General features: G+C 49.8%; 4 protein-coding genes across 8 annotated transcripts; 1 reads left to right on the top strand and 3 right to left on the bottom strand.

Moving 5' to 3' along the window:
• The first annotated feature begins 12,911 nt into the window (after positions 1–12,911).
• Positions 12,912–16,361, top strand: KLHDC7B (kelch domain containing 7B). The gene has a single exon (XM_006066354.4). It carries the CDS (start codon positions 12,912–12,914, stop codon positions 16,359–16,361), a length of 3,450 nt encoding a protein of 1,149 aa, XP_006066416.4.
• Positions 16,362–17,365: 1,004 nt separating this feature from the next.
• SYCE3 (synaptonemal complex central element protein 3) lies at positions 17,366–47,413 on the bottom strand. Its single transcript, XM_006066355.4, has 3 exons — positions 47,127–47,413; positions 36,574–36,682; positions 17,366–17,603 (listed from the first exon to the last, which is right to left on the bottom strand). The coding sequence occupies exons 2-3, from the start codon at positions 36,680–36,682 to the stop codon at positions 17,446–17,448; spliced, it is 267 nt and encodes an 88-aa protein (XP_006066417.1). The 5' UTR covers positions 47,127–47,413; the 3' UTR covers positions 17,366–17,445.
• A 4,565-nt stretch (positions 47,414–51,978) lies between these two features.
• CPT1B (carnitine palmitoyltransferase 1B) lies at positions 51,979–60,418 on the bottom strand. 4 transcript variants are annotated; one of them, XM_025282574.3, is made up of 19 exons: positions 59,927–60,418; positions 59,307–59,466; positions 58,836–58,975; positions 58,355–58,529; positions 58,042–58,143; positions 57,716–57,853; positions 57,541–57,618; positions 56,558–56,665; positions 56,400–56,484; positions 55,598–55,793; positions 55,128–55,313; positions 54,944–55,049; positions 54,738–54,854; positions 54,161–54,325; positions 53,950–54,084; positions 53,707–53,859; positions 53,104–53,217; positions 52,495–52,587; positions 51,979–52,310 (listed from the first exon to the last, which is right to left on the bottom strand). In XM_025282574.3, the coding sequence occupies exons 2-19, from the start codon at positions 59,445–59,447 to the stop codon at positions 52,227–52,229; spliced, it is 2,316 nt and encodes a 771-aa protein (XP_025138359.1). In that variant the 5' UTR covers positions 59,448–59,466; positions 59,927–60,418; the 3' UTR covers positions 51,979–52,226. The 4 variants fall into 4 exon arrangements, with proteins under 4 accessions (XP_025138359.1, XP_044796619.1, XP_044796620.1 ...); XM_044940684.2 differs by having other exon boundaries at positions 60,092–60,418; XM_044940685.2 differs by lacking the exon at positions 53,104–53,217.
• A 139-nt stretch (positions 60,419–60,557) lies between these two features.
• Positions 60,558–64,128, bottom strand: CHKB (choline kinase beta). 2 transcript variants are annotated; one of them, XM_025282578.3, is made up of 11 exons: positions 63,656–64,128; positions 63,376–63,484; positions 62,970–63,083; positions 62,646–62,779; positions 62,282–62,377; positions 62,026–62,084; positions 61,854–61,935; positions 61,617–61,725; positions 61,369–61,472; positions 61,014–61,095; positions 60,558–60,854 (listed from the first exon to the last, which is right to left on the bottom strand). In XM_025282578.3, exons 1-11 carry the CDS (start codon positions 63,877–63,879, stop codon positions 60,780–60,782), a joined length of 1,188 nt encoding a protein of 395 aa, XP_025138363.1. In that variant the 5' UTR covers positions 63,880–64,128; the 3' UTR covers positions 60,558–60,779. The 2 variants fall into 2 exon arrangements, with proteins under 2 accessions (XP_025138363.1, XP_044796622.1); XM_044940687.1 differs by lacking the exons at positions 61,369–61,472; positions 61,617–61,725 and having other exon boundaries at positions 63,656–64,088.
• Positions 64,129–65,010: the final 882 nt, after the last annotated feature.

The following is a 65,010-nucleotide window of genomic DNA, read 5'->3' as shown; positions in this document are numbered from 1 at the left end:
CTGACGGTCACAGTGGGGAAGGGAGAGGGTGCGATGACTTGAGAGCAGTGTTGAAACATACGCTGCCATGTGTGAAACGGACAGCCAGTGGGAATCTGCAGTCTGACGCACGGAACCCGGCGCGCCTCGGGTGGACGGGCGAGAAGGTGGGTCAGCGCTTTAAGAGGGAGGACGTGTATGTAGCCCTATGGCTGATTCATGTTGATTTATGGCAGAAACCACGATATTGTAAAGTAATTTTCCTCCAATCAAAAGTAAACTGAATTTTTTTAAAAGTCGAAAAATAGTTTATACATGGAGGTTACGTTTGAGCACTATTTCTGAGGTCCCTCTGTAAACCTGTGGTTTTGGAGGATGCCATGCAAAACACCCACCTCCGGAGGGCGCTCTGGACCTGCTCTGCTCTCCCAACCCTGCCAACCACCATCGCTCAGTTTCTCTAATCATTCAGGATTTGTTTATCATGAGTGAAATCTTTTGTAATATTTGGCAAGGAGGAAATTTAGCTTCTCTTCAATTGTCTTTGTTCTTATTTGTCACAGATTTTAAAACAAATGCTTGTGATATGACTTCTAGAGGGGCTTCCCTGGCAGCTCAGATGGTTAAGACTGCCTGCAATGCGGGAGACCCAGGTTCCATCCCTGAAGCTCTGGTCACCTGATGCGAAGAGCTGACTCATTTGAAAAGACCCTGATGCTGGGAGAGACTGAAGTCTGGAGGAGAAGGGGATGACAGAGGATGAGATGGTTGGATAGCATCACCAACTCAATGGACAAGAGTTTGAGTAAACTCCGAGAGTTGGTGATGGACAGGGAGGCCTGACGTGCTGCTGTCCACGGGGTCACAAAGAGTCGGACACGACTGAGCGAGTGAACAACAACCATGAGTTCTGCCTTCAGCATTTTAATCAGTGTCATGGGAAGCACCCTCCTCTTCTCCCGCTTTGAACTCAGTGCTTCCAAATAAAAAAGAATTTTATTTTTTTCTCAAGTATTTCTTCTTAGTTACTTGTTTATTTATGAAACATTTGTTGTTGATGTTAACAGTTAGCCTATTGATTCTTAAAGGGAATCCTCAGTTGATCATGGATCCAGACGCATCTTTCCTCTTCAGGAGGCTTAGCAGAGGACAGACCTGCCTGGGCTGCGCCCTTCTGTCGGGGGACAGCAGGCCTTGGCTGATGCTGGTGTCCTGCTGCCAGGACCGGCGTGGGCAGCCTTGGCTCTCGGTAGGCACACTCTTGAGCGCTGTTCCTGGGCCTGGACAGTCTTTGGCTCATTTCTTGTTTCTTGGAGAAACTAGACGTGCCTAGTCCCTCTTGAGGAACCTAAAAATATATATATGATGAGTGGTCCCAGTCACCCTCACTGTGGGACCTTACACTGTCTTCAGAACATCGACAGCTGGCCTGTGCTACAGAATAATGCCAGTTTGGGGACGGTGTGTCAATATTTATCATTTTAACCATTTGTAAGAGGGGCAGCAGAAGATGAGATGGATGGCGTCACCGACTCAATGGACATGAGTTTGAGCAAACTGGGAGATAATGAAGGACAGGGAGGACTGCGTGCCGCAGTCCATGGGGTCGCCAACAGCCAGACACGACTGAGCAGCTGCACAACAACCACCTCAGGGGGATAGTTCAGTGGCGTTAAGTACATTCGTGGTGCTGTACACCCATCGCCACAGTCTGTGTACAGACTCATCATCGCCAAGATAAACTCCGTTCCCGTTGAACAACAACTCCCCTCCCCTCTCCTAGCCCTTAGTAACGCTAATCGCCTTTCTGTCTCTATGATTCTGCTACTCTGCGGACCTCATTTAAGTGAAATCACGCTATATTTGTCTTCTGTGTCTGGCTTATCTCACTGAGCACAGCGTTGGCAAGGTTTATTCATGCTGTAGCCTGCGTCAGGATTTCCTTCCTTTGGTGACTGAGCTAGTGTGTGTATAAGATCACAATATTTTTAATCCATCTATTGATGGACATGTGGCCTGTTGTTTCCTTTTGGCTGTTTTGAATAATGCTGCTGTGAAACTATATGTACATATTCTTGTCTAAGTACCTGTTTTTAATTCTTTTATGTATGTACCTAAAGTTGCTGGATCATATGGTAATTTCACATTTAGCTTTTTGAAGACCTGACAAATGGCTTCCACAGTGGTTGAACAGTATTACATCCCTGCCAGCAACATATGAGAATTCTAGTTTTTACACACCCTCACCAACTCAGGTGTTTTCTTTTCTTTTTTCATTAAAAGCACAATATATTTCAATAATGTGTACTGTGTTCCAGATAAATGACCACAGCTTACTTTCCAAAACCAATATATCATTTAACAGGGAGGAATCTAAATTTTAGCTTTGCATTAATATAGTATTTTGTAGTAAGAATTCACAAGCTTTTGAACTTTTGTTAGTTGTTTACTTGCTGCTTTTATAGTTCTCTGTTCGTTCTTTAATTTTTTACTTCTTTTACTTCTTTTTCACTTATTTCGTTGGTTGTGCTGGTCTCTGTGGCTGCGCCCAGGCTTCCTCTAGCTGCAGTGGCCGGCTTCTCACTCAGAGGCTTCTCTTTTGTGGAGCGCGGGCTCAGGCGCGGGCTCAGGCGCGGGCCCAGGCGCGGGCCCAGGCGCGGGCTCAGGCGCTGGGGTTCACCAGCCCTGGAGACTGCGGGCTGCAGCGGGGGTGCTGCGGGGGCTCGGTTGCCCCACGGATGTAGGATCTGCGAGGACCCAGGGTTGAGCCTGTGCTGCCTGCATTGGCGGGCAGATTCTTACCCACTGAACCACCGGGGAGGTCCCTTTCTCCTTCTCTTGTCCTGTTCTGTTACGGTCTGACAAGTTTCCTTAGTGTTATGTTTGGATTCCTTTTTCATTGCCTTTTGTACATCAGCTATAGGCTTTTGCCTTCTGGTTACCTTGAGGAAACAATCATTTTTTATTTGTTCATACCATGTGGCATTCGGGATCCCTGATTAGGGAGTAATCCCTGCAGTAAAACCGTGCTCCCTGCAGTGGAAGCCTGGAAGTCTTAATGTCTGGACCACCAGGGAAGGTCTTCTATCTTTTAAATTTATAGCTGTTCTAATACATGTGAAGGCTTCCCAGGTGCTGATAGTGGTAAAGAACCTGCCTGCCAATGCAGGAGATGTACAAGACTCAGATTCGATCCCTGGGTGGGGAAGATCCCCTGGAGGAGGGCATGGCAACCCACTCCAATAATCTTGCCTGGAGAATCCCATGGACAGGGGAGCCTGGTGGATTACAGTCCATAGTGTTGCAAAGACTTGGACAGGACTGAAGCAATTTAGCAGCAGTGGATGTGAAGTGACACTTCATTGTATGTGTGTGTGTGTGTTTTAATTGAAGTCAGTTAGTTCAGTTCAGTCGCTCAGTCATGTCTGACTCATTTTGACCCCATGGACCACAGCACATCAGGCCTCCCTGTCCATCACCGTCTCCCAGAGCCTGCTCAAACTCATGTTCTTCAAGTCAGTGATGCCATCCAAACACCTCATCCTCTATCGTCCCCTTCTCCTCCAGACTTCAGTCTTTCCCAGAATCAGGGTCGTTTCTAATGAGTCAGTCTTCACATTAGGTGGCCAAAGTATTGGAGCTTCAACATCAGCATCAGTCCTTCTAATGAATATTGAGGACTGATCTCCTTTAGGATGGACTGGTTGGATCTCCTTGCAGTCCAAGGGACTCCCAAGAGTCTTCTCCAACACCACAGTTCAAAAGCATCAATTCTTCGATGCTCAGCTTTCTTTATGGTCCAACTCTCACATCCATACATGACCACTGGAAAAACCATAGCCTTGACTAGATGGACCTTTTCAGCAAAGTAATGTGCTGTCTAGGTTTGTCATAGGTATTCTTCCAAGGAGCAAGTGTCTTTTAATTTCATGGCTGCAGTCACCATGTGCAGTGATTTTGGAGCTCAAGAAAATAAAGTGTGTCACTGTTTCCATTGTTTCCTCATCTATTTGCCATGAAGTGATGGGACTGAGTGGAATGATCTTCGTTTTTTGAATGTTGAATTTAAGCCAACTTTTTCACTCTCCTCTTTCACTTTCATCAAGAGGCTCTTCAGTTCCTCTTCACTTTCTGCCACAAGGGTGGTGTCATCTGCATATCTGAGGTTATTGATATTTCTCCTTGCAATCTTGATTTCAGCTTATGCTTCATTTAGCCCAGCATTTCACATGATGTACTCAGCATAGAAGTTAAATAAGCAGGGTGACAATATATAGCCTTGTTGTATTCCTTTCCCAATTTGGAACCAGCCCATTGTTCCATATCCAGGTCTAATTGTTGCTTCTTGAACTGCATACAGATTTCTCAGGAGGCAGGTGAGGGGGTCTGGCATTCTCATTTCTTGAAGAATATTCCACAGTTTGTTGTGATCCACACAGTCAAAGGCTTTGGTGTAGTCAAGACAGAAGAAGTAGATGTTTTTCTGGAACTCTCTTGCTTTTTCTATGATCCTATGGATGTTGGCAATTTGATCTCTGGTTCCTCTGTCTTTTCTAAATCCAGCTTGAATATCTGGAATTTCTCGGTTCACATACTGTTGAAGCCTAGCTTGGAGAATTTTGAGCATTACTTTGCTGGTATGTGAGATGAGTGCAATTGTGTGGTAGTTTGAACATTCTTTGGCATTGCCTTTTCCTTTGGGATTGGAATGACAACTGACGTTTTCCAGTCCTGTGGCCACTGCTGAGTTTTTTTTTCCCCACTGCCGAGTTTTCCAAATTTGCTGGCATATTGAGTGTAGCACTTTTACAGCATCATCTTTCAGGGTTTGAAATAGCTCAGTTGGAATCACCTCCACTAGCTTTGTTCGTAGTGATGCTTCCTAAGGCCCACTTGACTTCTCACTCAAGATGTCTAGGCTCTAGGTGAGTGATCACACCATCGTGATTATCTGGGTCATGAAGATCTTTTTTTGTACAGTTCTTCTGTGTATTTTTGCCACCTTTTCTTAATATCTTCTGCTCCTGTTTGGTCCATACCATTTCTGTCCTTTATTTTTGCCCATCTTTGCATGAAATGTTCCCTTGGTATCTCTAATTTTCTTGAAGAGATCTCTAGTCTTTCCCATTCTATTATTTTCCTCTATTTCTGTGCATTGATCTCTGAGGAAGGCTTTCTTATCTCTCCTTGCTATTCTTCGGAACTCTGCATTCAAATGGATATATCTTTCCTTTTCTCCTTTGCCTTTAGCTTCTCTTCTCTTCTCAGCTATTTGTAAGGCCTCCTCAGACAGCCATTTTGCCTTTTTGCATTTCTTATTCTTGGAGATGGTGTTGATGACTGGCTCCTGCACAATGTCACGAACCCCTGTCCATAGTTCTTCAGGTCCTCTGTCTACAAATTTAGTCCCTTGAACCTATTTGTCACTTCCACTGTATAATTGTAAGGGATTTGATTTAGCTCATACCTGAATGGTCTAGTGGTTTACCCTACTAGAATGGTTCTATCAAGACCCACAAGACCTAGAACTAACACCAAAAAATATGTCCTTTTCATCATAGGGGATTGGAATACAAAAGTAGGAAGTCAAGAGACATCCAGAGTAATAGGCAATTTTGGCTTTGGAGTACAAAATGAAGCAGGGCAAAGGCTAACAGAGTTTTGCCAAGAGAATGCACTGGTCATAGCAAACACCCTCTTCCAACAACACAAGAGAAGACTCTACACATGGACATCACCAGATGGTCAACACCAAAATCAAATTGATTATATTCTTTGCAGCCGAAGATGGACAGCTCTATACAGTCAGATCACAATAAACTGTGGAAAATTCTGAAAGAGATGGGAATACCAGACCACCTGATCTGTCTCTTGAGAAATTTGTATGCAGGTCAGGAAGCAACAGTTAGAACTGGACATGGAACACAGACTGGTTCCAAATAGGAAAAGGAGTACATCAAGGCTGTATATTGTCACCCTGCTTATTTAACTTATATGCAGAGTACATCATGAGAAACGCTGGGCTGGAAGAAGCACAAGCTGGAATCAAGATTGCCGGGAGAAATATCAATAACCTCAGATATGCAGATGACACCACCCTTATGGCAGAAAGTGAAGAGGAACTCAAAAGCCTCTTGATGAAAGTGAAAGTGGAGAGTGAAAAAGTTGGCTTAAAGCTCAACATTCAGAAAAGAAAGATCATGGCATCCAGTCCCATCACTTCATGGCAAATAGATGGGGAAACAGTGTCAGACTTTATTTTTCTGGGCTCCAAAATCACTGCAGATGGTGACTGCAGCCATGAAATTAAAAGACACTTACTCCTTGGAAGGAAAGTTATGACCAACCTAGATAGCATATGCAAAAGCAGAGACATTACTTTGCCAACAAAGGTCCGTCTAGTCAAGGCTATGGTTTTTCCAGTGGTCATGTATGGATGTGAGAGTTGGACTGTGAAGAAGGCTGAGCGCTGAAGAATTGATGCCTTTGAACTGTGGTGTTGGAGAAGACTCTTGAGAGTCCCTTGGACTGCAAGGAGATCCAACCAGTCCATTCTGAAGGAGATCAGCCCTGGGATTTCTTTGGAAGGAATGATGCTAAAGCTGAAACTCCAGTACTTTGGCCACCTCATGCAAAGAGGTGACTCATTGGAAAAGACTCTGATGCTGGGAGGGATTGGGGGCAGGAGGAGAGGGGGACGACAGAGGATGAGATGGCTGGATGGCATCACTGACTCAATGGACGTGAGTCTGGGTGAACTCCGGGAGTTGGTGATGGACAGGGAGGCCTGGCGTGCTGTGATTCATGGGGTCGCAAAGAGTTGGACACGACTGAGCGACTGAACTGAACTGAACTGAATACAGTCAGCAAAAACAAGACTGGGAGCTGACTGTGGCTCAAATCATGAGCTCCTTATTGGCAAATCCAGACTTAAGTTGAAGAAAGCAGGGAAAACCACTAGACCATTCAGGTATGACCTGGATCAAATCCCTTACAATTATACAGTGGAAGTTATAAGTGGATTCAAGGGACTAGATGTGATAGATAGAGTACCTGAAGAACGGTGGATGGAGGTTCTTGGCATTGTACAGGAGGTGTGTTCAAAACCATCCCGAAGAAAAAGAACTGAAGTGTCTTGATTTACAATGTTGTGTTAGTTTCAGGTGTGCAGCAGAGGTGTTTGGTTACACTGACGTACGTGTGAATGTTTTCCAGCTTCTTTTCCCTGACTGGCTATTACAGAATACTGAGTATAGCTTTGCATGCTCTACGGTGGTTCAGTCGCTCACTCGTGTCTGACTCTTTGCAGCCCTGTGGACCGCAGCACGCCAGGCTTCCCTGTCCATCACCAGCTCCTGGAGCCTGCTCAGACTCATGTCCATTGAGTTGGTGATGCCACCCAACCATCTTGTCCTCTGTCGTCCCCTTCTCCTGCCCTCAATCTTTCCTAACATTAGGGTCTTTTCCAGTGAGTCAGCTCTTCGCATCAGGTGGCCAAAGTATTGGAGCTTCAGCATCAGCCCTTCCAGTGAATAGTCAGGGTTGATTTCCTTTAGGATGGACTGGTTGGATCTCCTTGCAGTGCTGCACAGCAGGTCCTCCTTATCCAGTTAATTCTGAGTTGGAATACAATCGATTCACTGTGTTGTGCTGGTTTTTTGCTGTGTGACACTGTGAATCAGCCTATGTATACACACATCCCCTCCCTCTGAGCCTCCCTTCCATGCCATGGGCTAGCACACAGGCATAAAAAGGAATGCAAATGCAATAGAGTTAGTTGATATGTACAGCTGTTTATCTATTTTATGTATAGTGGTGTGTATATATTACCCCTAACTCCTAACCCCCCACCTTCCCCTTTGGTAACTGGAAGTTTCTCTATTGAAGAATCTGTTTCATATGTAAGTTCATTTGCATCATTTTAAAATAAAGATCCCATATATGAGCAATGTCATATGATATTTGTCGTTCTCTGTGTGGTTTACTTCACTTAGTATTACCATCTCTAGGTCCATCCTATTTTTTTGGCTACGTTGCACAGCTCTCGGGATTCCAGTTCCTTGACAAGGGCCACAGCATGAAAGCGCCCATTCCTAAGCGCTAGTCCACCAGGGAACGCCTTAGCTTCATCCATGCTTCTGAAAATCACATTATTTGATTCATTTCATGACTCAGTAGTGTTCCATTGTATATGTGCACCACGTCTTTTTCATCCATCCCTCTGTCATGGGCATTCAGGCTGCTTCCATGGCTTGGGGGTTGTAAACAGTGCTGCCATGAACATTGTTGCTGTTTAGTCACAAGTCATGTCCGACTCTTTTGTGACACCAAGAACTGTAGCCCGCCAGGCTGCTCTGTCCAAGGGGCTTCCCAGGCAAGAATACTGGGGTGGGTGCCACTGCCTTCTCCAGGACATCTTCCTGACATAGGGAAAGAATCTGCATCTCTTACATCGGCAGGTGGATTCTTTATCACTGAGCCACCTGGGAAGCCTGCCATGAACATCAGAAGTGGAGTGAAGTGAAGTGATAGTTGCTTAGTCACGTCTGACTCTTTGCGACCCCATGGACCGTAGCCCACCAGGCTCCTCTTTCTATGGGATTCTCCAGGCAAGAATACTGGAGTGGGTAGCCATTCCTTTCTCCAGGGGATCTTCCTGACCCAGAGATCAAACCCAGGCCTCCCGTATTGCAGGCAGATTCTTTACCATCTGAGCCACCAGGGAAGCCCTATGAACATCAGGGTGCATGTATATTTTTGATTTAGAGTTTTCTTCAGATATATGCCCGGGGGTGGGATTGCAGGATCATATGGTAGCTCTATTTTTAGTTTGTTAAGGCACCTCCATACTTTTCTCCATAGTGGCTGCATGAATTTACATTCCCATCAACAGTGTAGGAGGGTTCTCTCTTCTCACCCTCTCCAGCATTTATCGCTTGTGGACTTTTTTTTTTTTTTTAAAGATTTGTTTATATCTGGCTGCTCTGGGTCTGCGAGGGCTTTCTCTAGTGTGAGGCTGCTCTTTGACATGGAGCTCAGGCTTCTCTTGCTGCGGAGCATGGCTCAGTAGTTATGGTGCACAGGCTTACTTGCTCTGTGTCATGTGGGATCTTCCTGGACCAGGGATTGAACCCATGTACCTTGCATTGGCAGGCAGACTCTTAACCACTGGACTCTCAGGGAAGCCTTACTTTTTGATGGTGGCCATTCTGACCAGAGTTTGTTGCACTTCTATACACTGACAACAAACTCTAAGAAAGAGAAATTAGGGAAACAATCCCATTTACCACTGCATCAAAGAGAATAAAATGCCTGAGAGTAGCCCCGTGGTGGCTCAGACAGTAGAGCATCTGCCTGCGATGCAGGAGACCCGAGTTCGATCCCTGGGTTGGGAAGATCCCCTGGAGAAGGAAATGGCAACCCACTCCAGTAATCTTGCCTGGAGAATCCCACAGATGGAGGAGCCTGGCAGGTACAGTCCATGGGGTCGCAAAGAGTCGGACACAACTGAGCGACTTCACTTTCATCTTCAAGGAGACAAAAGACCTGTACCGTGAAAACTAGATGTTGATGAAGGAAATTAAAGTTGACAGAAACAGATGGAAAGATATGTGTTCTTGATTAGAAGAATTAATATTGGTAAAATGACCGCAGTGCCCGAGGCAGTCTACAGATCCAGTGCAATCCCTATCAAATCCTAAGGGCATTTTTTTTTCCCCCCAGACCTGGAAAAAAAAAGTTGTGTGGAAACACATGTGCTCTTCATCATTCTCATATTGTTGAATGCTTATGTGTTTAAGTTTTTCCATTACAAGTAACATTGTGTTATCTTTTATTTTATTTTTGCATAAACATTTCCCCCACTCAGATAGATTCCTTAAGAGGTATACCCTGTTTGGTATGACTGTTAAATCTTAGATTTATATTTTCTAAGCCTTAAATGTTATTCTAGATTTATTTATATGTATATACTCTTAACATAAACATATAGGATATTATGGGCTTCCCAGGTGGTACTGGTGTTAAAGAACCTGCCTGCCAATTAGGGGACATAAGAGACACAGGTTCTATCCCTGGGTCGGGAAGATCCCCTGGAGAAGGGAGTGGCAGCTCAGTTCAGTGTTCTTGCCTAGAGAATCCCATGGACAGAGGAGCCTGGCAGGCAACAGTCTATCAGGTCACAAAGCGTCAGAAACGACTTCGCACGCATGCATGCATATAATATTCTTTGGTTTATATCATCTCTGATTAAATGATCTTTCTTGACTTTAAAAAAGTCCAATAATAGAAAAACCCTGCATTTAGTGGAGCTTGCTGCTCTCTACTGCCTTCTTTCTGTCAGCTGCCCATCTGCAGTTGGCTCTGCCGTGGAGTTATGCCCCCATCTCACCAGGCTTTCCTCCAGCACACGTTTCAGAAAGGCGTCATGTGCTTCTGTGCCGGGTGCCATCCAGCGTGCTCTGGGCTCCGTGACCCAGCAGTGGGGGGTCTTCCTGGGCGCTGCCACGGATCAGCTCCCATGGGGATGGACGTCCCCACTTCTCAGGCCCTCAGTGTCCATTGGCAGGCAGATGACTGCCTCCATCCCTGTTTTGTGTCATTTCTGAGGAAATAGGCTCTCTGGGTCCATAGGCCCAAGTCCCTCTATTCCTTGGAGGGACTAGGTCAGGGGTCCTGCCGCAGAGGCGATGAGGAACAGAGCTCTAAGGAGGCCACTGCAGGCCAGACTTGCCTGGGGCCCATTTCCTTGATCTTTATTTTTGCCTCGATGGGAATCTGTGCTAGTTAAGCCGTGATGGCACAACCAGAACAGTTGCGCATCGCCACAGTTTCTGTGGTGACCCCGCATGCTTCTGAAGCTCTGTCACCTTGCCAGCTGTGCTGCATCTCTACTGTCTCTGGAAAGATAAGAGGGCAATACTTCCACTGTGTGGAAGGTGACATGTCTCCAGGCACTTTCCCACAGGGAGTTTCTCCTTGCAGGGCCGGGCTTGCCTCCATCTGGGTTTTCAAAAGTCAGGTGTTTCCTTTCCTCAGGGGAGGGGCCTGGACCCTTCCTCGGCCAGCTGTGCCTCTGGGACCCGTCCCAGGCCTCAGCATCTCGTGAAGCTGGTGTCCTAAGGCACCCCTGGTGGACACGTCTGCTCTCTGACCGCAGCCTGGTGCTCAGACGATGGCACGGTCTTCCGGTGCTGGGTGGAGAGGTCTGGTGGGTACTGCATGGCCTGTACTGAGGTGCAGACACGGGCATCATCTCCATCTTTGCAAGGTCATTGGACCCCAAACTTAACCCAGACACAGAGCCTGGGGCCAGGACAGAGAATGAGGGTGGCACCCAGAAGACCGTCCCCCCGCCTGAGGTCCACCTTAAGGCAGGGCCCCTTGCTCCCTCTGACTGTCACTTAATACGCCTGGGGTGGGGGGGGGTGGGAGAGCACGGGTGGGTGAGACACCTGAGGCTCAGCAGGGCCCGGGCGGGGTGCCAGGGACAGGCCTTGGCCCTCTCGCCACCTGAGTTAGGGAGAGTCCTCTGCTCCCAGCAACGAACAAGCACTTGTCACGAGGTGTCTCCCTTTGTCCCAGGAGCTCCAGGCTCTTTCCATGTCTGGCCCCAGCTGGCACCTGTCCTGAGATTTACTCCTTGGCTGAAGAGAGGAACAGATGGAGGAGACAAGCCTTGTGCCCTGAGCAGCCACGTGCTGCAGGGGGCCTGAGTCCTGGAGAGGAGGGAGGGGCGCGGTGAGAGGACGCTGGAGAGACCAGGCTGATGGGGCGCTGGGGCCGGAGTGGGGTCCTGGAGGCTCCAGGGCTGGCCAGAGGGACCTCTGGCAGTCGAGATGGCCCAGAGAGCCCAGGAGGCTCTGGAAGGTTGCGATGAACCAGGCCAATAAAGAGGAAAACACAACTTTTGGATCTTCCTTACTTTGTCCACTCATTACTCTTGATGGCTTGCTGCTGCTGCTGCTGCTAAGTCGCTTCAGTCATGTCCGACTCTGTGCGATCCCATAGACGGCAGCCCACCAGGCTCCCCCATCCCTGGGATTCTCCAGGCAAGAACACTGGACTGGGTTGCCATTTCCTTCTCCAATGCATGAAAGTGAAAAGTGAAAGTGAATTTGCTCAGTCCTGTCCAGCTCTTAATGACCCCATGGACTGCAGCCTACCAGGCTCCTCCGTCCATGGGATTTTCCAGGCAAGAGTACTGGAGTGGGGTGCCATTGCCTTCTCCGATGCCTTTTGACAACGGTCCCATCTCTGAACTCAGGGTCGAGAGGGTCCAGAGGCAGCTGGATGGAGGGGACCGAGAGCCACTCTCCTGAGTACCCTGTCCCCAGGAGTGGGGCCATGGCTTCACGCCTGCGTCCCTCCCCGCTGCCCATCTGCGTGTGAACCGAGCTCGGGGGTCAGGACCCCCACCCCATCCCTCTCCTCAGGGAGACGCCCCCACTCCTGCAGAGTGGAACGGTCTTCTCGGGTTCCTGGTAACTTCATCAGGGCCTCATCGTGTTGCTGCAGCTACAGATAACATCTCCCTGTGGGTAACTCTTCCCTGGCAGAGCCCCCGAGACTGGCCCGAGCTCAGCGGAGGGACCCGGGGTGAGGGTCTGTTGGGCAGAACGCGTGGCTGGGCTGCCGGGGCACTGCCATCCGCCCCTGGACCTGCAGAAAGAGGGAGGGGCAGGGGCGGGGCGGGGGTGGGGAGGCCCAAGCTCCTGGAGCTGCAGGGGGGTGTGTTGACCCCCGCTCGACGAAGGCCCACCCTCCCGGGTCCGCGGCACAGCCTCCTTAGCCAGGCAGCCCTCTGGGCGGGGCACGTCGCGGGCCCATCTGTGCGGCACCGGGGCGGCATCCGGCCTGAAGCCCGAGTGTTGCGTAGCACGTAGCTCCCAGCCTGCTGCCCGGCGCCTCTCCCCGGGTCGGCGGCCCAGACCATGGCCCAGAGCGCCTCAGAGGCTGGCGGCCTCGCCTGGGGTTGGGACGGGGACATGGACGAAGACTGGGAGGGCGCCGCGCTGACCCTGCTGGCCCTGGCCGTGGTGGCCGCCACGGCGCTGGCTCTGCACTGGTTTGGCTCCGCGCAGGACCAGGAGGCTGCGGCACCGGCATCCACAGCCCTCCGCCCTTCGCAGGTGGAAGCAGCTGGGCCAGCCCTACCCGCGGAGCACAAGGTCAGTGGCGCTGTTGAGGGTCACAGGTCGGTGCCCGGAAAGCCAGGCCCTCCAGGACGTGGCCAGGGGAGTCCAGCTGCAGCGGGCGCCCAGGATCAGGAGCCCCTGGGCGGCGGGAGTCTGGCTGCCGCAGCCTCCTCTCCCCTTAAGACGCCAGCGGGGGAGGGGGCCAGTGGAGGGGCCTTGGGACCCCCTGAAACCCTCCGACGTAAAGGGAAGGAGGCTCACAGGTCAGGCTCTGCTCTCCCGTGTGGGAGCAAAGGTGAAGGGTCATCTGCACCCCTCCTGATACACTTCACCCCCCGGGATCCTGGCAGAGAAGTGGAGGTGTGGGGGGAGGCAGGGGGTGTCCGAGGCAAGGCCCCCGCCCACAGGGTAGGTCGGGACAGTCGCCCCTGGCAACAAGGGCGGGGGTCACCTGCCTCGAGGGGGCAGAGCCCCGGCAGCCGGTGGGGGCAGGTGGACTCAGGACGGAGCGGCTGTCGCCGGCGAAAGCTGGACGCCCTGTCTCTGGGCTCTGTGGTGAGCGTGTGGGATGCTGTGGGTGCAGCCAGCAGCCTGCCCGCAGGCTCCCAGGGGCTCCTGTTCCCCCAGGAGCCGCCCCCATTGTGCAGCCTGCAGACTAGGCCCTTGATGGGTGTCTCAGAGAGGGGGCTTGGGGAGAGCGGCCCCCAAGCCGCCGGAGGCCTAGCTCTGGACTCGGGAGCCACAGCTGGTAAGAACAAGGAGGCTGAGACTCTGGCCCCCAGGGAGTCCCAGGAGCCCCCAGCTGCCATGGAGGGCTGGCCCTGGGTGAGGAGGGAGGTCCTGGTCACCGGGAGCTTCAGCCAGGCCCTGGGCCCTGTGAGCCTATCACCAGAGGGGCCGCAGGGGGGACACCCCTCCTTGTCTCTCGTGCAGAGGCCCGCGGAGGCCTGCACTGTGGGATGGGCTCGGGCCAGTGGTTCTGGAGATCACATTTTCTTCAGTTCAGAAGACAAAGGAGGGACAAAAGAGCAAGGGGGCCACGGCATTAGAGAAGGGAGAGGGTCCCTGCAAGGCCAGGTGGCCTGTGGTTCTGCAGACATTTGCAGCTGCATCTCCTCCCCTAGTTCCTCGGCCACGACCCCGCTGTGCACCCCTAAACCCCTCCCACCCCCAGGGTCCCCACCTGCAGCACACGCCCACCCCAGTCTCATACCTGGAGCTCCGACTCCTCCCATCTCCTCTCCTTCAGACTCTTTGCCCCTCAGAGTGAGCCAGAGTCCTGCTGCGGGGTCCTCCCCAGCGCCGACCCCTGCCCCGACAGGTGCCCCTCCTCCAGCACCATCCGCTGCCCCTGCCGCAGCTGCAGCCCCCGTGCCTGCTAGCGGATCAAGGCTTGCATCTCAGGAGCCCAGTGTGGTTCTCTGCAAGGACCATCAGCAGGGGCAGCTCTCAACCAGCTGGGGAAACCTTATTTCGATGGTTCTCAGGAGTCACCCCTTTCCCAGGCCAGAGAGGCCCCAAGGGAGAGCCCCGAGGGCCGCTCTGGAGGGCCCCAGCCATCTGGGCGTGGCCTCACCCTCTGAGAACACAGAGTTGGCTTCTCCCCCAGAGGAGGACAGGCATGGCTCAGAGGAGCTGGCCACAAGGGCGGGTCCAGGGGGCCTGGAGGAGGCTGGAGCCCGGCCACAGCAGAGTCACGCTGAGACCGAGGGGGCTGCCGCTGCAGGCACACCCTCAGGCCCGAGAGGGGACAGAACCGAGGAGAAATATCCGGACTCACTGCTGTGGGGAGCCACAGAGCCCATGGCCCCTTCGCCGCCCCCGGAGCAGACCCAGCTTGGCTCTTCACCCTCTCCGGCTACAAGGCGGGACCCCCAGCCAGTCCCGTGGCCCCGGAAACGCAGCTTGTGTGAAATGTCCCAGAGCCCCAAGCAGGAGGCCAGCCGGGCGGCACCGGGGGCAGGGCCCCGCCCTTCAGGCCACGGGCAGGGCCTCGGGGAGAAGCAGGAGGACGCCCGGAAACTCATGATGTTTCTGCAGAGGCCAGGAGGCTGGGGGGTGGCAGAGGGGCCCCGAAAGTCCAGGGCCTCCGTGGTGGCTCTGCCGCGATGGCTGGACCTGGGCAGTTGCCTGGAGGCACTGGCCTTTGCCCAGCAGCACGGGGACCCTGACTTGGCCCAGGAAACCTATGCCTGGATGAGCGACAACCTGCTTCACGTGCTGAGAGACCCCAGCCTCTACCGGCAGCTGAGTGGGGCTGACCGGGAGCGCATCGTGAGCCTGCGCACCGGCCGTGGCCCGGCAGTGCTGGGGGCCCTGGTGCTGCCGGGCCTCTACAGGGCAAGCCGCTCTGGGCTCACACGGGACTCCCCTGCGGCGGAGGCTCTTGCCGTGGGGCCCGCGGCCCTGCCTCCCCCCGCATACCTGCACGTGTTCCACCCCGGAGAGAACTCCTGGCGGCCCCTGACCAAGGTGCCCCAGGAGGCCCCGCTGCGCGGCTGCGGCCTCTGCACTCTGCACAACTACCTGTTCCTGGCGGGGGGCATCCGCGGGTCTGGCGCCGAGGCTGTCTGCTCCAACGAGGTGTTCTGCTACAACCCTCTGACCAACATCTGGAGCCAGGTGCGGCCCATGCAGCAGGCGCGCGCCCAGCTCAAACTAGTGGCGCTGGACGGGCTGCTCTACGCCATCGGGGGCGAGTGCCTGTACAGCATGGAGTGCTACGACCCGCGTGCGGACGCCTGGAGGCCCCGCGCGCCCCTCCCTGCGGGCGCCTTCCCCGTGGCTCACGACGCTGTGGCCTGCCAGGGGGACATCTACGTCACCGGGGGCCATCTCTTCCACCGGCTGCTCAGGTACCGGCCCACGAAGGATGTGTGGGATGAGTGCCCCTACAGTGCCAGCCACCGGCGGTCCAGCGACATGGTGGCTTTGGGGGGCTTCCTGTACCGCTTCGACCTTCTGCGGGGCGTGGGCGCCGCCGTGATGCGCTACAACCCCGTGACGAGCTCCTGGAGCCGGGCTGCCTCCTTGCCACTGCCCGCCCCTGCCCCGCTGCGCTGCGCTGTGCTGGGCAACACGATCTACTGCCTCAACCACCAAGTCACAGCCACCTTCACCGTCTCCGAGGGGACCGCCCAGTTCCAGGCCAAGGAGCTGCAGCCTTTCCCCCTGGGGACCAAAGGGGTCCTCTGCCCGTTCACCCTGACTCTTCCTGCCAGGGGCCCACTGCAGACTGCCCTCTGACTGGCTGCTCTCCTGGGAGACCTTGGGGCAGGTCTGACAGGCAGGAGGCACCCTGGGAGGAGGCCGCAGTGCAGAACATTCTGTTGCTGTTCCTGGGACGACTTTCCGTTTCTGTTCTAATGAGCCTCTTGACTCCCCCTTCCAGCCCCCCTTCCTCTGTGCCTGCTCCACCTCAGAGCCCTGGCCCCCAGTGCCTGGGAGCTGGTTGCTGGCATCTTACCTCCCACCGGGCCCAAGCTGCTTCCTGTTTAACCCTTCCCTGGCTGCCTGGGGCCTCAGCCCACTCACCCATCCGTCCCCCGGGGCAGAGCCCCTCTCACAGTATCACCCTACTGCCTGACCTGACCCGGGGGCTCCAGGCCAGGCAAGGAGCACTCAAGGGGGTGAGAAGGGAGACCAGAGGAGTCCCCAGGGCTTTCTACCTGGCCTGAGGCCTCCAGAGTCTGGCTGGTTCTATCTTGGAACAGCTCTGAAGCCCTCTTTTGTCTAATTGACCTCAGGGCTGAGAACCCTTGTCTGTGAGTGTCCTGCTGGCTGTAATCCCTGCCCAGACCCTCGCCCAGGCCGGCCAGGACCACTCAGCTCATACCCCTCTGCAGCTTGGTGCAGTCTCTCCCTCTGGTTCAGCCCCTGCAGGAGTCTGCCCCCCTTTCCACCAGCCCCTCATTCGCCGTGTGGGTGAGACATCTACCATGGCTTTTCCTGTCTGAAATGGGGCCGTGAGAACGTAGGGGCACACCCGAGTGCCCAGCACAGCGCCCCAGACATGCAGCTGAGTAACGACGTTCTCCCCAGCCGCTTTGGAAATCACTGTGGGAAGGCAAATAAACCCGCCTGAATACCGCCCGTGTCCCGCCTGTCTGGCTCCTTTTCTGGTCTCTCGTTCTCAGTTCAGCACCACTAGCACTGAGGCCTCTGCTTCATCAGAGCATCTGCGTCTCGCCCGTCTCATGTGCTGCTCACAGGGCCTGAATGCAGCTGGGTGAGACAGAAAGGATCCTGAGGTGCTTGAAAATAAGTTTATTGAGAAACAAGCTCTGTGCCCAGGCCGTGAGTTGGGGTCGCTGCGGCTCTGCCCGGGGGCCTACTGCGCGCGCTTGGCTTCACTGAGCAGCTCCTGCCACTTCTTCTCCATCTCCTCCTTGCAGTTGAGGAAGGCGTCCTCCAGCCGCCGCATGGACTCCGCCAGCGCGGGGTTGGTGCGCATCACCACCATGTCATAGGCCATCCACGTGGCCTGCACTGCAACAGCCAGACAGGCCCTGGTCAGACCACGGGGGCGGCTGCAGCGCTGGGCCCCCTGGCGAGGCCTGGGTGCCTCTGCTCACGCCCGGCATTCTGGGACAGGACGTGCTGAGCCACCCAGTTACTCTAAGGAGAGAAAGCGGGTCAGCCATGTGTCAGAGGGCTCATAACAACCCCTATTAAATCTCCTCTCTACACAGAGCAGGAACGAACCTTCCTAATCTCACCAAGTCTTAACTTCGGAATACACCAGCCCACAACACTAAAAGGTTGGGTGGCAGTGTGACATGAAATGTTAGGAAAGATTGAATACAGGTCCTTACCCATCTGCAGCTCACAGCTAGTGGTTGCAGGGTGACTCCCAAGAAGTGCTCCTCCACTCAAGCTCACATGCTCAGGTAGGGCTGACCATTCCCATTCCTGCGAGGCCTGAGCCTCAGGTTTTCTCATGCTCATAGGCCTGGGATGCCTGCCCGCCTCCACCAGGGCAGCCCTCCGCTTTCACTAAGGCCAGCCCAGGGGCTCCTCCTTTCGTGGAGGTTTGCATGTTCCTGTTAGGTGTCCTTCGGTACTCACCACTGGACTGACCGACTGTCTTTCCCTCTGAGAGCAACTGGAGGGCAGTGCCCCCGGCCTGTAGGTGAACCTGCGCTTCCTGTGCGAATCCAGTGCTGTGCAGAAACCGCACATCACCCCTTCCCTCACCTCACCCCTTCCCTCTGAGCACAGCCCTGCACTCGCGTGCTTCTCTCCCTTAGACCTATGAATAGGAGGGTCATCTCTGCAGCAAACACATCGCCTTAGAACTTCTGGCTGGGCTAAAAAATGCTGGATACTTTGGGGAACTATATCCTTCAGGAAATTAACCAAAGGAGAGACAGGCAGGGAATCCCCCCGCAGTTCAGGGTTAGGATTCTGTACTTTCACTGCCGAGGGTGCAAGTTCAACCCCTGGTCAGGGAACTACGATCCTGCAAGCTGTATGGTGCTGCCGAAAGAAGAAAAAATAGGCAGATGATTAATGACAAATGCACACGTATGTCTACACGCAACACAGGTGAGCAGTGTGACAGACCTGAGGTTTCACAAAGAGCGGCAGCTGTGTGGCGGGGGAAACAGCGTTAGAGGAGGTGCATGCAGCGCACCTCGGCAGACACAGGGCACGTGATGCCTGCCAGCACAGGGGCCCTCCGGCTTCTGGCAGCAAGACTCACTTGGGGCACCTGTTACATGCAGACAGCTGGGCCCTCTCAAAGCTCCAAGAGGTTCTTATGTAGTGCGGTGGGGATGGTGCCCAGGAACCTGCATCTTAACAAGCATCCTGGGTAATTCTGTGCAGGAAGCTCGCAGACCATCATGTCAGCCATCTGGACAGCAGGTGGAGCATGGACTTGAGGCCAAGGCTCTCTACTCACGGGCCGTGTGACCTGGAGTCAGAGAGTTCAACTACTAACCTCGTCTCCTCACACGTCAAGGCCAGACAACGGCCGGATCTCATGGCTTGCTGTGAAGATTAAATGGATGATGTATGTAAACTGCCTTGCACATATTAAGTGCTCAAGAAAGGAGAAACTCCTGTCTTCTGTCAAGAAATTAAAAAAAAAAAAAGAAAGGAGAAACTCCTACTATAAAATGAATAAGTGAGGTATTCAGGACAGAGAACTAGGGTGGGTAAAAGAGAACGAAACAAAAAATCAGCTCACAGAAAAGAATCTCATACAGACCTACACAGCAGCTGAAAGTATAGCCCTGAGTTTCCTGAGGCCAAAGCAGAGAAGGAAACATGCTCAGTTTCAAGATGTAGTGATGGGACTTCCTTGGTAGTGGTGGATGAGCATCCGCCTGCCATGCAGGGTCGCGCCCCGCTCTGGGGAGAGCCCGCATGTCTCGGGACGACTACGTTTGTGCGCCACAAGCACTGCCCTGCTCTGGCGCCCGCGCCTGCGCCCACCGAGCACGCGCTGCACTTCTGCAGCCTGCGCGCCGGCCTGCACTCTGCCAGGAGAGAAGCCGCCGCAAGGAGAAGTCTGTGCACTGCAACAAGAGTAGCCCCTGCGTGCCACACCTAGAGAGCCAGAGCAAAGCAAGGAAGACCCAGTACAGCCAAAAATAAATAAATAAAGATGTTTTTAAAAATAGAATGCTGAAAATTATTTTTTAAAAAGATTCAGTGAGCATAAAATAAAAACAAACCCATTGTTTATGACACTTTTATCCTAAGAAAGAATTTTCCTATAGGTATATTTCATGAGAGGTATGTAATATAGTTGAAAATGTCCTTGACAACATCCCTACTTTAAATACAAAGAGGGACTTTCCCAGTGGTCCAGAGGCTAAGACTACGCTCCCAATGTAGGCAGCCCAGGTTCGATCCCTGATCAAGGAACTAGATCCCACATGCCATGCCGAAACTAAAGATCCTGCATGCTGAAACTAAGACCCAGCATAGCCAAATAAATAAATTAAAAAAAATACAAAGATATTCTCCTGTGTCGACCATTGTAATCACTGGTAAAAGAAAGCTGGAGGCACAGTACTAAAGCACACTTCAGAAAAGGCGATTCAGTGAGACACGGAAACACCGTATCGAGTGCACGGCTCTCTGTAATTTGATTCAAGGGAAAAACAGTATAGATAGCAAGACTCACAATTATCCAAAAATCCTTCAGAAATGTGTCTCTTGAGTTTTTCGTTCATTCAGTATTTACTGAGTGCTTGCTCTGTGTTGGCGTTTCACTAAGGCAGCCCTGATGACACAGCAGTCTACAAGGGTGGACACATGCTGCCCTCCGGAGCATCTATGCTAGTTGCGGTGGGAGGAGACAGATAATAAACACACAAGACAACTACACATTGTGAAAGGAATTACGGAGGAAACAAGCAGCATGTATTGTGACAGAGAAATGAGGTAGGAAAGCCTTATTTTAGACCAGGTAGTGAGAGCAGGCCCTCTCAGGGGGCTTTTGGTAAGGCCAGCAGAGTAGCAAAACCAAGGTCCTATCTCTGGTTCAGTTCACTTCCGTCGCGCAGTAGTGTACGACTCTTTGCAACCCCAGGGACTGTAGCACCCATCACCAACTCCCAGAGCCTGGTCAAACTCATGTCCATGGAGTCAGTGATGCCATCCAACCATCTCATCCTCTGTTGTCCCCTTCTCCTCCTGCCTTCAGTCTTTCCCAGCATCAGGGTCTTTTTCAATGAGTCAGGTTCTTCACATCAGGTGTGTCAAAGTATTGAAGCTTCAGTCTCAGCATCAGTCCTTCCAATGAATATTCAGGACTGATTTTTTTTTTTTTAGGATTGACTGGTTTGATCTCCTTGCAGTCCAAGGGACCCTCAAGAGTCTTCTCCAACACCACCATTCAAAAGCATCAATTCTTCAGCACTCAGCCTTCTTTATGGTCCAACTCTCACATCCATCCATGACTACTGGAAAAACCATAGCTTTGACTAGATGGACCTTTTCTGGCAAAGTAATGTATCTGCTTTTTAACATGCTGTCTAGGTTGGTTATAGATTTTCTTCGAGGGAGCAAGCATCTTTTAATTTCATGTCTGCAGTCACCATCTGCAGTGATTTTGGAGCCCAAGAAAATAAAGTCTGTCACTGTTTCCATTGTTTTCCATTCCCCATCTATTTGCCATTAAGTGATGGGACTGGATGCTATGATTTTAGTTTTTTGGATGCTGAGTTTTAAGCCAGCATTTTCACTCTCCTCTTTCACTTTCATCAAGAGGCTCTTCAGTTCCTCTTCATTTTCTGCCATAAGGGTGGTGTTATCTGCTTATCTGAGGTTATTGATATTTCTCCCAGCAGGCTTGATTCCAGCTTGTGCTTCATCCAGCCCAGCATTTCACATGATGTACTCTGCATATAAGTTAAACAAGTAGGGAGACAATATACAGCCTTGTCGTACTCTTTCCCAGTTTGGAACCAGTCTGTTGTTCCATGTCCGGTTCTAACTGTTGCTTCTTGACCTGCGTACAGGTTTCTCAGGAGGCAGGTAAGATGATATGGTATTCCCATCTTTTGAAGAATGTTCCACGGTTTGTTGTGATCCACACAGTCGAAGGCTTTGGCATAGTCAATAAAGCAGAAGTAGACTTTTTTTTGAATTATCTTGCTTTTTGTATGATCCAACATTGTTGGCAATTTGATCTCTGGTTCCTCTGCCTTTTCTAAATCCAGCTTGAACAGCTGGAGGTTCTCAGTTCATGTACCGTTGAAACCTAGCTTGGGAGAATTTTGAACATTACTTTGCTACTGTGTGACATGAGTGCAATTGTGTGGTAGTTTGAGCATTCTTTAGCATTACCTTTCTTTGGGATTGGAATGAAATCTGACCTTTTCCAGTTCTGTGGTCACTGCTGAGTTTTCCAAATTTGCTGGCATATTGAGTGCAGCACTTTAATAGCATCATCTTTTAGCATTTGAAATAGCTCAACTGGAATTTCATCACCTCCACTAGCTTTGTTTGTAATGACGCTTTCTAAGGCCCACTTGACTTCTCATTCCAGGATGTCTGGCTCTAGGTGAGTGTGAGTGATCACACCATTGTGGTTATCTGGGTCATGAGGATCTTTTTTGTACAGTTCTTCTGTGTATTCTTGCCACCTCTTCTTAATATCATCTGCTTCTGTTAGGTCCATACCATTTCTGTCCTTTATTGTGCCCATATTTGTATGAAGTGTTCCCTTGGCATCTCTAATTTTCTTGAAGAGATCTGCAGTCTAGCCCTGTCTCTGAGAGGCTAGTCAGGGCTCAGCCATGCACTCTGACCACCCGGTATGTAGGCTCAGGTCCTCACACAGAAAATTTTTTTAAATGGTCAAGATGTGCACCTAGAAACAGAGTTCAGTAAAGGATGAAGATTAAAGTATTCCAAAATCTGTGTAGGAGAGGGGAGGACTAATGAGGGAGGCAGTAAGCAGATTTATTTTGACAGTCCAAGAGGTAGGAGCAGAGAACAGGAATGATGAGGCCAGTCAAGCTAGGCAGTAAAGGGATGAAGATAAGCCCACAGGCGAATCCACATCATAGGCAAAATAAAAGAATCAACATTTAAAAATGTAAATGGTGAAGGTCTACCTTCTCAAATCTCAGGTCCCAGATGGCTTTTCAGATGAATTCTATTGAAATTTGAAGAATAGTTAATTCTTATCTGATACAAGTAATTTCAGAAATTAGGAAAAGAGGGAAGACTGGTAGGCTGACTGGATGACTTTTTAAGAAAAGCATTTGATAGATGCATTTCAGTTACACTGTGGAAAACCTGAGAATAGAGATAAGCAAAAACAAAAACATAATTGTCCCTAAGCTGGTTTATTTTAAAAGAAAAGATTATATTAAACAAAATTATAGGTCTGTCTCACATGAAACTAAACACGAAATCCTAAATATAATTTAACCAAATTTAACAATATGTTAATATGTTATGATCAAGTAGAATTTGTAAAAGAAATTCAAGGATAGTTGAGTATCAGAAAATCAATCAGCTTAATTAAACACAGTAATAAAAAGTAATAAAAGATTACAGCCATGAAATTAAAAGATGAAACTAAATTAAAACTCTTTGGAAGGAAAGTTATGACCAACCTAGACAGCATATTAAAAAGCAGAGACATTACTTTGTCAATAAAGGTCCATCTAGTCAAGGCTATGGTTTTTCCAGTGGTCATGTATGGATGTGAGAGTTGGACTATAAAGAAAGCTGAGTGCAGAAGAATTGATGCTTTTGAACTGTGGTGTTGGAGAAGACTCTTGAGGGTCCCTTGGACTGCAAGGAGATCAAACCAGTCAATCCTAAAAAAAAAAAAAAATCAGTCCCGAATATTCATTGGAAGGACTGATGCTAAGGCTGAAGCTCCAATACTCTGACCACCTGATGCGAAGAGCTGACTCATCTGAAAAGACCCTGATGCTGGGAAAGATTGAGGGCAGGAGGAGAAGGGGACGACAGAGGATGAGGTGGTTGGATGGCATCACCAACTCAATGGACATGAGTTTGAGCAAGCTCCGGGAGCTGGTGATGGACAGGGAGGCCTGGCGTGCTGCAGTCCATGCAGTTGCAAAGAGTCGTACACTGCTGAGTGACTGAACTGAACTGAATAAAAGGAGGAAATCATAGCAATATCTCAGTTAATACAAAAAAGCAGTTAGCAAAATTTAATACCTATTACCTATCTGTGATTTTAGAAAATAAAAACTCTAACAAATTAGGAACAGAAGGAGACATTTTGACCTAGTAAAGGTAATATATCAAAAACTTAAAGCAAACATTATACTTAATGGGGAAACTGTGGATAAATTCCTTCGGTAATCAAACAAGGCTGCCTCTAATATATTGCTGGTATTGAAGATGCTGGTAAATGGAGTTTAAGAGTTTAAAAGAAACAAGAGGTATAAGATAAGAGATAAAACTATCAGTATTTGTAAATTATAAAAGTGTATATGAAAGAATGAGGTCCAATTGTCAATCACTTTTAAAAAGACAACAGTTAAAAGGGGAAATATGCCCTATTAGATATCAAGACATCCTATAAAGCCCTATTCAACTTAATCAATTAATTAATTTAGCTGTGCTGTGCAGCTTGTGGGATCTTAGTTCCCTGATAAGGGATTGAACCCACACAGTCAGTGAACATGCAGAGTCTTAAGCAATGGACCTCCAGGGAATTCCCTAAAGCATAATTTTTTTTAAAAATAGTGTGGTACAGACAATAGACCAATGGAAGAAAATAAATTCAGAGATAGACCTCAGTGTATATGGAATTTAGTATATGATGAAAGTAATACCAAAAATCAGTGAAAAAGAGAAGTATATGCCCTATGAATTAAAGACAAATATGAAAGATAAAATAACATTTATGGATAAAAATTTAGCAGATCACAGATCATCAGGTAAAATATTGGCGAATTAGTTTTTTAACAGTTTAAATACATTTCTTTATTTGGCTGCGCTGCATCGTAGCTGTGGCCCTCGGGATCTCTGCTGGGTCACAGGCGCTTTCACTGTGGCGCACGGGCTCCACAGCCTGCAGGCCTCAGCAGTTGCGGCACGTGGGTGCTCTGTTTGTGACTCATGGGCTTAGTTGCTCTGTGGCATATGTGATCTGAATTCCCTGACCAGGGATCAAACCTGCATCCCCGCGCTGGAAGGCGGATTCCTAACCACTGGATCACATGGGAAGTCCTGGTGAATTTGTTTTTATCGAAATATTTTTTTCAACTAAGGACAACACGGACAAATTTTTCATACAAATGATAGAAGAACTGTACAACCCTGAAATTGATAATGAGTTAATGTCTAGACTATACAAGAAACTACTTCAAATCAATAAAAGAAATCTAGTAACAACAACAAAAAAAACCTGGAAAATAACAAGTGTTGCTGAGGATGTGGATAAATTAGAAACTTGTACATTGCTGGTGGGAGTGTAAAATGAGGCACCATTGTGTAAAACAGTTTGAGATTCTTCAGAAAGCTAAACACAGAATTACCATGCCCAGCAACTCTACTCCTAGACAGTATCCCAAACAAAAGAGAATGGGCACTCAAACAAATACTGTGCAGAAGTGTTCACAGGGGCACCATTCACAGTAGTTAGACGTGTGTGTGCTCAGTCGCTCCGTCGTGTCCCACTCTCTACCACCCCATGGACTGTAGGTGCCAGGCTCCGTTCAGGCAAGAATACTGGAGTGGGTTGCCACGCCCTTCTCCAGGGGATCTCCCTGACCCAGGGACTGAACCCATGCCTCTCATCTCTCCTGCATCGGCACTGCTGCTGCTAAGTCGCTTCAGTCGTGTCTGACTCTGTGCGACCCCAGAGACGGCAGCCCACCACGCTCCCCCGTCCCTGGGATTCTCCAGGCAAGAACACTGGAGTGGGTTGCCATTTCCTTCTCCAATGCATGAAGGTGAAAAGTGAAAGTGAAGTCGCTCAGTCGTGTCCGCCTGTTCGCGACCCCATGGACTGCAGCTCACCAGGCTCTTCAGTCCATGGGATTTTCCAGGCGAGAGTTCTAGAGTGGGTGGCACTAACACCACCTAGAAAGCCCAACAGTTAAATAGTAGGGCACAACCTCAATGTATGTCAGTGGATGAATACATGAAATATTATTTAGCCATATAAAGGAATACAGTACTCATATATGCAACAATATGGGTAAATCTTGAAAATAACTATGTTAGGTAAAAAGAGCTAGAAACAAAATGCTGCATATTATATGATTCTTTTAAATGAAATATCCAGAATAGGTAAATCCATAGAGACTGGAAACAGATTGGTGGTTGCCAGGGGTTATGAATAGAGAGGTATGGGGGTGATTGCTTAACAGGTAAAACGTATCTTTTTTGGGTGATGAAAATGTTGTGGAACTGTTACTGAAACTGCAGTCTGGCTGCTGCTGCCCAAAAGCCAGTAAAGAGGCCAAGTTGGTGGGAAGGAAGTTTGCTTTGTTCTGGATGCCAGCATCCAGGGAGGAGGGAGGGCAGGCATGTGTCCAAAGGCCAACGCCTCCTGACTGACAGTCAGTGGGCAAGAGCTTTTACTGACGCAGAGAGCTACCTGCACACAAAAGCACAGTCAGCGCCAACAGTCATCTGGAAATTGGGCGTTGGTGATCTGACCAGCATCATCTCGGTTGTTTTAGGCATAATCTTCAGTTTCAGGGTCCATTTCTCTCCATTTTTTGAGGCAAATTGTTGGAACTGAGGCAGCGTATGTCATGGCTACAGTCTGGCCATGGTGTAGTTAAGTTCTTCCACCTGGTGGGGGTTTCAGTAACCGTAAGGCAGCTCACAGGATACGGCTCAGAATATTATCTATAGCTCATGAAAGTGAAAGTCACTCAGTCATGTCCGACTCTTTCCGACCCCACTGCCTGTATAGTCCAGGGAATTCTGCAGGCCAGAATACTGGAGTGGGTAACTGTTCCCTTCTCCAGGGGATCTTCCCCTGGAAGGGGAAGGGATCGAACCCAGGTCTCCTGCATTGCAGGCCGATTCTTGACTGCCTGAGCCACCAAGGAAGTCTGTAAGGAGGAACTAGAAGCCCTTGACTGTGCTCAGTGAGTGCATTATTATTATTTGGTCTCCTTTGACTGTTTTCCTTTGTTTTTGCATGTTCTCATCTCTCTGATTATACTTATCCTTTGGCTAACGTTTTTCCATAGACAAAACGCAGGCTGAGGACATGCAGGGGGCTATAGGGTCCTGTTCTGTTTCAGAACTAGATGGAGCTTGTGGTGGCTCAAAATTATGAATGTATTATATACCACTGAATGTGTGTGTGCATGTTCAGTCATGTCTGACTCTTTTCAACCCTGTGGACTGCAGCCCACTAGGCTCCTCTAACCACGGGATTCTCCAGGCAAGAATACTTGGGTGGGTTGCCATTTCCTCCTCCAAGGGATCTGCCTGTACACTGTTATTTATTCCACTTAGTAAGAGGTCCTCCAGATTCATCATCCATGTTGTCACAAATGACAGGATTTCCTTCTTTTTAAGGTTGAAGACTATTCCGCAGGGGTGTATGCAAACGTGTCACATTTCCTTTACGTATCCATCTGTCAACAGACACCTAGGTAGTTTCCATACTTTGGCTATCTGTGAATAAAGCTGCAATGAACATGGAAATGAAGATATCTCTTTGAGATACTGATTTCATTTCCTTCACTTCCTGGATATATACCCAGAAGAGGAATTGTTGATCATATGGTAGTTCTATTTTTAATATTTTGAGAAACCTCCACTGTTTTTCATAATGGCCATACCAATTTATATTGGTGGTGGTGTTCAGTCGCTAAGTCAAGTCTGACCCTTTGCAACCCGTGAACTGCAGCACGCCAGGCTTCCCTGTTCTTCACTATCTCCCAGAGTTTGCTCAAACTCATGTTCTTGTTCATGTTCTCAAACTCTTGCTTAAACTCATGTCAGTGATACCATCCAACCATCTCACATTATACCATTTACACTGGCTCTGTGATTATATTTTGACAGTGCATAGACTATCTCCAACTCTATATAAATCTGGCACTTCCAACTCAGCATTATCCATAACTGAACTCACTCTTCCCCATCTCCTGTTAAACCTGCTCTTATTTCTGTATTCAGAAACTCTTAAGTTTTCTCCTTTGCTCTTCCATTCAGCTAACTCACGCTCCTATTTTAGTCTTAGTTGAGAAGCAGTTTACTCTGGGAGGCCTGTCTTGGCTCTTTACATCAAATTAGGTTCCACCTTTGGCTACCTATAGCACCATGTAGATTATTCACCCTTCAGTTCAGTTCATTTGCTCAGTGGTGTTAGACTCTTGGCAACCCCATGAACTGCAACACTCCAGGCTTCCCTGTCCATCACCAACTCCCGAAGCTTACTCAAACTCATGTCCATCGAGTCGGTGATGCCATCCAACCACCTCATCCTCTGTCGTCCCCTTCTCCTCCTGCCTTCAATCTTTCCCAGCATCAGGGTTTTTTCAAGTGAGTCAGCTCTTCACATCAGGTGGCCAAAGTACTGGAGTTTCAGCTTCAGCATCAATACTTCCAATGAATAGTCAAGACTGATTTCCTTAAGGATTGACTGATTTGATCTCCTTGCAGTCCAAGGGACCATCAAGAGTCTTCTCCAACACCACAGTTCAAAAGCATCAATTCTTTGATACTCAGCTTTCTTTGTGGTCCAACTCTCACATCCATACATTACTACTGGAAAAACCATAGCTTTGACTACACAGGCCTTTGTTGGCAAAGTAATGTCTCTGCTTTTTAATATGCTATCTAGGTTGGTCATAGCTTTTCTTCCAAGGAGCAAGCGTCTTTTAATTTCATGGCTGCAGTCACCATCTGCAGTGATTTTGGAGCCCAAGAAAATAAAGTCTGTTCACGTGTACCCCAATGTTCATGGCGGCACTGTTTACAATAGCCAGGACATGGAAGCAACCTAGACGTCCATCGGCAGATGAATGGATAAGAAAGCTGTGGTACATATACACAATGGAGTATTACTCAGCCATTAAAAATGCATTTGAATCAGTTCTAATGAGGTGGATGAAACTGGAGCCTATTATACAGAGTGAAGTAAGTCAGAAAGAAAAACACCAGTATAGTATACTAACGCATATATATGGAATTTAGAAAGATGGTAATGATGACCCTATATGTGAGACAGCAAAAGAGACACAGATGTAAAGAACAGTCTTTTAAACTCTGTGGGAGAAGGTGAGGGTGGGATGATTTGATAGGGTAGTGTTGAAATTTGTATATTATCATATGTGAAGCAGATTGCCGGTCCAGGTTTGATGCATGAGACAGGGTGCTCAGGGCTGGTGCACTGGGATGACCCTGGGGGATGGGATGGGGAGGGAGGTAGGAGGGGGGTTCTGGCTGGGGAATATATGTGCACCTGTGGGTGATTCATGTCGATGTTTGGCAAAAACCACTACAATATTGTAAAGTAATTAGCCTCCAATTAAAATAAATAAATTAGTTAAAATAAAAAATAAAATGTTTGGGAAAGAAAACAAAAATGAAAATAAAGTCTCTCACTGTTTCCATTGTTTCCCCGTCTATTTGCCATGAAGTGATGGGACCAGATGCCATGATCTTCTTCTTTTGAATGTTGAGTCTTAAGCCAGCTTTTTCACTCTCTTCTTTCACTTTCATCAAGAGGCTCTTTAGTTCTTTGTTTTCTGCCATAAGGGTTGTGTCATTTGCATATCTGAGGTTATTGATATTTCTCCCTGCAGTCCTGACTCCAGCTTGTACTTCATCCAGCCTCGCATTTCGCATGCTGTACTCTGCATAGAAGTTAAATAAGCAGGGTGACAAGATACAAACTTGATGTACTCCTTTTCCACTTTGGAACCAGTCTTTAGTTCCACGTCTGGTTCTAACTGTTGCTTCTTGACCTTCATACAGATTTCTCAGGAGGCAGGTGAGGGGGTCTGATATTCTTATCTCTTGAAGAATGTTCCACAGTTTGTTGTGATCTACACAGCCAAAGGCTTTGGTGTAATTAATAAAGCAGAAGTAGATGTTTTTCTGGAATTCCCTGGCTTTTTCTATGATCCAACGATGTTAGAAATTTGATCTCTGGTTTCTTTGCCTTTTCTAAATCCTGCTTGAACATCTGGAAGTTCACAGTTCATGTACTGTTGAAGCCTGGCTTGGAGAATTTTGAGCATTACTTTGCTAGCGTGTGAGATGAGTGTAATTGTGTGGTAGTTTGAGCATTCTTTGGCATTGTCCTTCTTTGGGATTGGAATGAAAACTGACCTTTTCCAGTCCTGTGGCCACTGTTGAGTTTTCCAAATTTGCTGGCATATTGAGTGAAGCACTTTCACAGCATCATCTTTCAGGATTTGAAAGATCTCAACTGGAATTCCATCACCTCCACTAGCTTTGTTCGTAGTGATGCTTCCTAAGGCCCGCTTGACTTCTCATTCCAGGATGGCTGGCTCTAGGTGAGTGATCACACCACCATGGTTATCTGGGTCATGAAGATCTTTTTTGTATAGTTCTGTGTATTCTTGCCACCTCTTCTTAATATCTTCTGCTTCTGTTTGGTTCATACCATTTCTGTCCTTTATTGAGCCCATCTTTACATGAAATGTTCCCTTGGTATCTCTAATTTTCTTGAAGAGATCTCTAGTCTTTCCCATTCTATTGTTTTCCTCTATTTCTTTGCTTTGATTGTTTAGGAAAACTTTCTTATCTTTCCTTGGTACTCTTTGGAATTCTGCATTCAGATGGGTATATCTTTCCTTTTCTCCTTTGCCTTTCATTTTAACACTTAACAAAATCTGTTGTAACTACTTCCTCAGTTATTTTTCTTCTTTATGTGATCATCAGCTTCTGGAACAGGGACCCCATAATAGTATGGCTGAAGACTGCACTTTGGGGAAAGGGAAGTAATCAGATCATCTGGGGATTCCTAGACACTGGCTCTGGACTGACACAAATTCCTGGGGACCCGAAGTATTGCCACCAGCATAGTGGTTCGGCAGTCAGCAGATGGAGGCCCCGTTACTCATGGAGCTCTAGCTCACAGTGGGCTCAGTGGGTTTCTGAACCCATACTGTGGTAATTTCCCCAGTTCCAGGATGCATAATTGAAATATACATACTCAACAACTGGGAGAATCCCCACATTTATTCCCTAATCCACAGAGTGAGGGTTATTTGGCAGGAAAGACCAAGTGGAGGTAACTAGAACTGCCTCTACTTGTGAAAGTAGTAAACTAAAAGCCACACTGCACTCCTGAAGGGACTGCAGAGATTATTACTGCACTTAACAACTTGAAAGACACAGGAGGTAGTTCCCAGCACAGTTTCATTCCACTTGCCTATCTGGCCTGGACAGAAGACAAATCTTAGAGAGAATGACAGTGGATTTGTGTAAACTCAATCAGGAGGTGACACCAATCGCAGGTGCTGCTACAGATGTGTTTTTGTTGTTTGAACAAATAAACATATCCCCTGGTACCTCGTATGTTATACAACCTAAATGTATACAATATTATACGTCAATTATATCTCAATAAAACTAGAAAAATAAAACTTGAAGGCAAGCAATCTGGAGAAAAACATTGCAAAATCCTTTGAGACATGTTAAAGAATATTTGAATAATTAGAGAGAAATACCACATTTCTACCTGAGAATGAAGTGAAGTGAAGTGAAAGTTGCTCAGTCATGTCCGACTCTTTGTGACCCCAAGGACTATACAGTCCATGGAATTCTCCAGGCCAGAATACTGGAGTGGGTAGCCTTTCCCTTCTCCAGGGGATCTTCCCAACCCAGGGATTGAACCCAGGTCTCTTGCACTGCAGACAGATTCCTTACCAGCTTAGCCACAAGGGAAGCCTACCTGAGAATATTTAATGTTGAAAACGTCTTATTCAGGACTTCCCTGGTCATTCAGTAGTTAAGAGGCCTTCTTCCAATGCAGGAGACACAGGTTCAATCTCTGGTCAGGGGATTAAGACTCCACATGCTGCAGGGCAACTAAGCCCTTGAGCCGCAACTGCTGGAGCCTGTGTGCTCTGGAGCCCGTGGGCCACCCAACTAGAGAGCCCTCAGGCCACAGGGAAGAGCCTATGTGTCACAATGAAAGACCCTGCATGCCGCAACTATGACCCGACTCAGCCAAATAAGTATTTTTTTAAAAGATATCATTCTTTCCATATTAGTGTATACGTTTAACACAATTCCAAATAAAATATTAAATGAATCAACTATTCATCTGGAGAATAAACAAGTGAGAAAAGGTAAAAAAAAAAAAGAAAGAATAATGAACTGAGAACTTACTGATTAATAATAATGAAATTAGTGTGATAAACCAATACCTAACATATTATAAAACAAGTTAGCTATCTCTGCCCTACTATATGTAAAAAACTTCATGAGTAATAAAGAAATCACTTCTCAATTAATACGATAGGATGGGATAGATTTGGGGCAGGGGTGGGAAACCAAGTTAGACTCTCTCTTCCTACCTGAGAAGTTTTACATTCTCAGGGCTCACTCTCACAAGGTGTACAGCTAAACTTGTACTGGGAAATTTATCCTAGGTCATGATTTGACTTAAAGAGAACAGAAAGAAACGTTAAGCCTTGAAGTCAAGAGGATTTGGCTTTTTAATATTGTTTAAAATATGCATATATATTTATATAAATAGGCACATTTACATTTATTTGCTGGTTGGTGCTTTTGACGGTTGATGATTGCTTCTTTGGTGATTTTACTTGGCCTGTGTGGTCACTGGAAAAACTGAGCAAGAGCCTTCCCAGGGGCAACAGAGGCTAAAGATTTATGTGTTGGGCTTCATTTTAAATTTAACCTAAAGGGTAAGGTTATGAGATTCATCCTGGTCTAAAATCATGTTACTTCTTTCAACAATATTTGTCTTAACCTGTCCTAGGGACACTATGACAAAATAGTTCTGTTGCTTATGCTTCAGGTAGAAAAATATTTTAGTGTTCTCAACTATTAGATTTGAATCCATGGGGCCAAGGACAAATTATTTACTTTAAGAAACTACAAAAGGTAAACTTTACAAAACATTTTAATACTATTTAATCTGTGGTTGCTTATATGTTGATAAAAACATAACTTTATCAGCTGATAAATTGCTAAAGCAAGTTTTTGTAAGATTTGATTGCCTCCCAAATTAGACAACTATGCAGAATATTTACATAAAAACAGGCTTATAAAAAGAGGAAAATATGTGCAACTAAAATGAAGGAAAGAATAACCTAAAGGGAAAATAATGGACCTTATAGCAGTTCAAAGAATGCAACGTGGAAAAGCACCAAAGGGAGGGGATGTGGAATCACGCGCAGCAGAACCCTCATCCATGCCAAGCAGATGTGGGCTACATTTGTCTCATTTCTGTGAGGAAGAAAGTGCAAAAGCGTTCCAAGATGTGCAGCTGCTTGAATTCAATAGCTGAATGTATCAAACAAATTCAGTTTTTACATAGAAAATTTCAAAGACAAATTTTAAAAATCATCAAAGCTAAGTTTTTTCTGTGACTTGTTTCAATATAAATACCTGTCAACCTCATCTCTACAGTGAGAGAGCATTTTTTTAAATACAACACTATTACCTTAGTAATATCAACTTAATTATTATTACTTAATAACTTAAGCCAAAGCCTTTGACTGTGTGGATAAGAACAAACTGTGTAAAATTCTTAAAGAGCTGGGAATACCAGACCACCTTACCTGCCTCCTGAGAAATCTGTATCCAGGTCAAGAAGCAAAGTTAGAACTGAACATGGAACAACAGACTGGTTCCAAATTGGGAAAGGAGTATGTCAAGGCTGTGTATGGTCACTCTGCTTATTTAACTTCTATGCAGAGTACAGCATGAGAAATGCTGGACTGGATGAAGCACAAGCTGGAGTCAAGACTGCAGGGAGAAATATCAGTAACCTCAGATATGCAGATATGGCAGAAAGAGGAACTAAAGAGCCTCTTGATGAAGGTGAAAGAGGAGAGTGAAAAAGCTGGCTTAAAACTCAACACTCAAAAAACGAAGATCATGGCATCTGGTCCCATCACTTCATGGCAAATAGATGGGGAAACAGTGGAAAAAGTGGGCTCCAAAATTGCTGCAGATGGTGACTGCAGCCATGAAATTAAAAGATGCTTGCTCCTTGGAAGAAAAGCTATAACCAACTTGGACAGCATATTAAAAAGCAGAGACATTATTTTGCCAACAAAGGCCCGTCTAGTCAAAGCTATGGTTTCTCCAGCAGTCACATATGGATGTGAGAGTTGGGCCAGAAAGAAAGCTGAGTGTTGAAAAATTGATGCTTTTGAATTGTGGTGTTGGAGAAGACTCTTGAGAGTCCCTTGGACTGCCAGGACATCCAACCAGTCCATCCTAAAGGAAATCAGTCCTGGGTGTTCATTGGAAGGACTGATGCTGAAGCTGAAACTCCAATACTCTGGCCGCCTGATGTGAAGAACTGACTCATTGGGAAAGACCCTGATGCTGAGAAAGATTGAAGGCAGGAGAAGAAGGGGACGACAGAGGATGAGATGGTTGGATGGCATCACCAACTCGATGGACATGAGTTTGAGCAAGCTCCGGGAGTTGGTGATGGACAGGGAAGCCTGGCGTGCTGCAGTCCATTGGGGTGACAAAGCCGGATATGACTGAGGGACTGAACTGAACTGAACTGAACTGAATAACTTACTTACCTATCACCTTAATTATTGTTGGAATATTTGCCAAAAAGAGAGATTCCAGTGAATCTAAATAAAAATGCAGTACAAGCCTGGTTCCTTTGGTACACCAGACAGTTTAGAATTAAATGTTAAAAATAACAAAACACTAAAACCACAAAGTAGAGGAAAATACGTGACTGTTTCACTGCTCTTGAATTAGGGAAAGATTTTCTAAGCATTGAAGCAATGGGAATAAATCAGAAAGGAAAATATCAATACATTTTTACTACGTAAGACTTCTGCTCACTGAAGCTTCATATACAAAATTAAAGGAAAATGACAAACTGGGAAAAATATTTCCTTCAATTTTGAACAAGTACCTAAGAGTCTTAATACAGAAAGAGCTCTTACAAATCAATAAGACATTCTCTCACAGAAATCAGCCATGTTCTTCTTGTTCTCAGTGCCAAGCTTGTGTTAAGGCCAGCTCCTCTTCAGCCTTTAGTTCTGGAAAACCTGCCTAATTGGCCTTCCTGCTCCAGGCTTTCCTTTCTGAACCATCTCTCACACTGTTACCAGAGCTATCTTTCTGAAAGGCAACTGACTTCCTCGAAATTCCAAATGGCTCCCTATCACTTACATAAGAAAGGTAGACCTCTTTAACTTGGCATTGCATTAAAGACGTTTCTTCTCACCTTTCAGCCTCTTCTTTTATGGCCTGCCACCTTGTGAATGTCATGCTCTACTCTGACTTCTTGACTATGCCAATCTTTCCCTCACAGGCACACAGCCTTGACTATTTCTTTTCCTGGACAGCCCCTCTTCTCTGCTCACAGGACCGACCTCATCTGTCCAATCCCTACTCCTTCTCTAATGCTCTGCTTTGTTCAAAGCCTCACTTGCCTTCCCAAGAAGTCTGCCTCTCCTCTCCTCCTTCCCCAGTACTTGGTGTACATCATTATTAGCATTTGCCAGATTATAGCTTTACCATCAGAGAAGGCAATGGCACCCCACTCCAGTACTCTTGCCTGGAAAATCCCATGGATGGAGGAGCCTGGTAGGCTGCAGTCCATGGGGTCGCTAAGAGTCGGACACGACTGAGCGACTTCACTTTCACTTTTCACTTTCATGCATTGGAGAAGGAAATGGCAACCCAGTCCAGTGTTCTTGCCTGGAGAATCCCAGGGACGGGGGAGCCTGGTGGGCTGCCGTCTATGGGGTCGCACAGAGTCAGACACGACTGAAGCAACAGCAGCAGCAGCAGCTTTACCATAAAGTTAAAATGCCCTTTAAATTTATATGCTTAAATATAACTAGTCATCTTGATGTCTGTTACTGGTCCCTACTCACTTCTCAAGAAGGAGCATCTTTATTCAACTTTGTATTTTTAAAAAAGCACGTATATGTGCTCAGTAAATGGTGTTAAATAAGAGAATATTTAATTAGATTGAAGCAATCAAACAACTTATAGTGGGAAATGAATTCTAGAACTTTTTAAAAAGGTATATGTAAAACTTTCAAGTATGTGGGCACAAGATTGAGAACATTTTTAAGTAGAAATTTTCTGAAGACTTGTAATAAGTGGAGATTACTTAAAAACTAATAATGTCTTTAAAAATAGTTTGTTTTCATTTAAGTAGTGTATTTGGGCACTCTAAAATTTGTTTCACATTGTGATTTTCTCTAGTAAAACAGGATCACACAATTTTAAGAATTACATATATTCTGAACTGGTAAAGAACAAATTAAATAAATTATAATTGTATCACTACCACTGCTCGTTACTGCTTACTGGAAACATGTTAAATAAAATAACAGACTAACATTCTTTTCCAAAAATGGAGAAATTAGTTCAATTCTATTGCTGCTTCTGGAGAAGGAAATGGCAATCCACTCCAGTATTCTTGCCCAGGAAATCCCATGGACAGAGGAGCCTTGTGGGCTACAGTCCATGGTGTCACAACGAGTTGGACACAACTGTGCGACTAACAATTTACTAGTTCTTCATGGTACTGTGTGCCCAGTTACAAAAGAAGTTATTATTTCTGCCCTCAAGAAGATAATAGTCCACTTGCTGGAATAAGATGCAAACACACAAAAATAATCAGAAAACAATTCAAGGCAATATCAGTGGTTAGCATAAAATCTTGTGGTATAGTAGCTACATGGTGAAGAAGTTGAAAAGTAGTCAGGGAAGACCTGATTGAGAAGGTACTTGATTTGAGCTTGGATTTATAAGGAGGATTTGAGCTCTTGGAAAGGAGGAAGGTACCCTGCCTGGGAAAACATCCTACCTGAGATTTTTTCCATCTCTTCCAACAGCTTTTCCAAGTCTTTATTCAGGTCTGACAGCATTTTCAGCATGTTGTCATAGTTTCTTTCCCCAGGGTCAGGATGAGCCATCTAGGAAGTGCACAGAAAGAAGATGCAGTGAGACATGTTCATGTTTCAATTCTGGCTCCACTACTCACATCTGGGTACCCAAGCCAGAAAACTTATGTTGTCTTTAACTCCTCTTATCTTCCTGACCTAAAGAGTTAGTAGTATCTGACTCTTTGCAACCCCATGGACTGTAGCCCACCAGGCTCCTCTGTCCATAGAATTCTCCAGGCAAGAATGCTAGAGTGGGTAGCTATTCCCTTATCCAGGGGATCTTCTTGTCCAGGGATTGAACCCTGGTCTCCTCCTTTGCAGGTGGACTTTTTACTCTCTGAGCCACAAGCAAAGCCCCTTCCTGACCTAAGGGGGTCACTAAAACTCACCAATTTCATTTTTTCATGGACTAAACATTAAATCATCTATGGGTCAGGAAAGATTGTGCTTGAAAGCCACCACTGAACTGAACTCTGCTCTTGTGGAGATCATAGCCTGATCCAACTCTTTGAAGTCTCTTCTATCAGTGCCTTCCTTCCATTCTCCAAGGCTGCTGCTTTAATAGAGGTCCACTTCATTATCCACTGTTGATTACAGCTTTACTGGGTGTCTACTAAGTGCTAGACATCTGCTATGGTTATGGGGACACTGTAGTGTATCTGAGGATTCAAACAGACTGGATGCTGTTGTGGAGTTTCCATTCTAGGGGGAGAGACTGAAAATAGCCAAGTTAACAGATTCATAAAGATACCTTGAGTTTGTGGCCACTGCTACAAAGAAAATAAAAAGGATGGTGTAATAAAGAAGACTTTTCAGAGGAGTGATACGTTTGCCTGTGAAGTCAGAGAAGTCCTTTCTAATGTAGTGACATTTGAGCTGCCACTTGAAAGATAAAAAGGAGTTGTCTTCTGAAGATCAAGGGGAGAAGTTCTAGCCAGAGGGAATGGCTCAAGAAAAGGCAAGAGCCACCCTAGTGTGTTTTAAGGGATAGAGAATGGGGCTGTGGAGAAGAGTGATAGGACACGAAGTCAACTAAATAGTCAAGAACTTTGCTTTTATTTTGAGAGTGAGGAAAAGCCACTGGAGATTGAGGGAGCAGGGGATTATGTTTCAAGGTAACAGCACACTTCAGCTGCTGTCTGGAAAATGGACTGCTTGCAGGAGGTTGAGAGGAGGAAAGCGTGGAAAGATCTATTAGTCACGAGAGCACTAAAGTGGTCCAGAGATGACAGCGCTCGGACTTCAGCGATACTGTCCATATTGAGAAGTGAAGAGTCCCGGTCAATCTGTGGAAGATGAGCCAACAGAATTGGGTAGAAGACTTGTGTCAAGGTTTGCAGGGGCAAGTGGTGGTAAGAGAGAAATTAAAATGACCCCTAATTTTGATGAGAACAACTTGGTAGGTGGTGGTGCTGTTAATGGAAATGGGGAAGACCAGGAGAGGAGCAGATTAGAAGGTAAACCAGGTGCTCTATTTTTTTAAGGGGAGCTGCATGCAGGATCTTAGTGCCTCAATCAGGAAATGAACCCAGGCCCCTTGTAGGGGGAGTATGGAGTCTTAACTGTTGGCCCATCAGGGAATTTCCAGGTGCTCTATTTTGAACATGTTACTACTATGGGATGGCTATTGGTGGCAGTTTAGTTGCTAAGTCGTGTCCGACTCTTGCCAGCCCATGGACTGTAGCCCACCAGGCTCCTCTGTCCATGGGATTTTCCAAACAAGAATACTGGAGTGGATTGCCATTTCCTTCTCCAGGAGATCTTCCCAATCCAGGAAATTGAACCCGGGTCTCTTCCATTGCAGGCGGATTCTTTACCGACTGAGTTATGAGGGAAGTCAGGTCTCCAATTGGAGATACAAATAGGCAGTTGAATACAACAGCCTGGAGTTCAGGAGATAGGCTGGAGCTGAAAATATAAAGCTTGGACCTAATGGTACAGGCTCTCTTCATCTTTCATTCGGACTGTTGTCCTCCAATTGTAACTGGTCTCCCTGCTTGCAGCTTCCTCATGTCCAATCTATTTTCCAGTTCACCCCCAGAGTGACCTTTCTTAACATGCAAAACAAACCATGTCATATTGCTTGAAACCCTTCAATAGCTCCTATTTCTTTCAGGATAAAATATAACCTCTTTACTACAGATATAAGATCTTTCATAATCTAACTCCTCACTGCCACTATTCTCATCTGGTTCCAAGATGTGACCAAATAACTGAAAGCCTTAAGAGACCCAACATTTAATGAGATATTATTTAAAATTTACAAGAGTTGTGTATTTACAAGAGATGTAATGAAAAACTATCCATGAAACTAACACAAAACTCTGGAAAGTTAAAAAATCTCTACAGTTTTCTTACGAAACAGCTAAGTAAGTACAAAATGGAGTGAAATAATTCTATCATGCGGGTGGTTACAAAAACCTATAAGAAAGCAAAGAAATAGGTAATGACATAATTCATATCTAAGTTGTGTGGACTGCCTGTTCAATTCATTAAGTTATAAAGTGTCACTAACATTATTTTATCTATACATTCAACAGTTATTTATTGAACATTATTTTAGATTCTGAAAATAAAGCACTGAGCAAAACTTTAAAATCCTTGGTCTCATGGAATTTATATTCTAGTGAGGAGAAGAAACAAATAAGATTAATAAGTGAAATAAAAAAAAAGAGGGATAAGTACTAAAGAAAAAAGTCAACCAGAAATGGAAGGTGGGAGAGAATATGTATAGAGCAGTGACTGTTCTTTAGATAAGTGTGCAGGGAAAGGCTTTCCTGAAGTGATTTTGACTAGAGACTTGGAGGAAGTGAGAGGACGATGAGTCATACAGATATGTTGGGAAAGTGCATCCCAGGCAGAACAAATAGTAAAAACAGAGGCCCTGAGCTGGGAGCCTACTGGATGAGTGGGAGGAAGAGCAACCAGGGTGGTATAGTTGGAACAGACAGAGTGAAAGGAATAGTAAGTAGAAAAGGTCAAAAAGTGGTGGGGCAAAATTGAGGTGGGCCTTACAGGCCAAGACTTTGACCTTTTCTTTGCGTGAGATGGGAGGCTGGAGGTTGATAATCTGATTTAGATGTTAATAAATCACTAGATTGAGAACAGTTTATATGCACATGGGTGGAGGCAGGGAGACCAGTTAAGAGGTCATTGGAATAATGGAGGTGAGAGATGGTTGTCTGAGGAGGCCTTACAAATAGCTGAGAAACGGAAAAGAGAAGTTAAAGGCAAAGGAGAAATGGAAAGATATACTCATTTGAATGCAGAGTTCCAAAGAATAGCAAGGAGAGATAAAAAAGCCTTCCTCAGTGATTAATGCAAAGAAATAGAGGAAAACAATAGAATGGGAAAGACTAGAGATCTCTTCAAGAAAATCAGAGCTACCAAGGGAATGTTTCATGCAAAGATGGACACAATAAAGGACAGAAACAGTATGGACCGAACAGAAGCAGAAGATATTAAGAACAGGTGGCAAGAATACACAGAAGAACTATACAAAAAAGATCTTCATGATCCTGATAACCACGATGGTGTGATCCCTCATCTAGAGCCAGATATCCTGGAATGAGAAGTCAAGTGGGCCTTAGGAAGCATCACTACGAACAAAGCTAGTGGAGGTGATGGAATTCCAGTTGAGCTCTTTCAAATCCTAAATGATGATGCTGTGAAAGTGCTGCACTCAATATGCCAGCAAATTTGGAAAACTCAGCAGTGGCCACAGGACTGGAAAAGGTCAGTTTTCATTCCAATCCCAAAAAAGGACAATGCCAAAGAATGTTCAAACTACCACACAATTACACTCATCTCACACGCTAGCAAAGTAATGCTCAAAATTCTCCAAGCCAGGCTTCAACAGTACATGAACTGTGAACTTCCAGATGTTCAAGCTGGTTTTAGAAAAGGCAGAGGAACCAGAGATCAAATTGCCAACATCTGCTGGATCATAGAAAAAGCAAGAGAATTCCAGAAAAACATCTACTTCTGCTTTATTAATTACATCAAAGCCTTTGACTGTGTAGATCACAACAAACTGTTGCAAATTCTTAAAGATAAGGGAATACCAGACCACTTTACTTGCCTCCTGAGAAATCTGTATGCAGGTCAAGAAGCAGCAGTTAGAACTGGATATGGAACAACAGACTGGTTCCAAATTGGAAAAGGAGTACGATGTTGTCACCCTGGTTATTTAACTTCTATGCAGAGTACATCATGCGAAATGCCAGGCTGGATGAAGCACAAGCTGGAATCAAGATTGCTGGAAGAAATATCAAGAAGCTCAGATACGCAGATGACACTACCCTTATGGCATAAAGCAAAGAAGAAATAAAGAGGCTTTTGATGAAAGTGAAAGAGGAGAGTGAAATAGCTGGCTTAAAACTCAACATTCAGAAAACTAAGATTATGGCATCCAGTCCCATCACTTCATGGGGAAACAATGGAAACAGTGAGAGATTTTATTTTCTTGGGCTCCAAAATCACTGCAGATGGTGGCTGCAGCCATGAAATTAAAAGATGCTTGTTCCTTGGAAGAAAGCTATGACCAACCTAGACAGCACATTAAAAAGCAGAGACATTTCTTTGCCAAGAAAGGTCCGTCTAGTCAAGGCTATGGTTTTTCCAGGAGTCATGTAAGGATGTGAGAGTTGAACCATAAAGAAGGCTAAGTGCCAAAGAACTGATGCTTTCAAACTATGGTGCTGATGCTGGAGAAAACTCTTGAGAGTCCCTTGAATTGCAAGGAGATCAAACCAGTCAATCCTAAAGGAGATCAGCCCTGACTATTCATTAGAAGGACTGATGCTGAAACTGAAACTCCAATACTTTGGTCACCTCATGCGAAGAACTGACTCACTGGAAAAGACCCTGATTCTGGGAAAGACTTGAAGGCAGGAGGAGAAGGGGATGACAGAGGATGAGATGGTTGGATGGCATCATTGACTCGATGGACATGAGTTTGAGCAGGCTCTGGGAGTTAGTGATGGACAAGGAAGCCTGGCATGCTGCAGTCCATGGGGTCACAAAGAATTGGACACGATTTAGTGACTCAGCTGAACTGAACTGAGATAATAACAGCTCAGATCAGCATAGGACTGATGGAAATAGCATGAAGGAGGACTGGGGGAGGGCAGACAAGATTTGCTGATGAGTCAATGTGGAGTTAGGTACAATCCTAAGGCATTTGATTGGGCAACCAGAAATGGTGATACCATTAACTGAGGCAGGGGAAGACTGGAAGAAGCTAGTTTGCATGGAAAAGAAATAATCCAGTTTTGAACATATTAAGATGCTCATGAGGCATCCAAGTGGGAATACTGAGTAGGCAGCTGAATAAATGAATTCAAGGGAGAGATAGAAATGTGGGAGTCATAAGCATATAGATGATATTTAAAGACATAAGAATGGGTGAGATCAAGGGAGAAAACACAGATGGAGAAGTGGCTCAACATCAAGACTGGGGAGATGCAAAGGAACCAGCCTAAAAGGCTGACAAAGAGGGGCCACAGAGGTAGGAGAAACAGGAGAGTAATGATCTGGAAGCCAAGTGCAGACTATTAGAGAGTTACTGAACCCCAGCCAATGTCCTCTGATCATAATGAAATCTCAACAAGCTGAAAAGGCAACTCTAAAAAGTACAAGACAATGGGAACTATACTCAATATTTTGTAATAACCTATAAGGAAAGCAATCTGCAAATGGATATAAATATATGTACATAAAATTGAATCACTATGCTGTATACCTGAAACTAACATGATATTGTAAATCAATTATACTTTGATTTAAAAATAAATAAAAGTTAAAAATAAATAAAAGTATAAGACAATGAAACCCTAAAAATCATATGGGTGAATAATTATAATTCTGGGAAGAAAGGAAATTAAAATAAGAAATATTAAAAGCATAAAACTACAGGTTTGCCTCCTTGTCCAAAAGTAGAGTGTTTGTACAAAACTTCATAAACCAAAATGGCATAAGGCAAAGAAGCAATTACCTCAAGACATATGTTGCTAACAAATACACAAAATAAATCAAGATAAAGCATAGATGCTCACAGAGCTCAAAGCTGTGACACCTTGGTGCTGAGAAGCAGAGTGTAGTTCCTGGGGAATGAGCTTGGCGTTGCCACTCTCACTGTTTGGGGTGCACACTGCCTCTACATGACTTGTTGCAAAACAAAATCCTGGATGCTACTTCTACTTTTCACCTTTTTTTTTTCCCCATAAAAGAGAAAATCCTCTTCAGAGTTCTCTTTGTTAGTGAAACAGGTACTGCTGTAGGTTTTTCATAAAAGTGAAGCGGTATAAAGTGAACTTTGCAAAGCAAGGGATACCTGTACTATGACTTTTTGATATTATATGCATTTGAATGTTTATGAGAATTTGGTCAGCTTTGTCATTGGAGTTTAAAATGTGAAACTGACTACAGCTTTAATTTTAAGTAAAAATCTTAGCAAGTTTATAGGAGTTTTAGGACATTTAAGAGAACTTGAGATTTACCATATTTATGAGTTTTATTTATGATTTTTATAAGAATATATAAGAAGGTAGGAAAATTTATTATTAAGACAATTGAGGTATTTAAAGAAATAGGATACATTAAGTTTATAATTTAAGTTTCAAATGGAACAAAAACATTAACTTATTATTAAAAATATGCTAGAGCTAGAATAAGATTAAAAATTTAGAATAAGATAGTCTTATTTAGAATAAACAATCTAATAAATAATCTCATTTAGAATAAAATTTATAAACTAAGCTTAAATACTCAAGGAAGACTAGAATTTTAGATTAATTTTAGATTAGAATTTTAGATTAATAACTTTAAAAAATAAATATTAGTTTAAAAAATCAAAGTAAACATTCACTTTACTGACAAAAGTCCATGTAGTCAAAAGTATGGTTTTTCCAGTAGTCATGTACAGATGCGAGAGTTGGATCATAGAGAAGGCTGAGCGCTGAAAAATGGATGCTTTTGAACTGTGGTGCTGGAGAAGACTCTTGAGAGTCCTTTGGACTGTATGGAGATCAAACTAGTCAATTCTAAAGGAAATCAACCCGACTATTCATTGGAAGGACTGTTGAAGGTGAAGCTCCAATACTTTGGCCACCTGATACAAAGAGCCGACTCATTAGAAAGACCCTGGTGATGGGAAAGATTGAAGCCAGAAGAGAAGGGAGCGACAGACGATGAGATGGTTAGCATCACTGACTCGATGGACATGAATTTGAGCAAATTCCAGGAGACAGTGGAGGACAGAAGAACGTGGCGCACTACAGTCCATGAGGGTGCAGAGAGTCAGACATGACTTAGCAACTGAATGCCAACAACAAGCGTTCAGACATTTCAAATATTGAAACAACATTCAAATTTTCTGTTTAAATAATGCCTTTGAAATCACAAAAGCTCACACTTATCAGTATTGAGCCACATCCTCATATATATCCTAGGCTTCAGTCATATTAAATACATAATTTTGCAAATGTGGGTACCTACCATATGTCAAGCTGGTGGCTCAGAGGTTAAAGCGTCTGCCTGGAATGCGGGAGACCCGAGTTCGATCCCTGGGTTGGGAAGATCCCCTGGAGAAGGAAAATGGCAACCCACTCCAGTACTCTTGCCTGGAGAATCCCATGGAGGGAGGAGCCTGGTAGGCTACAGTCCATGGGGTCGCAAAGAGTCGGGACACAACTGAGCAACTTCACTTTCACTTTTACCATATGTCAAGCAGTACCACAAAAAGTAAGGATTAAAAAAATAAGTACACCATCTTGTCATCAAGGAAGTCAGTTTGGTAAAAAGAAACTTGTAAAGCAAGATTCTACGAATTGCAATAGTCACTCAGCCAAATGTCCTTGCTCAGTTTCTCACCAAAGCCTTCTCCTATAAAAAGGCCATCATAGCCACACCATTGAGAAAGCTGAACTCATCATGCTCTCTCTTGCCTTCATGCTTTTATCATTCTACTGTTTGAAATGTTAGATGGAAACTTAGTCTTGTCTGGGAGATAGAGCTCCATAGCACTACATTTTCTCCCAGTTGCTTCAGACAATGCAGTGGGTAGTTTGGAGAATGACTATCAGGATGACTGGTGCAATGGAGGCGAAGGGATGGGATGGAGAAGCTATTGAGTTCAATTTGGGGCAGCTTGAGTGTGTGGTGCTTATCAGGGATCCAAGCAGAGCTATTCAACAAACACCTGAAAAGTAGGATTAGAATCCTAGGAAGAGGTTAAGCTGAAAATAAAAGAATTGATAGTGGTTAAATCATGGGAAGAGATGAAATCATTCACAGTGAATATATAAAGGGAAAAGAGAAAATGGACTAGGAAGAAGCCCTTAAAAACATCAGCACTGGGACTTTCCTGGTGGTCCAGTGGCTAAGATGCCACACTCCCAACACAGAGGGCCCGGATTCAATCCCTGGTCAGGAAACTAGATCCCACATGCTGCAACTATGACCCAGTGCAGCCAAATAACACAAACAAAAAATCAGCACTTAAGAAGGAAAGAAGGCCATAAAAGGCTCTGATAAGCAGTCAGAAGTGTAGGGAACTGGGGAGTGTGTACTTGAAGCCAACAGAAGAGAGGAGGAAAGGAGGAAAATTAATTCATGTAGTCAAAAAAATCCATATTTATTGAATATCAGACATTGTTTTAGGAGTTTAGGGATATTTCACCAAACAAAACAGATAATAACTTGCCCTTGTGGAGTTTTCACTCTAGTCAAGAGAGACAGACAACTGGACTTCCCTAGTGGTCCAGTGGTTAAGAGCTTGCCTGCCAATGTAGGGGACACGGGTTCGATTCATGGTCATGGAAGATTCCACGTGCCAAGGGGCAAGTAAGCCTATGTGCCATAGCTACTGAGCCTGCACTCTATAGAGTCTGAGAGCCTGAACTACTGAGCCCTCACACTAACTGCTGAAGCCCACATGCTCTAGATCCCAAGTGCTACAACTACTGAAGCCTGAGAGCCCTAAACCTATGCTCTACAACAAGAGAAGCCAGTGCAATGAGAAGCCCACACACCAAAACTAGAGAGTAGCCTCCACTAGGCTGAAGACTAAGGAGAAAGGGTCACTGATGGTGCAGGGACTGGTCTCGGACAGGAAAAGTGTCACCTTGACCTATGAAGGTAAGGGAAGGTAAAGAGATAAGGGTGCAGTATAGTAGGTAAGTGTCCAGGTAGTCCATGTTCAAAGTTGAAGTCTCTAGCTTGCCTATGGATGGCAATAAAAAAGTCCCCCCACTCCAAGAATAGACTATCTTGGTTTGAGGAGAAAGATAAAGGTTTGGCAGAACTCTGTGCCTCACTAGAGACACACAGACATGCAGCAGAGAAGCAGTGGTAGTATGACTGAGGTCACATGGCTGTATAGTATCCTCAGGATGAAGTGTAACTGGCCTGGGAGTTGAAACGTGTGGGTGGTGGAGGCACAAGTAAGCAGTGTGTAAGATGGAGGTGGATACAAAGCAGAGGCTTCAGGGGACATGGAGTTGAGGGGCAGGCAGACTGGGGGCTAGAGCATGAGGCAGCTAGAAGGATGGAGCCTGTGGGAAGAGTAACCTTGGATCTCAGAGGAGGGAAAGGTCTGGAAAGTAGATCCAGGAAAAGAGCTGAAGTGGAAGAAGACGACCATGGGATTAAGGTCCATGCATTCCTTTCTGGGAAATTGTCTAGGATGAGAGCAGGTTGAGGATGGAGAGGAGACCTGGGCCAGTGCCAAAGCCCAGGGGAATGAGGGTAATGGCCAACCGTGGGGGTTAGGTGGGCAGAGGGAAAGTGGGGCTGGGAAGGAACTGAGGGATCACCTTAGGGTGTGAAGGCATAGGGAATGTAGGTCCTGGGGACTGAGGAATTCAGAGGCACAAGAATTGCAAGGGCCTGGGACCTTGTTTGTGGTCTGAGGGTCTTGCCCAGTAAGAAGAGCTTTAATGGAGTCTGGGAGCCTTGCTGGACTGAGAAATGTGAGAGGATGAGAGGGGTACTTGGATCAGAGATTCTCTGTGGAGTGTGTGTGCGCGCGTGTGTGTGTGTGGTGGTGTGAACAGCATGGGAATAGAATGTGTGAATGCTGCTCCGGTCGGTGGTCCTCGGGAGTCTGGGACCACGCCTGGTGTGCAGATGTGAGGAACTGGAACTGTGTGCTGTGAGTCCAGGTGTGGGGTAATGGGCGAGCGGCTCACGCGTATGGAGTTCAGGGTGTGCAGGGTGAGGGTCTGCGGGAGGTGCGGGCGAGGGCCGGGCCAGGTGAGGAGACCCTGCGAGGGGCGGGCTGCGAGGGCCGGGGAGACCGGGTGAGGACACTCAGGATGAGGTGGCCCAGGGCGAGAAGGCCGGGGTGAGGAATCGGTAGTTGCCACACCTTCGGTCTGGCGTCCGACGGTGAGCACCGCGTGGGGTGCCGTGGCTTGGGGGTTGGGGCACCAAGGGAGAGTACGGGATCCCCAGGCGGGCCGGCCCTTCTCACCTCCCACTTGCCTGCGCTCGGGTCCTGTTCAGCCACCTGCCACTGACGCCTGAGGCCTGAGGCCTCTCCTCAGAGTGACGCCCCTCCCCTTTCCGTTACCAGACCTGCCCCTGGAGCTGATCTCTGGCTTTCATTGGCTGTCTCCTGGAGCGGAAGGGGCGGGGCTAGGAGCACATGCCTACGCACGCCTGAGGCTGGGCCCAAGTCCTGGCCTTGAGGTCTCATTGGCTGGTCTCCTGGAGCGGAAGGGGCGGGGCTAGGAGCACATGCCTACGCACGCCTGAGGCTGGGCCCAAGTCCTGGCCTTGAGGTCTCATTGGCTGGTCTCCTGGAGCGGAAGGGGCGGGGCTAGGAGCACATGCCTACGCACGCCTGAGGCTGGGCCCAAGTCCTGGCCTTGAGGTCTCATTGGCTGGTCTCCTGGAGCAGAAGGGGCGGGGCTAGGAGCACATGCCTACGCACGCCTGAGGCTGGGCCCAAGTCCTGGCCTTGAGGTCTCATTGGCTGGTCTCCTGGAGCGGAAGGGGTGGGGCTACAAGCTCACGCCTACGCGTGTCTGAGGCCTGTCCTAAGTCCTGGCCTTGAGGTCTCATTGGCCGGTCGCTGAGGGCGGAAGGAGCGGGGCTGCCCTGGCTGGTTGCACAAGTGGGTACCTCTCAATGAGCGCGTGCATGGATTGAGGGGTGGCTGAGGTTGAGGCACGGCAAACCTCAGATGAGAGGGGGACACCCCGTTCTGATGGGAGTGTTTCCCCCTTGCTCCTGATCGTAAATCTGAGCACGCTGGGCAGTCTGCTTGACCACTGGTCCCCAGTATACAGGAGGGCACTTGCTAGTAACCACTGTTGAGTGAGTGGTGAGTGCTCAAATATTTTTTCTCACAGCTACCATGCGCTGCCAACATTGTTACAACTGCCTCACAGAAGAGAGTGCTGAGGCTCAAGGAGATGAGGCAGGGGCCCAGCTCAGGCCCCATCTGGGAGGTGTGGGCACCGGTTCCAGCCACGGTCTGACAGGTACCCTGGCCTCCAGGCAGTAAACCACAGATCACCAAGCAAGGCCAAGTGAGAGTGCCACTCAACTCCAGAGGGGCTGTACATAAAGCTCTGGTCAAGAGGAGGCTAAAGAGATCACTGTGGCCCCTATAAGTCAGTCCAAGGAGATAGAGTTTGATGGGCACCTTAGGAGAGTGGTAAGCCTAAGATGACAAGGTGAAGGGGTCTCTCAGGCTGCTGGAGGGAGAGTAGAAATGGAGCAGCTGTTGCTGTTCGGGTGCATGATGATGGAGGTAGGCACAGGGGTGGGGGTGGTCATGGTGGAGGGAAATACAGAGTCAGAGCCATTTAGAAGATTGACTTGACAAGGCTTGGTAATGTGGGAAATGAGGGAGAAAGAAGGGATGGATGAGGAGCTGCAGAGTGATACCACTGGGTCAGATGGGGAAGAGTGGCAGAGAAGGCAGTTTAGGAGGTTGTTAACTTCAGTTTTGAATACCTTGAACTCTGAGATCCCTGGCAAACCTGTGACCCACTCTCAGGGATTCTGATCCTTAGCAGAGTAGGAAACACATCTAGAGTTGAGCCAGACGGTTCTGGGCACAGAGTAAGGACACGTCTCTTTCTTGAGTCCTCTGTCTGGGCCACATCCCCTTTCCAGGCTGCCAGGTTCCTGCCCCTTCTTAACTGGGTTCTCTGGCTGTTCCTTCCTACCTGTGTGAGCCACTTGCACACTTCCAATCACTCCACCATTTCCTCAGACTTTCTAGACTGATTTCTGTTATAGCATCCCAGAAAAACATGAATCAGGAATAACTCTGAGGGGTAATGAAGACAGCTTCAGGGAAGGAGTTTACCAGGCTGAGAAAGGGGACAGGATTCCAGACAGGAGGTTCAGTAAGGGCAAAGGTGTGGATGTGCCTGCCTCCTTTAGAAATGAAGAGTGAAGTTGGGGTCCAGGTTTCTTGTAGGGGAGCATAAGAGACTAGAAATCAGTTGATCTGAAATGTGAGGGCCTGGAAGGTGGAGGTGGGTGTCTGAAACACCCTGTAAAGACCATGCCAAGATGGATGGACTGCCAGGGAGTCCAGAGACATCTATCTGCCCATACACTTGTGCATCTGAAACTGGCTAACTGTTCACCAAATGTTTCCTTTATAGCCTGGGCACACAGCTAGACTACATTTCCCAGCCTCCCTTGCAGTATGAGTCCCGGCCAATGGGATGTGGGTAGAAATGCTCTGTATTACTACCAGGCCAAGTCCATAAAAGCCTCCTATGAGTAAGCCCTCTTTCTCTGTCCTCCATGGACCTGAGGGATGTTGATTTCCAAGGCAACTAAGGAGCTATCTGAGGAAAGCAGGACCTCTAACAGCCCATTTTTGAATCATGGTATGGAGTAGAGTCTTATCAGCCAACTGAATAAAAATTAAACTTCTATTGGGCTAAGCCATTGAGACTTCAGGCTTTGTCTCTTATGACTGCTAGCCTTAACTAGTAATGCATATCTGCACATCTATGGGTTACTAATACAGATTTGCATTTGGTGGGTAATCATCGGAAGTTTATACCCTGGTTTAGCACTGTGGTTTCATCTCTTATTTCAACCAAGGACAGATAAGATAAAAGAACTTTGACTGAATTTAACCTTAATTAAAAGCCAGCTTGTCGGCTCATTGTCCTCCCAGGGCTGGGTAAGCTGATGTCTCCCAGAGGCCAACCAAATCCAGACAGTTTCCCAGGGCAAATCACACAGGCACCTGAGAGGCAAAGGTCTGTGAAGGTACTTTTGGAAGCCCAAGAAAGCTCAGATACGGAGTGTACCATTTTGTGAGCATAGCTGTATTTTATGAGCTTCTCACAAGACTCAAAAGAGGTTATGTGTATATGCATGGCTGAGTCCCTTTGCCGTTCACCTGAAACTGTCACGGCATTGTCGGTTAATTGGTTATACCCCAGTACAAAATAAAAAGGGGAAAAAAAAAAGAGCTTAGGACCCTCAGTCCTGGGAATCATCTCATGCTCTCAGGGTTCTAGCAAGCTTCAAAGCTATTATCAGGAGCCTAAATCTCCTTTCTTTCAATTTATATTTTCAAGATTTTGAGGCATTTTCACAAACGTTTCTTACAGTCATGTCAGATTCAAACACTTAAAAATTTTAATCACCCAGACACCCAAATAAAATGTGAACTACCCTTGCCAGCTCCCTAGTTTCTTGATTCTCCATCCCTTAGTTTAAGTCCCCTAGTTTCTCCCAACTCCACCATCACCTGGAGCAGTGCTCACTGCTACATCTTGCTTCTATCCTCATCGTGCCCTCAGCTCAGTTCAGTCGCTCAGTCGTGTCCGCCTCTCTGCGACCCCATGGACTGCAGCACGCCAGGCCTCCCTGTCCATCACCAGGAGCTTGCTCAAACTCACGTCCATTGAGTTGGTGATGCCATCCAACCATCTCATCCTCTGTCGTCCCCTTCTCCTCCTGCCCCCAATCTTTCCCAGTATCAGGGTCTTTTCCCATGAGTCAGTTCTTCTCATTAGGTGGCCAGAGTATTGTGCCCTACTTTGTTCTAATATTATTCTGGTTAGCCAGAATGATCCCATTAAAATTTACAACCGATTATATCATCCTCTGCTCAAACCCCAGTGGCTTCCCACATCATGACGAGAAGCTAGAGCCTGGCCTACGAGGCCCCCGTTGCCCCTCCCCTGACCTAACGCCAGCCACAGGCCTCGGGGACAGTTCCTCTACCCCAGCAGGCTCCTCCCACCATGAAGCATTGACTCTTGCCGCCCTCTTGGCCTGAAATACTCTGCCCTCAGGTATATACATGGATTGCACCCTCCTCTCCTGCTGGTTTGAGTCAAATGGCCCCACTCAGGAAGGCCTGGCTCTGCCACACTGTCTGAAATTGCCACCCATCCCTTCCTTGTTCCTCCCCTCACTTATTTTTCTCCTTAGCACTGATTACCATCCGCCTTACTATGTAATTTGCTCATTCTTCTTGGTTATTGCCTTTCTCCCTCACTAGACTCTGAAGCCCCACAGGGAGGGATTGTTTTTGCCGGTTCTGCTCACTGCTGTGTCCCAGTGCTTAGCACATCGAGTGCTCAGTAAGCACCTGCTAAATGGATTACTCAAAAGCCTCCTGGTGTCCCTGCCAGCCGCTCTGTCCCTGGACCCATGCCTGCCTCACCGAGTGGAGCATGCTCGTGGGCACGCGGTGCCTTGCTCACCACAGAGTCTCCCGCATGCAGCCAAGGAGACGGTGGCTGCTCAGCAGACACTGGCTAATAAGAGAAGGCCGAGGACTGTCTCTAATGCACATCTGGTTCTCAGCACCTAGCGGAGCAATGAGATCTAGATTTGTTCAGGCTTGTGGCAATGGTAACTGAGTACCTGCTTATACTTTCATATTAATTTTTTTGTTTACTCATAATATTATTTTAATAAAAAGCTGGCCTGAAGGAAGGAATGCCTGTTGCTCCAGATTATCCTATGCGCCCTCACAGACATGACCACCTGGCACCCAGACTCAGGCCTGGGACTGCAGCTCCTCCCTATGCCGAGGCCTCCACAGAGCTGTGCTCCCGCCCAGGGAGGTGCAGAGGAGGCAGGTGGGCCCTAAGTCCAGCACACAAACAGTGGCAGCAGGGAATGGGTGGAGGTTCTAAAGCAAGAATTTATTCCAAGTGCATATGTGGGTGTGGACAGCAGAGACCCATATTTAAAGCAGGTCAGAAGCCTCTCACAGTCTCCAGCCCTAGCCCTTCCCTGGCCACCTCACTGGCCTGAGCTAGAGCAAGGGAAGGGCCTCCTAGTACCCCACCCCCCCAAAAAACCTACAGGTACTTAAGGGCTAAAACAGAACCATACAGCCTTATTTTTATTAGCATCTAGCAAGAAAAAAAAAAATCAAGATTCCCTCCAGCCCTACTTCCGCCACCTGAGCCCTCAGGGAGCAGTGTCAGCTGGGGGAGCACTTGTTTCCGGAGATGTTCTTGGAGCCTGGGCACCTATGCGCTGCCACCCCTGTGCCTGCAGGCCGACCACAGGCCCTCTCCTCCACTCTGTGGGGACAGAAGGGCAGCTGGCATCTCTCCAGCCCTTAGCCATCAGCCTTGGGAACTTGGAAAAGATTGGCGATGTCTAGCAGAGCTTGGCGGATCTGGTTCCCAAAGCGCTGGGCATTCTGTGGAAGTCAAGAGTTCAGACCAACCTCCAGGCGAGCCCCTGCCCCCTGGCCCCACGAGCAAGGACCCTTCCAGACATGCCCTGGGGGCGAGCCCCCGCCCCCTGGCCCCAGGAGCAAGGGTCCTTCCCGACGCGCCCTGGGCCGACCCTCCTCAGGCGGAGTAGCAGCAGGGCAGACTCACCGTCTCCGAGCTGGAGAACTTGCTGGAGACGTGGAAGAAGATGGTGTTCTCACCCGCAATCATGTAGGAAACGCCGTAGCCGTCATCTGCCACCTGAGGCAGCGTGGAGGGTAAAGAAGGAGAGGTGAGCTGACCTTGAAGATCTGAAAGCCAAGCTGATGTTATCCTTGTTCTGCCGACAAGATTCACAGGAAGGGGCCCACCCCCAGGAAACCGTGGGAAAACAGAGGAGCTCTGCGCCCCAGGGTTGCAGACCCCACCAGGGGACCCACGACCTTGCGTCCCCTCAGGAGGCTCAAGAGCACCGCCTCTCTCCACGGCGTCTCCAGCTCCCTGACCAACTAGCCTGTGTGAATCTCAGTGGGAGAGCTGGACTCTCTGTAAGCCCCCTTCAGAGGGCGCATCAGCTCCAGGCAGGGTCACTCCAGCAGGGGTGAGGTCCCATGCACTTTCCTCCCCACAGGTCGACAGGTACCCATTCTGTTCCCATGCCAGGCAGGTCCAGGCCTGTGCTCTTGCCTCTGGTCTGACCCCTTTGAGTCCCTGCACTCCCCAATGATACGCCCGTCCCCTAGTCCTGCCCACCTGCCCACCTTCAAGGGCACTTACAGGGCCAAAGCCACCGCCAGCACCCAGGTGTTTGGGGTACTTGTTTGGGTCGAACATACGGATCTGGAATTGAGCGATCTGGCTAGTGGAGAGGCGCCAGGGTTCTGAGAGCACCTGTGACAGGGAGGCCCTGCAGTCAGACGCTCTGCACACCGGCCGACAGTGGTGCCTGAGCGCCTGTCCCGGCTGAGGACGCAGAAGGGACGGACGCGGGGCTTCCTGACTGCGGCCTGGTCCCCGGTCTGTTCCCACTGTCACAGCATCTGCACAGAACCCTCCATCATGGGACCTGCCTGTCCCGCCCCTGCCTCCACCCGCACCCCGAGCTGTTCCTCCTTATCCCACGCCACGGCCTCGGTGGCTGTCTGGGCAGTGAAGGCTCCCTCCGCCCGGACACCCCAGTCCCCCTGAGCCTCTGCATTTCCCTCATGGGTGCTGCCACCCCGACATGTCACGTTTGTCGGTCCATCCCCACTCATGCCAACACCCACTCGCCAAGGGGAAGGCTGCTGCTTGGGGCCAGTCCACAGGCCTGGGCGGGGTGTGGAGCAGGCAGAGCCCCCGAGAGCGGGCCTGCGGACAGACATGCCCGTCCACACTGACCTCAGCCAGGAAAGGGGATTCAACTCCCAGGTACTTGGAGACCACATAAAGGCAGAAGAGGTGCCTGTCAATCCCCGCCCCTGTCATGGCCAGGCGGTACATATTCTGGTGCTTCTCAGCAGCCTTCCGGAACAGACGTTGGAGGTCTTCGTTCTGGGGGCAGAAACAGGGCCGTGAAGAGTAGGTCTGACCCTGAACCTGCAGAGGCCGAGCGGTCGCCAGCACGAGGCCACGGGGGCTTACCAGGTGGCGCCCCTGCACCATGGCCTGGACAAAGGCTGTGGACTCGCGGGTGCAGGAGCGCACTGTCTCTGTCCGGCCCTCTCGGAACATTCTAGTCATTGAGGCTTCATAGGTCAGGCAGAACTTGCCCCTGTCCTGGGGAACACAGAAGGGTGAACCTTGGGGTGCACCCGGGTGCCACCCCGCCTGCTCGGCGGCCCGGGGCTCCTACCCGGAAGTGCGCCAGCTGCAGGGCGATCTGCACGAAGGCGTCAGGGCTGGTCCGGCACTTCTTGATGAGGCCTTTGCCAAAGGGCAGGAACTGGAAGCAGTACAGTTCCACATCGTCCGCCAGCGCCTTGGCCACCTGGTAGGAACTCTCGATGACCGCCTGGCACTGCCAAGACACGGAGGGGTCAGCTGGGGGCAGAGCTCTCCAGCAGGACTCCGGGGTCATGTCCAGAAGGCCTGAGGGCTGGTAATGGAGGAAGGCAAGGCTGGGCAGGCCTCGATGTCCTCAGGAGGAGACACCACAGACAGGCTGGGGGCGTCAGCGCGGAGGCCCCGCTGGGCTCTGGGGGGGAGGGGGCACTGACAGGTGCTTTCCAGACATGAGCTCACACCTAACGTATTTCTCCAACCCCCAGATGGTCCTGGGATCTTTGTTCTCCCTGAAGTTGGTCTGGACCATGAGAGACACTTGGACCTTTCCCCTGAGAGTGGGGCTGGGACAAAGGGGAGGCCTGCAGGGCATCTCAGGCCCTTGTCACTCTCACACAGCCACCCCTGCCCCTTCTTGGCCCGCACACCTGCTCAGGAATGTCCCACTGGAGTCGCTGAGGCGGGGGCAGCACAGGGTTGGGTTTGCCCAGACAGTGCCCCGTCTCTGTGTAGCCCAGATGGAAGGAGTCGGTGCCCAGGACAAACTGCAGGGGAAGGTCAGGCTGAGAGGCCGTCCTTGCCCTGCCACCCCACCCCGAGCCCGCCCTGCAGGGCCCCTCCTGGGGCCTGTTACCTCCCAGAGGTGCCCTATGATAGGGGCGTCTGCCCACGCGTGCTCTGTGTTGAGTCCCAGCTGGCCATTCTTGAAAGAGATGAGTGTGAAGGACTTGTCGAACCACCTGTGGCGGGAGGAGAAGGGCAGTGGGGGGAGGCGGGGGGAGCGCGGGGCCCGCGTTCGGGGGAGCGGGGCGTGGTACCTGTTGTAGCAGTTGCCGTGCAACAGGGCCTTGCCGTAGAGGCTGAGGCTGGCCTCGTCCTCCGGGTCATAGTGGTGAGACTCCTCGTCCAGAGCCACGAAGAACGCAGCGCGCTCGATGGCATCCAGGGCAGCCTTGTTCTTGCCAGAGCTGAAGAAGGCCTGGCGTGCCTGCGCCCACTCCACTCTGAGGGCACAAGGGCAGAGTGAGGGGGGGCCCCCTGCAGGATGAGAGCCCTGCCCAGGACCTGTGTCTGCAGCCTCTGCACACCCCCATCCAGCCAGCAGCAGCTAGAGGTCACAGCAGCGACTCCCTGTTGCTGCCACCGGCGTTCCTGACGACGGCAGGTCCTGGTCAACACCGGGCATGCCGGGCCTACGTCCCTCCCTCTGTCAGGCCTCCTGCCTGAGTTCCAGGGTGGCACGTGGGACCGAACTCCTCTCCTCCTGGCGCCCCAACAGGCCCAATACCTTCCCCCTGCAGTGAGGGCTGCCAGTCTCTCCTCCCCGGGCTGGGGTGGGGAGGGGTCGTCCAGGATCCTCTGGAACTGCATCTCCAGGTCCCGAGGCTTGAGCAGGCGGGAGCCCTCGTAGAGCCACACCTTGAAAAATCGGCCCTTGTGGTAGACGGCCACGTGCCTGCTGTCCGGGAGGTGCTGGAGCACGTCTGTGGCAGAGGCCAGGGTGGACTCAGGCAGAAGCGGGGGTCCCCCGCCCCACATGCTTCCCCGAAGGCCCCAGCCCCACACCAGGTGGCCATGAGGACCTCCGCCTGGCCTGCCTTCCCCCAACCTTTGGGCATCGAGCCAGAGCTTCCATGTCTCTCACTTAATGCCAACCACAATCCCATGAGGCATTTCACAGAAGACGAATCTGAAGCTCTAGGAAATCACAGACTGCCCTGGAGCCAGAAATGCAGGTGCTGCTCCAGTGGCCCTGGGCAAGCCCGCCCCTCCTCCTCTACAGGCTCCTCAAGGGAGGAGCTCCATTAGGCTTCCTGTCGCTCTTGTGCAGGAGACTCTTCCCTTGCACCGGGAGCCCCTGCAGGGAGGGGCTCTGTCCTGGCCTCTCAGGGTCCCAGTAGTAGCATCGTGCCTGTAAACAGTAGGTGTCTACTATCGGCCACAAACTATCTTTCGCAGTTTCACAACCCTAAGACGCTGAGGATGCTCAGGGAGCAGCAGGCAGCAGGGCACTGGCATGGTGGGCCCACGGCTGGCAGGGAGGGGCTCCACCCACGCCCCGGCACGGGCGCCCGGCTGCGACCCCGTACCTGTGTCCTTCCCTGGGATGCGAGTGGTGTTGAACATCCTCTCCATCTGGTAGGAGCACATGGGCACGAGGCCCAGCGCCATCACCTGGGAGGAAGGGCCGGCAGAACTCAGATGCGGCCCCTCTTCCGGTCATGCCCTCACCCCCAATGCAACTCACAGGCTTGATCTCTTCACGGTCCAGTTTACGGCGATACGTGATCATGGCGTGGACAGCATTTCCCAGGCGGGCAGCCTGCACGTCCGTGTTCTTGACGAGCACCAGGTCCTACAGGGAGATAGCAGAGCCTGCAGGGAGGCCGCGACACGTGTGCGCAGTGGCCCCTCTGTCTGGGCGTCTCGTCTCCTTTCCCCAGTCCATCCTGCGTACTCTCCGAGGTGAAACGCGTGACCGGTCGTATCACCCCCTGCCCTGGCTTCGACCTGAGCTGCTTTTCCAAACCCCTTGTAGCTGTTGACGTTTTGTTTATTTTTCTTGGAGGAAGAGGTTCCGCCACCACAGAACAGCTTAAAACCTCTGGCCTAGACAAGCTGCACATAGGTTTCTAGGAAGATAACTTTGTGGAGGAGGGGGATGGCAGCACCCTACTTGAAATGTGCTTTGGAAGAAGGAAAGGAGAAGGCGAGCAGGCCTGTGGCTGGGCGGCAACCCTGGCGGGTTGTGCAGCCGTGGCCTGGGAGCAGGAGGAGGGCCGCTCTCACGGGGTAGGGACCGACAGGTTAGGGACCTGAGCCCTAAGAGAAGCAACTCTGGATCTACTTAAGACGCACTTAAGGAAGTTCCCTGCCGTCAGGACAGCTGGGAAGTCAAGGCTGGAAAGCCAGTGGGAGAACAAGGAAGGATGGGACAGAGCCTGAGCCGGGCAGGGCAGTGAGCCTGAGGAGCCCTGGGGGCACAGCATCAGGCTGCGGGGTCGACTCGGTTCTCCGGATCCCTAGTATTTCCATCACCTGTAAGCAGCCTCCTGGCGACTGTTGTAGGTCGTACACCCCCATCTTCCCTCTGCTTCAGGCCTCACTCCAGAACCCCCACTTGCTCGTGGAAACTACCGCCGTGGCTCTGAGCTGTCCTCCAGGTTCTGCCCCGAGACCAGAGTGGGACAGAGCTGAACACAGAGCAGCCTGTGTGGCTCCAGCTCTCACCATGACGTAGTAGTTGCTGTTGACCACGATGGGGTTCCTGCCCCGGAGGTAGACGTACTCCTCCCACCAGTCGCTCACCTGGGGGTGGATGGGAGGTTAGAGTCAGGGCAGCGGGTGGGGTGTGAGCAGCCAGGACACAGGGAGGGTGAGGGTAAGCCCAGGAGGTAGAACTCACATAGTTGGTTGCCCACCAGGACTTGAGTACCAGGTACTTCTGCAGCCTGGGGGCAGTCTTCTCCTCGAACTCCTTGGCCAGCGTCTCCATTCGATAATATTGCTCATCATCCAACAAGTGTTCCACGGATTCTAGATACTGTCCAGGCAAGTCATCATCAGTGTGAGGGCCAGGCAGCAGGAGCCGCTCGTGTCCTGACCTTCCTCCAAGCCCAGCCTCATGGCTCCCTCTCAGGCTGACTCTTTGTAGGCGGCAGTCTCACGTTTGAGTGAGTTCTTTGAGTGCAGCCTGCCCTGCACACTGGGATGCCTGACCCAGGCCCTCACCCGATGAACTGTGGCTGGCACGCTGGGCACCGGCAGCTTGGGCAGAGACGTCTGGAAGCTGTAGAGCATGGGCTGTCGGCCAGACAGAAGGCGGACACAGACCTGAGGATGCAGAGTGGAGAATGTTGAGGGGGAGGCTGGAGGAAAGAGCGGAAAGTAGCAAACACTGGAGGAGCTGCCCCAGACCCTCGGAACCAGGACACCCCACCAGTCACCAGTGCCCTGCCTGGCTTTCACCTCCAGCTCAGAACCCAAAGTGAGGCCCTGTGGTCTCAAACCAGATGCCTGGATCCCTCCACCGGCCCCCACTCACAGCCCAGACTCTGGTCAAGTGGCTGGTCTGGCCGTGCATCTCAAACATCCAACCGTGGTAGGAAAGAAGCAGTTTCAGGGTTTGGCGAAAGAAGAAGATGCCCATCATCCAGACCCCCGTGGAGAAGATGGCCATGCTGAAAAGCGTCCGGGTGTATGGGGTCCGGTAGGGACGCCTGTCAGAGAAGAGGAGAGGCCTGCAGGGGGTCCACTTGAGGCCAGCCTCAGGGTAATTCTGATTCTGCAGACCTGATGTATATAAAGCCATCTGGGGTAGGCACCAGAGGAGGAAAAACTCCCTGGATACACTCACATCTGAGCGCCTGAGAGCATCACACACGAACTCACAGAAGCAGGGACTGAGCTGGCGGCCATCTCCAGGGAGGGCTGCCCTGTGACCTCCAGTGGCTAGTGTCCTGCACCTGCCCAGGAGTCTTGGCCTCAGAGCCCGCCCGGCCCTCTCTCATGGCCTTACTTCTTACCCCTCAGGAAGCCATCTCTGGATATAATAGACCAGTCCCATGGAAATGTCCACGTTGTAGTAGGAGGAACCCGCTGTTGCCATAACCACGACCAGCCAGCTGGTGGGGCTGCCAGGGTACACGCCCCTGAGGATGCCATTCTGTGGGCAGAAACGGGCCGTGCTCACAGAGCAGGAAGGACTGGGGTGAGCGGAGACCTATGAGGTCTTTGCCCGCTTTTACTCCTCCAAATTCCCACACCTGCACTGATTACTGTAGCCTAAGACCACCTTCTGCTCCTGTCTCCCCTCCCCACTTTGAGCACCCCTCTGGGTTCTGCAGGGCTGGAGCCTGTCACTCAGCAGAGCTGCCAGCCCAGGTAGGGGAGGAGGACCTTGACAATAGGCAGCAGCTGACACCTGGCCTCTGCTTCCCTGGAAGGCTGGATTCTGCACCTGCTGGGAGATAGAGACCAGGACCACCTGCGCCCACCTTGATGCGAATCAGGCGTTTCTTCCAGGACCTGATCCCGGACAGGTAGATGTGTTTCAGCACCTCCCGACTGAGCTGGAAGTCGACCCCCTCTGGGGTCACAGTGAACTGGAAGGCCACAGCCTGGTGCGCTTCCGCCATCCTGGGGGTTGCTTGGCACCTGGGAGGCGGCAGGAGGGGGCGTGGGCAGGCTCAGCCGCCGAGCCGAGGCTCCGCCCCCGCCATTGTCCGCGCTCCTGGCCCGCCCCCACCACCCTCCCTGGGCCAGCCCCCGTAGTGTCATGGTTTCCCCCAACCCCTGGCCGCAGGTCGGGTCCTTCAGCCTCGCCAACCGCTTCAGAACTTTCGCACAATGGTGCGGTGGTCGGCAAGGGGGTCAAGGCCTTGAAAAGTTCAGAAACCCCGAGGACAGCAAAGGGCGGCCTCGGGGGTGGGCGTGAGTGGCCTCGGAAGCGGAGTAGGTCTGGTTTGGAGTGAGGCGGGGTGTGCGTACCCCTAGCCGTGTCACGTGGGACCTTGGCACCAGCCTCCACCCACCCCTTCCCCCCCCCCCCACCCCTATGCGAGCTCAGAGCCCTGGGCCCGGTCGGCGGACCGAGCTAGCCCGCAACTCCACTCACAGCTAGGGTTTGCTCCTGTTCGATTGTGGGGCCAGTCGCTCTGGCCCGTGTCCGCACGTCCTTCAGGGCAGGCCACCTAAGTCCCGCCCTCGCCGGGAACCTGACACCCACTCCCAAATTTGGGTTGAGAACAGATGCGGGGCGGCAACCAGAATCTACCCCCACCTCACGACGAGAATCAGGAGTGGGGATGGGGAGCGGGTTTCTGCAAGCTGAAGATCGCTCAAAGTTCTGGGACCAACGGGGCTCACGTGAGGAGGGCGGCATTTGAACTAAAAATAGCTGAATGTAGGGAAAAGGTCACCCGGGTGTCAGCTGTGCCTCCTGTCCCCTGATGGCCAGTGCTGAGGGTGGGGCAGCCCCACCCCAGGGCCCTCTTTGCACCCATTACTCCCCAGTACCCGACCCAAGTCCCCCAGGTATTTATCACTTCTAAGCTGCAGTCAGGGCTGGGGGATGCAGAGGGCTCCCACTGGCAGAACAGCCCCTGACCAGCGTCAAGCCAAGATCACCCAACAGCTGTACTGCTCAGGAGGGGAAAGCGAGGCTCCTTGCAGTGGTCCTTGGTCAATCTGTGTGCAATTCTTGGTGGGTACTTTCCGCAACACCCCAGGAGGACGAGGACAGGGCGTGAGGGATGCAGCGAGTTTATTGTCTTATGGTACATACGCCAGGGCTTCTGCCCACTTGCCTGCGGCGGGAACCTGCTTGAACCTGGGGTCCGGGCGAGGTTAGCCTCCTTAACCCCAGTCTCAGTGGGGCTCAGCCCAATCCCCAGGGCCTCCCCTGTGCCCCTCCCGCCAAGGTCCTGCCCTGGAGGCTCCAGGAGAAATGCAAGGAGTCGGAGGTGGAGTCAGGACGAGGGGTGGAAGCTGGTCATCTGGCCCTTCTGCTGGAAGTAGAACTGGAACCGAGACTGCGCATACTCCTAGGGAAAAAGTCCCCAGACGGTGAGAACGCTTGGGCCCAGCACCCCCAGCCCCTCAGTCTGCCCATGGCCACCTGACTACGCACAGATGTCCGAGAGGGCCCGAGGTGCCCGATGTGCTCCCTCCCCACATCTATCGCACGTACCTGGGTTACTTACCAAGTAACCAAATTCTATAGTGGACATGGATGCCTGAAGGATGGACCAGAGACCCCAAAAGAAATGAGATGCCAAGGCATACCTAAGGGCAGGAGAAGTGTTCAGAGGACACCCGGTGCCGCCTGAACCCCGCCACCAGGACGGCCGAGCCCCAAGGCTCTGACTGCTCCCCGTCACTCTAAGCCACCCTGTCCTGACTCTTCCCCGTCTCAAACTGTTCTCCGCCAGCTTCAGACCTCACCGTCGCCTCCTGCCCGCACTCTACACTGACACCTCACCTGCAACCCGGTGACTACCCGCCGCTGCCTCCCTTTCCTTTGCATCCCGCTCTACCCTGCCACCTGTCTCCCCTCACCAATTAGCTTCCACCAGCAAGTCTGCTTCCAGTTCCCTCTGCTCCTCCTGGGAGACGGCCTCACCTTTCTTTACCTCCGCCAGGTAGTGGCGAATAAAATGGAGCTGAGATCAAAAGACAGGAGTCAGGAAACGGGGAGCCTGGCGAGAATTTCCCAGTTAACACCCTTCCTCACCATTCCTTCCAGGCTTTGCCCTCCTTTTCCTGTACAGGCCAGGTCCTGTTCCCCCAGCTTCTGGCCCACATACCTGCTGTCCCTCAGTGGGGTAGTTTGCAGGCTGCGCTTTGTAGAAAGGCCACTCCTCGTGAGTATAATCGTAAACCCACTCACAAAAATGGTTCCCAATGTCAAAGCCCCTGAGGGAATAAGGTGGACACTAAGCCCCAAATACCCTAGGCAGCTAGGATGCAGAGATGAAGGCCTGGTCAGCCTTTCTAGGGCACTGTGGGAACAGGCCCACGGGAGGCCATCTGCTCACCCTCACCTGTAGTTGTAACTGCTGTACTCGAAGTCCACCAGCATGAGGCTGTCGGTGTTTTTAGGCTCTGAGAGCAGTAAGATGTTCCCTGGAGGAAAAAAGTGGTGAGATTCTGGTCACTCCAGGGCCCTCTGGCCCCCCTCACCTGAGGCTGGGAGACTCAGATGCCTTCTCTTACCTTCTTGGATATCATTGTGGCAAAACACCACTGGTGACGGGGTAGTGTCTAGCAGCTTCCTGTAGGGGAACAGGGGCATGGGTCCTGAGCCAGAGTGACAAAGGAGGGTCAGAAGGATCCTCGTGGGCTAGACCTTGATTCCAGCCCTCAGCAAATCCTGGGGAGGACCCCACTAGGTGCCCACACCTCACACTTCCTGTGCTCTGTCCGGCCCCCTCCCGGCCCCCTGCCCCTACCTTGTCCTGTCTGCCCCCACCTGAGGTTGTCCATCTCATCCTTCAAGCTGTATATCTCCAGCAGGTTCATCTGGGGAAAGCCGGTAGGGGGCAGGTCCTGGATCTGCTTTAAGTACCTGAAGCCCAAATAACAGGATACACTCAATGTACTACCCCTCCCCTCTCCCCTCGGCCAGGCTGTCCTGCCCGTTTTGTCACTGAATGGCTTGTCTGGCAATCTTTGGAAGCCTGTTCTGTAAGAGGTCATGTTAGACAGTGGGACACTGGCTTCACTACTGGAGGGGAGGACAGAGCATCAGATACATTCAGTCGCAGCACAGAGGAGTGACTGGCAGCTTGGGGGTTCAGTCACGTGCAGGAGCCCTGAGGAGGCTCCTGACTCACCGCTCCATGGTCCCGAATAGCCAGTGGGGCTCCTTAGTGAAAGGCATCTCCATGCCGTGGAACTTGGCCATCTTCGTGGCAATGGCTGCAGACAACACTGGATCTCGAAGCTCATGTGTCTTCAGTGGCCGGCTCTGCACCCAGGAACCTATCAGGGTGGTGAAGGGGCTGGGGCAGGTGGGGGAAGGGTGGGGGAAGGGAGGTGGGGTGGAGTCAGGGCTTGGGGAAAATTCCCTACCTGGGGTGAGGGATGTGAAGGCAGACACTGGGAAGGGGTTGGGGGGGAAAGGAAGTGCTTCGGGTAGGTCAGGGCCGGGCTCGTACTGGGATGTACTGTTCCAGCCGGCCCTCTGGAAAGACTCCGTAGAGCTGGGGCCCCAGCGACCGCTCTGCAAGTATGGCGAACATCACACTTTCAAGGACCAAGGAGTCCACTCCCTGAAGGAAGATGGACAGTGAAGGGACCACACAGTCACAAGGGGCCAAAGGCAAAGGGGCGCTAACACACACAAGGGTCGCCTTTTTCCTCCCACCACAGCTGGGACTCACCGCCAGGGGCGGGGCGGGGGGGGGGTGGGCGTGGGCTCCAGAGCGCAGGCATTGGTATCATAATGGATAAAATACTCAACCCCTGAACTTTAGTGTCCTCCACTGCGCAGTGGGGACCACACCACCTGCCAGACTTGGGCGAGGGGTCCCAAGGCCACGGCGGCCCTCACTCGCCCCTCACCTGCAGGATGGCCCCGTACAGCCGCAGCAGCACCTCCCGGGGCTCCTCGCCAACGCTGGGCAGGTGGTCGGGCAGCGAGCAGCGGAAGAGCAGGTTGCTGAGGCCTCCGCTGCAGACCCACAGCAGGGCGCGCTCAGCCCGCCGTCCGCTTCACCGGCCCGGCGTCCAGACCCCGCACCCCGCGCCCCCGGCCCGCCCCCGGCCCAGGAACGCCGAGGGTCCCCAGGGCCCGAGCCCGACCCGGCGCGCGCACAGGAGGGGCTGACCCCTGACCTCCCACCTTACTGGGTCAACCCTCAGCTCCTCCGGCCGCGCCTGGCGCCAGGCCCCGCCCAAGTACTCTCGGCACCACTGGTAGGCGCGGCGCTCGGCGTCTCGTGAGCGCGCCGAGCCACGCCGCCGGCTCGGGGCCGCGTCGGGGCACTTAGCCTGCAGCAAGCTGTCCTTGGTCAGGCAGCCTCCGAGAGGCCCGCCTCCGACCACATCGGTCCCCTCGGCCGCCATGGCTCCTGCGCGGCCGGGCCAACGCCCCGTCGCCGCTCAGGCCCTTTGGGCGCGCTCGGCTCCTTCCGGCCGCGCTCGGCTCCGCTTCCGGCCAGCCTGCACGGCTCGGGTCGCACTCGGGTTGCCTGGTTCCAGTCGGCTCTCGGCGGGGCCGCTCGGCTCTCCAGGAGACCTTGGTCCTGGCGCGCGTTCCGACGGCTATGTCCCGCCCCTGCTCAGGGGACGACCAATGGCCTCTCTCTCCTGGCCAGGCTGCCGAGAGATAGGACGTTGTTTGGACCGCAACCCGGAAGCAGGAAATGGCGCGGGCCAATCAGAAGCGCTATGAGCGGTCAGGCCCTCGGCGCCCGGCCTGTCACGTGGGCGAATCACGTGGGCCAGTGGCGCGTCCTAGGAGCCGGTCGGCCTCTTCAGAGCGGCTACCCGGGAACGCTCCCGTGAGGCAAGGTGGGCCTTCGCCAGGGTCTGGGAGCGCACAGGGCAGCGTGGGCGGCGGCCGCCCCTCGGTGGACACATTTGGCCCCCGGGGCAGTCGGGCAAGGAAGTTCAGTTCAGTCGCTCTGTAGTGTCCGACTCTGCGACCCCATGAACTGTAGCAATCTGTATGATTGCTGATATATATATATATATATTTGATATGTATATATGATTGATATATATATGTATATCATATATATGATTGAATCTATATGATACAGCAGTCTATAAGGATGGATATATCCCTGCTCCCTGGAGCATCTAGTTGCAGTGGGAGGAGACAGATAATAAACATACAAGACAGCTACACATTGTGAAAGGAACTACGAAGAAAACAAACAGCATGTATTGTGACAGAGAAATGAGGTAGGAAAGCCTTATGTTAGACCAGGTAACGGAGAAGGCAATGGCAACCCACTCCAATGTTCTTGCTTGGAGAATCCCAGGGATAGCGGAGCCTGGTGGGCTGCCGTCAATGGGGTCGCAGAGAGTCGGACACGACTGAAGCGACTTAGCAGCAGCAGCGGAGAAGGCGATGGCACCCCACTCCAGTACTCTTGCCTGGAAAATCCCATGGACAGGGGAGCCTGGTAGGCTGCAGTCCATGGGGTTTCGAAGAGTCGACACGACTGAGCGACTTCACTTTCACTTTTC

The sequence above is a fragment of the Bubalus bubalis genome, chromosome 4, assembly GCF_019923935.1.
Source record: "Bubalus bubalis isolate 160015118507 breed Murrah chromosome 4, NDDB_SH_1, whole genome shotgun sequence".
Classification (NCBI taxonomy): Eukaryota; Metazoa; Chordata; class Mammalia; order Artiodactyla; family Bovidae; genus Bubalus; species Bubalus bubalis.
Note: the sequence above shows the minus strand (reverse complement) of the source record. Positions and strands in the feature narration are given on the sequence as shown.

Bases quoted from the DNA above. Each gene is read 5' to 3' on its own strand.
- CPT1B (XM_025282574.3), bottom strand. From the start codon at position 59,447: ATGGCGGAAGCGCACCAGGCTGTGGCCTTCCAGTTCACTGTGACCCCA. The intron at 55,794-56,399 runs GTACGGGGTCGC...CCTCTGCCACAG, and splicing joins CATCCCAGGGAAGGACACAG to ACGTGCTCCAGCACCTCCCG. The intron at 52,311-52,494 runs GTGAGTCTGCCC...TGACTTCCACAG, and splicing joins AGTTCTCCAGCTCGGAGACG to AATGCCCAGCGCTTTGGGAA.
- CHKB (XM_025282578.3), bottom strand. From the start codon at position 63,879: ATGGCGGCCGAGGGGACCGATGTGGTCGGAGGCGGGCCTCTCGGAGGC. The intron at 61,936-62,025 runs GTAAGAGAAGGC...TTTTTCCTCCAG, and splicing joins CCACAATGATATCCAAGAAG to GGAACATCTTACTGCTCTCA. The intron at 61,096-61,368 runs GTGAGGGGAGAC...TCCTGCCCTTAG, and splicing joins TTGCTGGTGGAAGCTAATTG to GTATGCCTTGGCATCTCATT.
- SYCE3 (XM_006066355.4), bottom strand. From the start codon at position 36,682: ATGGCTCATCCTGACCCTGGGGAAAGAAACTATGACAACATGCTGAAA. The intron at 17,604-36,573 runs GTAGGATGTTTT...TGGCTGTTGCAG, and splicing joins AGAGATGGAAAAAATCTCAG to TGCAGGCCACGTGGATGGCC.
- KLHDC7B (XM_006066354.4), top strand. From the start codon at position 12,912: ATGGCCCAGAGCGCCTCAGAGGCTGGCGGCCTCGCCTGGGGTTGGGAC.